This window comes from Glycine soja, chromosome 20 (assembly GCF_004193775.1).
Source record: "Glycine soja cultivar W05 chromosome 20, ASM419377v2, whole genome shotgun sequence".
NCBI classification, from domain to species: Eukaryota; Viridiplantae; Streptophyta; class Magnoliopsida; order Fabales; family Fabaceae; genus Glycine; species Glycine soja.
The window spans coordinates 26111234-26183322 of record NC_041021.1 but is presented as its reverse complement, the minus strand read 5'-3'; the positions used below and the strand labels follow the sequence as shown (position 1 = coordinate 26183322).

The window sequence follows — 72089 nt, the reverse complement described above, 5'->3', positions numbered from 1 at the left end:
GTAGCCCTACGAAGGTGAGGACATGCAGTCCTCTGATGGCGAGGGCGTGTAGCCCTCTGAAGGTGAGGACGTGTGGTCCTCTAAAGGTGAGGGCGTGTAGCCCTACGAAGGTGAGGACATGTAGTCCTCTGAAGATAAGGGTAACTAGTACCCAAGGCGAGGGCGAGTAGCCCTCTCAAGGCGAGGACATGTAGTCCTCTGGAGGTGAGGGCGTGCAGCCCTCTGATGGTGAGGACATGTAGTCCTCTCAAGGTGAGGACGTGTAGTCCTCTGGAGGTGAGGGCGTGCAGCCCTCTGATGGTGAGGACATGTAGTCCTCTCAAGGCGAGGACGTTTAGTCCTCTCAAGGTGAGGGTAACTAGTACCCAAGGCGAGGGCGAGTAGCCCTCTCAAGGCGAGGACGTGTAGTCCTCTGGAGGTGAGGGCGTGCAGCCCTCTGATGGTGAGGACATGTAGTCCTCTCAAGGCGAGGACGTGTAGTCCTCTGGAGGTGAGGGCGTGCAGCCCTCTGATGGTGAGGACATGGAGTCCTCTGAAGGCGAGGACATGTAGTCCTCTAAAGGTGAGGGCGTGTAGCCCTACGTTGGCGAGGACGTGTAGTCCTCTCAAGGTGAGGGCGTGCAGCCCTCTGTTGGCGAGGACGTGTAGTCCTCTAAAGGTGAGGGCGTGTAGCCCTACGAAGGTGAGGACATGCAGTCCTCTGATGGCGAGGGTGTGTAACCCTCTGAAGGTGAGGACATGCAGTCCTCTGATGGCGAGGGCGTGTAGCCCTCTGAAGGTGAGGACACGCAGTCCTCTGATGGCGAGGGCGTGTAGCCCTCTGAAGGTGAGGACATGCAGTCCTCTGAAAGTGAGGACACACAGTCCTCTTAAGGTGAGGGCGTGCAGCTCTCTGTTGGCGAGGACGTGTAGTCCTCTGAAGACCAGGGTACTAGTACCCGAGGGTCCATCCTTATGAGAAAGCAAGAGATCGACTCATCGAGAGAGCCGGTCATCCCAAATTCAAAAGATTTGGACATTTAGATGTAGGGAATCTATGTAGTTAACATGATTTTGAGGGATGCAAATGCATGCAACCTTTGTTGTGAAATTTGGGTAAATGCGGACTTTGTATGAAACAATGCAATGTAATGGAAAGTTGTACAATGTTCATGGCATTCTTTCCCTATTTTGTGATTTTGATTTTGATTTGATTTTTTTTTTTTTTTTGGAAAACACAGATTGACTGCCCTTTTGAAAAAGGTGATAATTCATGCAACCTCATCCTATCTTTTTGCAAATCTCTTCGGGAACTCCCTCAGAGTGTATGTTCTTTTTTATTTAGTCACTTGACCATTTTGGAGTGACGGCAATGGAGTCGTTTGATGTTTAATCAATCCATTGAAATCCTAGGGTTTGTCCCTTTTTTTTTGTTAAAAACATCGATGGGTGAGAACTTTTGATCGGCCCCTATGTTCACTTGAGGCTCATGCACGGTGCCCCTCATTGCCCCAGTGTAAGGCTTTGAGGTACCAATCGTTTTCTTTCGTCATGACCTTGTAGGAGGGAACCTATTGGGTGAGAACTTCTAATCTGCCCCTAGGTTCACTTGAGGCTCATGCACGATGCCCCTCATTGCCCCAGTGTAAGGCTTTGAGGTACCAATCGTTGTCTTGTTTTCATAGCCTCGTAGTGAGGAAGAATGAAAGAAGCAGTTGATTCTTGCAAAAAGAATTTTCCAAGGACGAGAAATAGTTGAAGGATTTTTTGATGGATTAAGTCAAATGACTCCTATGTAGAAGCAAGATGTTTTGATGTCTTGATGATGCTAAAGGATCAAGTGCTTCTAAGTTTTATTCAAGACAAGAATCCAAGAAAGTCAAGATATATGATCAAGTTGATTTCTAGAATCTTTTGGAAGAAGTTTCCAAATTGAAAAAACAAAAGGTTTGACCAAAGAATTCTATCATTTCAAATTGAGATTTGCTCTCCGATAATCGATTACCAGCAGCTGAAAATGTTTATAATAGTCACTAGAAATTTGAATTCAAAATTTATAATGTGTAATCGATTACACATGGATGGTAATTGATTACCAGCAATTTATTCAAATTTTAAAGCCTGTGATCTATTACACAAGTCTTGTAATCGATTACCAGAGGAGATTTTCAGAAAATAATTTCCAAGAGTCACATCTATTCAAATGGTTTATGAATGGCCATCAAAGGTGACTTGGAAACACGAATTTAAAGAGAGTTTTCATTGCCCACAAAGTTTATCCTCTCAAAAGATTAAGAGTTTTTCTGAACTGAACTGTCTTATCCTCTCAAAAAGATTCCTTGGTCAACCACTTGCATATTCAATAAGGAATTTTGATTGGTCTTCATTGTACAATCTATCCCTTTTAAGAGATAATTCTTCTTCTCTTCTTCTTACTTCTGAAAAGGGATTAAGAGACTGAGAGTCTCTTATTGTAGAGGATTCTTGAACACAAGGGAAGGGTTGTCCCTGTGTGGTTCAGACTTTGTAAAAGGAGTTTTACAAAGAGAGTGGAAAATCTCAAGTGGGTTTCTTGAGGACTGGACGTAGGCGCGGGAAGTGGCCAAACCAGTATAAATCAAGTTTGCATTCCTCTCTTCCTTTAAACTTCTTTTATTGCTATTTATCTTTTGCTTTAAAGAAGTTTATTTTGATTTGTCTTTTGAGTAATTCATGTTAAGGGTGCATTGTTAATCCAAAAAGAAAGAGTGATAGTTCAATTGGGGAATAGTCTTTGCATCTTAATTCAACCCCCCTTTTTCTTAAGGTAACTGAGGCCATTTGTCCAACATCCTATTCTTGACAACTCGCTTCTCTAAGAAGACAAACTTTCTGGAATGATAAAATGAAGTCACATGAACGTCTATATTTTTACTTGAAAACATAGTCAATCAAATGCCTTTTTATTTTTTTTTATTTTGAAACTTATTTGTTTTGAACTTTACTCATTGTTTTACGACAACCCCACCAACGTGCAAGACGAGTAATCTCTGATTGAACGGTCTTGGAAGTCCAAACTCAGGAGCACAGGTCGCTTGAGCAAACTGACCAATGGCTTGCACTTGAAAATCCTGATGAGTCATTAGAGACATCTAACAACAGTTTTCAAAATTGCCCCATGTGTGGCATCTCTTGTCAATGTCAGGATTTACACGCGATTCTCCTCAAATTTCAGCCAGCCCGCATCAATTAGACCTTGCACCTTACGCCTGAGGGTCATACAGTGCTCAATGGAATGCCCCAGGGCTCCCCCACGATATGCACATGTTGCGTTCGAGTCATATCCTCAGAAAAATGGGGGTTTGAGGGAACCTAGCAGGGGTTATGGCTACCATTGCGTTATCAAGTAGATATGGGAGCAAGTTAGCATATGACACCGGAATTTGGGGTGAATCCTACAGGCTTTTCGCTGCAAAATTCATTTCTTGGTTGGTGTTTTTTTTGGTTTGTGCTAAAGGTGGTCTTCGTCATTGGAAGTGCGGTAGACAAGCTTTGTGGTTGATTTAGGGATGGCCTTTGTGGATAACTGGGTGGTGGGTAAGGAGGTGGTTTGTTATTGACTGAGTAATGACATTGTTGGGTTTGGTGGGAAACTTGGCCGTATAGGAATGGCAGTCACAGCATGGGTTTCTCCCTCATCCTCACCCTCTTTATTTGCCCCAGTTTTCTCATTCGTCTAAGCAGGATGATTAAATTTGCCTCTTTTCAGATCCACTTCAATCCTTTCACTGGCGAAGACCAAATCCGCAAAGCTTTGAGGGTGCGTAGCCCACCATCTTTTCATAGTAGAGTATCGATAATGTGTCTACCATCACGATTATCGTCTCCCTTTCCATCATTGGGGCTACCACTTGGGCCGCCAGATCCCTCCACCTTTTGGGCGTGTTCTTTGAAAGATCCGTCCCCCTTTTTGCAAATGTTCTGTAGTTGCATCCTATCCAGAACCATATCAAAATTGTACTAATACTGCCTAACAAAGGCAACCATTAGATCCTTCCAAGAATGGACTCGGGAAGGTTCCAAGTTAGTGTACCAGGTAACAGCTACCCCAGTAAGACTTTCATGGAAGGAATGTATCAACAATTCCTCATCTTTTGCGTATTCCCCCATCTTCTGACAATACATCTTTAGATGGTTCTTGGGACAAGTAGTCCCCTTGTACTTGTCAAAGTCCAGCACCTTGAACTTGGGAGGGGTGATGATATTGGGTACTAGGAACAACTCTTTTAGGTTAGCAAAGGCATAATCTTTACCTCCTTCAATGGCCCTGAGCCTTTCCTCTAGATGATCCAACTTTCCCATTCCTGCCATAGTCATGAGGGTTTTTAACCGCTGTGGAACGTGAGGGTTGTGGTTGTGGATGATATTGAGGGCCCTCCAAAGTGTTTTGCAGGGGTATACCACCAACTGCTTGCCCTTCAGCAGCATATCCGAGGCAAGGCTCGAAGTTGGCTAGATCGTGGTGGGGAATTTCATGTGTCTCCTCCATGGGTCGAGATACATGTGCATGATCAGATTGAGGTTGTTGGCTCTTAATGAGTATGGGAGTGGAGTTATTGACATCCTCATTGGGAATGTACACCACATTGGGTGGTGTATAGTTTGGGAGGCAAACCATATGGCAGGAAGGCGTGCTTGTTTTGAATTTGCACATCATGGGGTCATCCGTACTTCCCAAATCTTTGCCTACCATATTTGAGGTTGGATGATTCATTTGCTTGAGGCCAGATGGGAGCATCGGGTTCACCTTAGCGACAGCGCTAGTAGCGGCAACTATAACCGCATTGGCTTCCATTATCTTCTTCATGCTCATCATGGCCTCCATCATTGTGGCCATTTGCTCTTTCATGGCCTCCATGTCGGCCTTCATCTTCTCTTGCACCTCCTCTGCTTCACCCATTACTCTAGCTCTAGCACGAGTTCGGTAAGGGTGCCGTAAAGCGTGTCCTTTTCTTTTTGATAACAATGATTAAGTTCATTTTATTTTATTTTATTTTATTTTTCAACGAAAGAATGCAATGAGCAATGCAACCAATGAAAAGCATGGATGTATGCGAATGATGTACAGTTGAAGTATTGCGAATTTTTACGCAGGATATGGGGTTGAATCAATTTAGATTTTCAACATGGTCCATGACATCTTTGTCAAGGTGAAACTGGAAGTAACAAGGACATAAACAATCCTAAATATGTTTGGCAGTAGACGAAGCAGTGATGTGACTCGATTCATCTTTTGCCCCAATTTTGCAAGACGGTTACTTCCATATTTCAACTTGACTTGATGAACCTTTTTGTAAAAGCATGAGCTTGGTTCAACCCCGTAATCCAAGGAATGGCAATTCTGATCGCCAATACTTCAACAACATCTCATAGGGATGAATGACTCGGGCATACTTTAAGCTATGCATGGAAAATGTAATTATGAAATTGAGATGCCCGAAGAAACATCCTTTCTTAGTTAAACATGCATTAGGTACCATGTTCAATCATTTTGTTTTAAAGTGAAATGGGTTTATGATCCCAACATGGTTGGCTCATGGTACCGAATATATGCAACTAAGAATGCAGCGTGAGTTTTCGTACTTCCCTTTTTTTTTGTTTTTGTTTTGTAGAGGAAAATACAAGGATCATGTATGAGCAAACAAAAAGTATGTTGAACGCATATGATGATGCAATGACTCATGCAAAATGTGAGGCTGGAATATGATAACGGACAAATGCAGGAACGATATGTTCATTATGATATTATGAAGAGATGCTTATGCGATGCATGATATGAATGCATTTTACGGACACGAGAGCCCGGAAAATTATCTCTTCTTACTTGCGCATTTGGGGGCGCAGTGCCCCATGTGTACAATTAAGAAGGTGATATGGACCTTCCGGCTTCCCGTGACAAAGGACGAGACCAACATACAATGCATGCTAGAGATAAAATGTGGGAGTGACTTGATTCGCACTGATTTTTGGAGTAAAAACGTGGGATAAACTCATTTTTTTCAAAAAGTTATAACTAGTCAAGATCTGAGCGACAATACAAACTTCCTAGCGGTTTCTAATCATATGGTCCATTAAGTCTATCATATGCTGACAATAGCTGAGAAGTCCGTGGATCTCCTCGGGGGCGGAGTAGGTGTCCGCCACTGCTTTGGCCTTGGCTAGCAATCGGGGAAGTTCTTGACTCCTGTTCAAAGTAAGAGCAAATCAGTCCGTCCACATTGTTGCCTCTTGGTGCAATGAATCAATTACCCTTTCCCTTTTCGACGCACGAGCGGTGACCTTGTAGCGGATAGACGGGCCTACCTTCTTGGAGAAAAAAGGTGTGAAACCAGCCACACATAGAGAGCCAGTGCACAACAAACAATTCTTGCGCTGCTCTTTTCACATCCCCGGTCGAACGTGTCATACATGGCCAAAATGGCGACGACCGGGCTTTCCTTGCCATGATGAAAGGCGAGGAAAGCGTCAATCGCTGCTAGGTCCACTAACCCTTCCATATTCGGAAAGAGGACAACTCCAAAGATAAAAAACGCCAAGATGTCAATAAAAGAAAGCCCATTCGCCTTGATTTTCCAAGGCCTTTGCCCTTTCCTCCAAACACTTCCTTGGTACTCCGACTACTCCATTTCTGTTTTGCTTTAGACGTTCCAACTCTTGTGCTGAGATTTTCACTACCTTGGCAACTCTTGTCATGGAGGGATAGAACCCAAAGAAAAGATATGGCTTCCTTCCTCCCAGTTGGCATCCCAGGATTTCTTCCAACTCTTTCACAGTCGGCACTAGCTGGAAGTCCTCAAATGTGAAGCACCTTAGGGGCTGGTCATAATACTGGGAAAGGGATGCAATCAGTTCCATGGAGACTTCTACCCTAGATAAGTCCCAAATCTTACCATAGGCTTTGCGGAAGGCTTACCGTTGAAGTTGACCCATTAATTGCCCCAACTCTCCTAAACTAGTGACCTCTAAGCTCTTGATTTTGACTTGATAGAACCTCTTTTTAAGCGAAGGCTTTTGACTTGATCCCATGTTTTACTAAAGTGAAATAAAATCTAGTGCGAATCAAAACTCTGACATCTATCATGGGTGGAATGGATGAATGCATGAAGAAATGCATATGACACAGATGCAATTTACGAATACGGGAGCCCGAGAAACTGTCTCCTTCTTAGATACAACGTCTAGGGGTAGCAAAGTGCCCCAACGTATGTATTTAAAACGGTGACATGGACCCTTCGTTGGTTTGTTTACAGAGGGGATCAAGACAGAACCCATGTGCGATGCATATGCGAAAGGCGCAACACGGGAATGTACATAGTATGACAATACTCACTGAATATAAGTAAAAGGGTATATGACACTTATGCATGGCAGTGTGAAAAATGGCACGCAGCGTGTTTGCTCCGTGCCCCTATTTAAGGGACCTATAAGGGAGAGAGCTAACTAGGCTTTTAGTAATAACCCCCAAGGTAGTCATATCTCTTTTGATAGTTTCTAGAGGTATCATTCTCTTCAAAAAACATATTGCAGCAGTAGGGACTACTAGCAACAATAAGTTTTCAAAGAAAAAAGCTCTAGATGAGGGTTCACTGTAATCAAGCAAGTCGGAGACCTAGCATGACCACAGATTCACCTCCGCTCCTTATGTTCCCATGAACCCGGGTATAGGGCCCTTTTTCACTCACAGTGTGTGCAAATAGTGTTGGTGTTTGTGTGCATCAAATGAATAAATATTTACCCCATGCATACATTTTAAAACGCACTAAAAGCAACAAAGAGTTTATATACATAAGAACATAATGAAGGAAAACCAACAAAGGGATAAGTCACGGTAAAACATTGCACAAGATTAAATGGCCTAACTCTCTAAAAACAGTCCCCAGTGGAGTCGCCAACTGTCGCAACCTACCCTTCGGCGGGAGGGCGACGCGTGACTCGCGGGATGCGTGTTCCACGAAAGGAATACGCGCGGAGTCGCCACCAACGTTTATTTGAGGAAAACATCGGAAAAACCAGAAAAGACGCGATCTACGAACTTTTAAGTGAAAGGTTCGGGAGTTGTATTTACGCACGGGGAAGGTATTGGCACCCCACACGTCCGCCCCAAGGGACGGCAGCCTTTAATCGAATGTGCAAACATGACTTTGATTTTTACGTTCCCTTTTATGTCCTTATATCCTTTATACCCTTTTTATATTTTTTCTTTTTTTATGGTCGACAAGGGTGTTTCCCTTTGCTCCTACGTATTCCTCAATTTGGGATGAGAAAATCAGACCTACGTAGTTCTTTCGGAACAAAGTGTTTGGTTTAAGTTTGTTTTTTGTCTTTTTTGCAAAATATGTTTTTTATTTGAACAAAAGGTCATTTAAGGTGTTGGACCATTAAACGGTCTTTTGATTTTGAAAGGAGAGAAACGTTAAGGCATTGGACCATTAACGATCTCTTGTTTTTGAAAGGAGAGAAACGTTAAGGCATTTGGACCATTAACGATCTCTTGGGGTGGTCGACAAAAGCGGGGCTTTTGCTCCTACGTATCCTCAATTGCGATGAGGAAATCAGACCTACGTAGTTCTTGCAAAAGCGGTAAAGTCACATGTTGATTTTATGCTTTTGAACGGTCCATGTTAACCGATAAAAGCAAAGAGGACCGTTTAAGGCGTTGGACCTTAAAACGGTTTTTAGTGATTTTTCGGAAAAAAACTTGATTTGTGAGTTGATTTTAGTCTTAGTTTCACTTTGGTTATTAATCAATTCATTCAAGGAAACTTCCAAGAAAAACGTCCGATTGATTTTTTTTATTATTTTATTCAAAGATATTTTGATTATTTTATTATTATTTTACTTTTTTTGGTTTAACCGAGGTTATAGCGTGAACGATCAGTTAGATTTCGTTTTAACAGTGATTAAACGAGATTACAACACAAATGATCGGTTGAAATTCATTTTATCATTTATTAGACGAGAAAACGGCTTAAATAAATGGTTAAAGCACGTTAAAAACGGAAGAAAAGAAAACTGAAAGTAAACGAAATTAAAGTGAAAGTACACAAAACAAGAAATGAATTGAAAGTCTCGAATTCGAAAACTTACCCGTTGAAGAACGAAGAACGAACGAAGAACGGATTAAGAACGGTGAAGAACGATGAAGAATTTCCACAGAATCGCTTACGGAAGCGTTACGGAAGTACTTCGACTTGATTTTTCTTCACGAAAACGTGTTTTTGCCCAAAATAGCCGAAATGCATAGCCAAAGGGGTCTTGAACATTTTGAAACAGCTCCCCCCTCCCCTATTTATAGAAAAAAAAGGAGGTGCTTGCCGCCCAAAGACTTAATGAAGAAGATTTCTAAGCGCACCCGAATTACTAAGTTCACCCCCCTTTTCGTATTTTACGGAAAAGTTACGGAAGCCTTACGGAACTGTTTTCGAATTTGATTTTCATCTTTTTTCTCTTCCCTTTCACCAATGTTAAGTGGAATATGCTTACCCAAGGTTTTCAGAAATTTTACGGAAGTATTACGGAAGCCGCGGAAGCCCCGAAAACCATTTTTCAAAAACGTGGAGGAGCTTGCCGCCCAGTTGCTTCCTCCTTAAGCAACCCAACTTCCAAAATGTTCTGGAAGGGCCTAGATTTGAATTGCTATTTACACCCCTATCTTGATAAGTTCACCCCCCTTACCTTTTTTGGTGATTCTTTTTTCGTAAAGTTACGGAAACTTATGAATCTCGTAACGATACTTGTTTTCTTTCCGTAATGTTACGGAACCTTGCGGATTACATAATCATCCCCTTTTTTACTTACGGAATGTTACGGAATCTCACTTAATTATGCAACGATGCTTCCATTTGATTTCCGGTGTGTCACGGAAACTTACGGATTGTGCATCAATATTTTTTGGTTTTCCGGCATGTCCTGGAATTTCACAAATTGCCTAATGATGGGTGCCAAGCACCTCACAAGGACCAAAGAAAGGTCGCATGTCATCAAGCAAAGGTCCCCGGACGAAATTAGGGTATGACAGAATCGAATTCGTGTTTGGAAAAGATTGATTTTTGATTTGGAGACTGCCAAACCATTTTGTTTGATGATATGGATGAAGGTTTGGAGATGTTTGAAATGCTGGTCAATGTTTTGGGAAAAGATTAAAACATCATCTATGTAGACAATGACAAATTTTGAATAGGGATTTAAAATATCATTCATAATTTTTTGAAATTCTAAAGGGGCATTCTTCAGTCCGAATGGCATTACATTCCATTCATATTGCCCGAAAGGTACAGTAAACGCTATTTTGTACCTATCTGATTCTTGGATTTGGATTTGCCAAAATCCAGATTTCATATCAAATTTTGAAAATATCTTTGCAGAATTTAATCTGTTAAGCAAATCTTTTTTGTTTGGAATAGGATATCTAATCCATTGTAATGCTTGATTTAGTGGTTTGTAATTTATGACTAAGCGGGGTGTTCCGCGCTCAATCTCAGATTGTTTGTTGACATAAAAAGCCGCACAAGACCATGGGCTTTTGCTTTTCCAGATTAGGCCTTTATCAAGCAAATCCTTGATTTCCTTTTGACAGTATTGAAGAAGTTCTTCATTCATTTGGATTGGTCTGGCTTTTGTGGAACAGTCGAAACCAGCCTAGGGCAAGGTCCAATATATTTTAATTGTTATCCAAATAAAACAGTGAGTCTGATGGACAGAAACATTCTTGACTCTCTGTTCTTAAACATCCACTTTCATGGCCTTGACATGAAAGAATGATCAATCCCAGCAGCCTTAATATATAGGATCCAGTACAAGGTCATGAATACTTGTGCATCTAGAGTCCTATTAAAACCTCAAAAAGGAGAAACAACTTTGTTTATCACTGATATGACGAAGGCTAACGTTTCTCTTCCGAGAAAAATAAAATGGGATGAAGTAACTCTTCCCGAAAGATGGGTTATGGATAAGGCAACACCGTCTATTCCCCGACCCGCTCCAACCATAGAGCATATTAAGCAAGATAACTCCGGAAAGGTAGAGATAACCTTCAATAGGAGAAATTCTTTTTCATCAAGGATAGAAGCCTCTAGGTTTGAATATGAGTCAGCCAGAAGGTCTTTTTCAGTTAGAACCTGTTCAATCCCAGTAGGACTAACCAGATCTGAGTCACATAACCAGTTCCCTACTGTAAACCTCCAAGGATTAGACACTACTTCTAGCATACCTAGAACAACTTACAACCAAGAACAAGAGGACGACCAAATATATATATATATATATATATATATATATATATGTGTGTGTGTGTGTGTGTGTGTGTGTGTGTGTGTGTGTGTGTGTGTGTGTGTTTTGTGTCATGCAAATATTACTATTGTGTGATGTGTATATGATTCATGAGACATGATAAATTGTTATATTGGGATTATGAAATTGTGATTGAGATTGTGTGTAAGTGATAAATTGAGTATGTGTTGAATTGTAAGATACATGCGTATTGAGATATTGTATGCATTGAATTGTAAGCTATGAACTGTACAATCACACAACTGTAAGATCCTTTAAGGGCGATGAGTTAATGCGCGATGAGTTTTATGATGGGCTCCAGTGTGGGAACCGACGAGCCTAATCACTTTAAGGTGCGACAAGTTAAAATGATTTTGAAAACAATTGAGTAGTTGTGTGTATTTCATAGTTCATAGGTAAAGTCTGTGTTTGTGCCATGTATATATTAATATTGTGTGATGTGTGATAATATGTTGCTTTGGGATTATAACATTGTGATTGAGATTGGGTGTATGTGATAAATTGAGTATGTGTTGAATTGTAAGATACATACATGTATATTGAAATAATGTGTGCATTGAGTTGTGAGCTATGAACTATACAATCACACGACTGTAAGACCCTTTAAGGGAAACGAGTTAATGCATGATGAGTATTATGATGGGATCTACTGTTTTTTGGGTTGGACCTGAATCAGGAGGGAGAGGCCTTGACAGACTGTTCAAATTCTAGGCCTTGGGGGTAAATACACCCAATTTAAGTGCTCTTTTAAGTCTATAGTTGGAGCATTCTCACAAAACAGCGTGACCCTGGCTAGTCTCCCTATGATTTTACCTAGTGAAAGTGACCTAACTTACCAGTGTGTGGTTTGTCTTGTCATGTACTCCTAGGCGCCCAAAGAGGTTTTTCATTGATATGGTATCATATTGCATATAGGATTAAGTCTTAGTATATATGTTGCATAACGTCTGTGTAACGATCATTGGATTTGTTATGTGATGGTGTGTAATAAATTGTGTAAGTGTGAGATGCGATATTGTATTTGAAATTGAATATATAATTAATTGTGAAGACATGGAATATGATTTGTGATTAAATTTTTGGACAAGTGATGTTACGTGATGAGTGTTGAAATGATGCAAATTATGCTAAAGTTGAGTCTTGTTATACCTATATTGTTGTTATAGTTATATTATTGTTATATTTATATCATACCTGTATACTTTCGTTTATCTCTATTTGTGGGGGAATGTGATGACTCATTCCCCATGTATTTTTGTGTTTGGATCATATGATGATCTTGAACCTTGTGTTCGTGGGAGCAGATGACTAGGTGGATTGCTTTAAGAAACCTCGTGCTAGAAGATGTTAGAACACAATGCTCTGATAGGATGTGACATTGGGGCATGAGTCTTTGTTTTAATTGCATGATGTTCCGAACATGTTATTTTACTTTATTTTATTCTACTGCCTAACTTGAGTTCTTTTGTAAACTTGAACGACCTTGTTGTTAGCCGAAAATGTTTCTGATAAGTTTTATTTGGTAACAGTGAAGCGAATGTGTACCTTTTACCCATGTGGATTTACATAGAATATTATTGAATAAAATTGATTTTAATGAGATTCCTCATTTTATATGTTTTTTTATTTATATGCATGTTGGGATAGAGGATGTCACATTTGCTCTATCCAAAAGATGACTTGCACATTTAGACTAACGATTGGCATGCATCTGACAATTGATGAAGAAAAAGTTTGTGGTTATATTTTTAATGAGAAATTCGACCCTACGTATAACTCTCACTTTCATATATTTTCATTTGTTTTAAAATACATAAAAACAAGTCAATCAATTAAACTTAAAATAATATTATTATTTTGTAACTTATCCCATTCCCTTTGAAATTTTTTATAGCATGAAAGTTGTGTTTTTGGTGGGTAATCACGTAGGCATAAGAAGAAAATTTGAGCTCACATTTGTAATGGGTTAAGAACGAGAACTAATCTCTATGAGCTCGCATTTCTCGTTGTTCCTCAGTAGCTCAATGATAGAGCGATCAGTTGCTAACTGACTGGTTGTAGGTTCAAATCCTACTTGGTGAGATTTGATTGATTCTGAAATATGTAATTCGGTATGCTTCAGGAGGTTCTAGGGAAGTTGGAATATGATAGCACTCATCTTGGGGTGGTTTTACTTCTTAAAATATTTTCACTCCCTCATTCCAACAAAGGTTGTCAACCCTGAGGTAAATTTTCTATCGAAGCCAACTACTAGGATGATTTTATTTGGTTATTGGTGTTAAGTATAGTTGTCAAACCTTAAGTGTGACAAATAAATTTGCCTTATAGATTTTAATGTTCTTCGCCCTAAAGGTCATGCATTCACAACAAAACATAGTAAAAAAACAATTTGGTGCCTCCTGTCAGCATGAGTGATATGATTGAAATGTTGATACTTACATTGTCTTTGTTATACACATTGACTTTTTCCTAATTTTTTCTTGGTTAACAAATGTAGGAATCAAAGATTAATAAAGTGGAACCTGTGTGACACCCACTACCCCTCACATATATATTAATAAAGGAATAAAAATTCAAATATTAATTAAAAGTATTTTTAAAACATTTTTAAATACAAGCTTTTCAAATGGGTAAAAGGCTCACATTCACTTTCTTCTACATCATATTCAAACTTGTCCAAATAAATAATAAAGTCATCTCGACTCAAAGAAAGTCATATAAGTCTCATACAATTAATATAGAACCTATATCCTAATGTCACATCCTATCAGAGCGTGGTGTTCCCGTGTCCTCTAGCATGAGGTTCTTCATAGTCATCCACCTATTCAACTGCTCCCCCGAACACAAAGTTCAAGATCATCACAGGATCCAAACACAAACAGCAAACCGGGAGTGAGTTATCACATTGCTAACTACTAGAGAGAAACAACACAACATATAGTAGCCAAATACAATTTACTTAGCATATCTCACATTATTTCATCACTTTGTCATTCATCAATCACACCTTTCAATCATCAATCATTATACACAGGAATCACACACTCCGATCAAGACATAATAACACATCAATTTCATAATAAACAATTAGCAAGCATATGCGACAGTTATGCTAAGACTCAAGCCTATATGCAATGTGGTACCATGTCAGTGAAAAACCACCCTGGGGCGCTTAGGAGTACATAACAAGACACACCACACAATGGGTTTGTCAGGTCACTCTCACTAAGTAAGATCATAGGGAGACCAGTCAGGGTCACGATGTTTTGCGAGAATGCTCCAACCATATGGGATCAACATAGGCTTAAAGGAGCACTCAAACCCGGTGACCCCCAAGGCCTACACTCCGAAGAGTCCGTCAGGGCCTCTCCCTCCTGATTCAGGTCCAACCCCTAAAATTATTTTAGCACACAGACTCTATCTATGAACTGTACAAAACACACGACTCCTCAATTGTTCTCAAAATAATTTTAACTCGTCGCCCTTTAAGGGTCTTGTCATTAACTCGTCGCCCTTAAAGGGACTTAACATTAACTCGTCGCCCAAAAAGGGACTTAGCATCAACTCGTCGCCCTAAAAGGGACTTAGCATTAACTCGTCGCCCTCGAAGGGACTTATGATCGTGTGATTGTACAATTCATAGTTCACAACTCGATGCACATATATATCTCAATCATATACATACTCAATTTATCACATACACTTAATCCCAATCACAATGGTATAATCTCAATTTAACATGTTATCACACCTCATGAATCATGTACACTTTACCTATGAACTATACAATACACACATCTACTCAATTGTTTTCAAAATTATTTTAACTCGTCGGATTCCCACAGTGGATCCCATCACAATACTCGTCGCCCTTAAAGGGTCTTACAATTGTGTGATTGCACAGTTCGTAGTTCACAACTCAATACACACATTTCATCTCAATACACATGTATTTCATCATCCGTCACATGTTCAATTTATCACATACTCACAGTTGGAATCATCATTTCATAACCTCAACATAACAATTTATACAAAAGATTTCATCACAACATGGGGTGTAAAATCCCTGAAATAGTTTCTCACAATTATATCACAATCAATTAATCAAATTCATGGGTTAAACACAAAGACATCAAGAGCACTCAAGTTTATCAATCAATTCTCATCAGGACATCAATTGGTACATAGAACACAATAATATTATATTTATAATCATAAAGAGAAAATTATAATTCAATAAACATCCCAAAATAAACCCAAATTTAGTTCTCTAAGGATCCCTACACATGTTCATTCTAATCCCCAATTGCGATAAACTCATCCCTTACCTCTAAGCGGGCTCACGTGTCTTCAGCCAGCGATAGCAACATCTCTAGTGGTTCCCGGAAATTCTTTCAATTATTCATCCGACTGCTTCGATAGAATTCTCAAACATCAGAGAGACGGAGAAGAGATTGAAACCTCCGCTTGTACTGTCTTCATACGATTCCTTTTTCTCCCTCCACGAATATTCTCTCGCAAATCCCAACGGTGAAAGCGTGCGGAATTGAATTTCGAACAACATATCCAAATTTCACAATAATCCAACGGTTAACGAAACCGGGATCGTAGTTTTACCAAGACAGCTCTGGGTTTCTGCAGGAAAGAAAAAGGCTATAATGCGAAGGTTGTTTCTCTCAGTTCAGACATGATATCGAAATTCCCAACGGTGAGAATGCTCGTAATTGTGTTGCGAACGTGATACTAAAATTTCACGACGATCCAACGGTGAACGGGTTCAAGATCGTCGTTTTTCTGAGACTGGTTTGGTGGGCTGCGGGAAAAAGAAAGGATTTTGAAAGGAGAAGGGAAAAAACGAAAATGAGGCCAAAAGGAGGCAGCTGACTTAACATAACTACTTATACCTAGGGTACTCAGCCTATTATTTATTCTATATTTATTTATTTATTTATTTTTTACTAAAAAACTTTTTAAATTTATTTACGAAAAATTAAGATGTTACAATCTGCACAAATCAACTTTTTGTATGACCATGATTTCTTATGTCCGTATGAAAAATTAAATTGGGAACACGACAATATTAACCATGTGCATCCATTCTTTTATGTTTTTAACATCAACAATTGAATGCAATGTTATTGAAGGACACGTACTTTTTTTTTTGCTTTCCACGTATTGTAGATTTAAATTCTAGTATATGACAACTTTGAGCATTGGTACTTGGTTGTGGTTTGCCTTGATCGAAAAAAGTTACTACATGGACTCAAATCTCACAAATGAAAGCATTAAGGAAAGACACGAAAAAATTTGAATTATGGTGGGTTGCATGGTTGTTGAACCTAATGCCTATTTTCAAAATTTATTTGTCAAAATTATTGACGAATCATTAAACCACTATATGTTTATTTCATATACTTCTTGTAATAACCTTAAATTTCTCATTGCTCATGTTTAGGCTGAAACATTGTCCCATATTTTGTCATATGTGTATGAAATGGAAGGAATATTGATAGAAGCATTCAATATGCATGGGTGGGATATTGTAGCGCCAAGAGGAATCCTTAATTGTGGTTGAAGGTAAATGTTTATAAACATACTTTGCAAAAAAAATTTAATGTCCAATATTTGGCCATCCAATGTACAAGATTGATCACATTACAACTTTCTTCCAACGACACCTATCTTGTTTGGGTGTTGGAGTGAATGCATATGGAGCATTGTTTTGTTATGAACTTGCATGGAGTTATAAGTCAATGATGTAAACAAACCTTACCTTACTAATTTTCAATTTTACATGTTTCACAATTAAATATGGTTAAGTCAAATACCTAACATTGGACAAATATTTGCTAGTTGGATGACAGCCATGTAAAGATGAAGGTTGCTCTTTGATTACTCATAGGGAAACACAACGAAAAGAAAGACATTATTTTGGCAAATGCAAATGCATATTGAATGGAGTTTTTATGTGAATATGTCATTTGATATTGGTCCAATTTCCCAACTATGTGTTGCGATGACTGTAATTTTATTTTAGGGTTACAACTTCAACATCTAACCTTATTTTAATTTTGCCTTAGGCCACCTTTTTTAGCATTCCATGTCGAATTGATTTATTAACTTTAACAAGGATTTGTATTACATTCAAATTTAGATATTTTCATTATGTAAACTTAAAATTAAATATGGTAATATATATCCATATAAACACACAAGTATAGATTTCAAAATGAGTGGTATACTATTTATGTTCTTCCTAATAAATTTACAATTTTTTGGGCATACGGACTCTCAATTTGTGTTTGTTTGTTTCTAAGGTACTTGCTTGTTTCTTTTAAACATTAAGTGATCAAATTAGTAATAATTTATTGTCTCTTTTAGGTCATTATTTTTTATATTTATTTATAACACAATTTCGTTTTATGGGGTCAATATCTTTTAATAAATTAAGGTAATTATTTATTTTTATCAAGTATATTTATGTAAACAAATAAAAAAATCTTAGCGGGGACAATTGTCCTCATTGGGCCTAAGTTGGATTCATAATGGATTGAAGATCACAAGAAGGAGAAAGTTGGTAGTTAACATGATGTGGAACCAATGAACACATTAAGGGAGTTGCTAGGTGCACCCAGCAATATTGCTGGTGCACCCAGCAATTTTAGTGAATGGCCATTTTGCCCTTTAAGTTAAAAATTTAAAAACGCGCTCCTCTTCTCGGAAGACCACTGCTACTTCTTTTCTTCTTCCATTCCTGTTGATCCTCCGTGACACCGCGAGCCAAGCTTTCGTCTTCTTCCGGACACCACGAGCCAAGCTTCTTCTTCTTCTCCGTCTTCTCCGCGAACAGCCTTCGAGGTTAGTCTCCCTAACTCTCCATTGCTTTTACTATCCAGTATTGATTCAGCAGTGGAACCTTAGGATAGTAACCTTAGGGTAGTAACCTTAGGGTAGAAGACGAGCGGGGAGAAGACGAGAGTACGCCGGAAAAAATGGCGGAAAAGCTGACGGAGAAGTCTTCCGGAAGACCCGTTAGGGGTTCTTCCGGAAGTTCCGGAAGAACCTTTTCCGGAAAGTTTCCGGAAGAAGTGTTCTTCCGGAAGTAACCAAACGTCTTCCGGAAGAACACTTCTTCCGGAAGACTTCCGGAAAACGTCTTCCGGGAACTTTCCGGAAGAAGTGGTTCATCCGGAAGAATTCCGGAAGACGCGCACTTCCGGAAGAACTTCCAAAGTTCCGGAAGACCTTTCCGGAAGAACCCTTCTTCCGGAATGTTTCCGGAAGAACCACTTCTTCCGGAAGTGGTTTTTTTGTTTTTTTTTAAAAATTTTTTTTAAACAGAAATTGTTTTTTTTTTAAATGAATTATTTTATTTATTTTGGTTATTTTGTTTTTTAGATTTTATGAAAAATGAAGTTTGGGTTTTTGATGTCATATTTTTTTTATAATTTAAATTGTGTATTTTTACTAAATATTAATTTGTAAATTAATTTTTTTTTATAAAAGTAGTTGTGTTTGTTTTTGTTTATTGTTTTTTTTTTAAATTAGTGTTTTTTCTTTAAAAATGAAGTTGTCTATTTTTATAATTAAAGTTGTGTGTTTTGGAAGTTTTATAAAAATACTAATTTTTTATAATTAATTAGTTTATTTTATTATAAATGAAGTATTTTATTTACTAAAAAAATTGTGGATGTTTACTAAATAATTTTTTTTTTACATTAGTTGTTTAATTTTTTTAAAAAATTAAGTTGTGGATGTTTAGTAATGAATTATTTTTATATTAGTTGTGTTTTGTTTTTATAAATGAAGTTGTTTATTTTTTTTAAAAAAAAATTAACTTGTTGATGTTTACTAAGTAATTTAGTTGTGTTTTGTTTTTATAAATGAAGTTGTTTATTTTTTTTAAAAAAAAATTAACTTGTTGATGTTTACTAAGTAATTTAGTTGTGTTTTTTTTTAGAAATGAAGTTTCTTATTTTTTTTTTTAAATTAAGAGTTGGATGTTTACTAATTAATTTTTTTTACATTAGTTGTGTTTTTTTTATAAATGAAGTTGTTTATTTTTTTAAAAAAATTAAGTTGTGGATGTTTAGTAATGAATTATTTTTATATTAGTTGTGTTTTTTTTTTATAAATGAAGTTGTTTAATTTTTTTAAAAAAAATTAAGTTGTGCATGTTTATTAATAATTTTATTTTACATTAGTTGTTTTTTTTTATATAAATGAAGTTGTTTAATTTTTTTTTTAAAATTAGGTCGTGTATGTGTGAAAATAATTTGATTTAAGTTAGTCTTATTTGTTTATAAATAAAGTTGATTTTTTATAAAGAAAATTGTGTATATTTTGACCGAAAAAAATACGTGTTCGACATGATTTACAGATCATGGCCAGAACACGAGGTTTAGGTCGTGCCATAGGTAGAGTTGTAGGCAGAGATAGAGCTGCTGACGAGGATGCTGGCGATGTTCCCGAGAGGCGTAGGCCTACTGCCTCAGCCCGTAGGCTACGCGTTCATCAGATGACTACGGAGGGACGTGATATGGCTGAGGACGTCGCTGACATGACTGATGATGTCCTTGAGCAGCCTACGGAGGCACCTGAGATGCGTGCGGATGCACAGGGTGCTGATAGTGGTGAGGGGTCAGATGGTGATGATGCTGCAGAGGGATTCCCTGGTGGTCCACGTGACCCGTCAGTGCTCACATCATTTGCCGAGCATGTTGCACATGCCGTGTGGAGTGGACAGGTATTTTAATTTGTTAATTATTTGTCATTGTTTATTTATTTGTTTATGATTAATTTTTTTTTAATAATTGTATAATTTGTACTTCAAATCAGGAACGTCCTGATTTGAAGTTAGTGTCACATGGGAGGAAGCTGACACTGATTGGGAGGCCAGTGCCTGAGATTGAAGGCCTGGTGGCTGCCACGGGATTAAGTCCACTGATAGATTGTTCAGTTATTACTGGCGATCCTGGACTTATATCCGCATTTGTGGAGAGGTGGCACAGTGAGACTAGCACCTTCCACCTTCCAGTAGGAGAGCTGACGATCACATTGGATGATGTGTCGTCCATTCTACATTTGCCCATCACTGGCGCCTTGCACAGTTTCCACGCTCTTTCTACGGAGGAGGCCAGATTCTTGCTCACGGAGTTGCTGGAAGTGTCTGCGGAGGAGGCCAAAGCCGAGACAGCACTCACACATTAATTTTCGAGCAAACCATCAATTCAACCAATGACTCAAATTATCTATGATTACCTGAGATGTATTAAAAGCATTTGAACAATCGACATGTCGTTCATTCACTCCACATTCTTCTTGATTATCATAATCATAATCCATATGAACTTCTTGTGACATCGCAAAGTCATACCTCCATTGATCTTCGTCCATCTTAAGGACATATGCATCATACACAAGTACATTCAAATTATCATATAACCACATCCAAAAATTTACTACACCTTAAATAACAAACATATTAATAGGACATATGCATCATACACGACTATATTAAAAATACCACTATATTCTAAATTTATAACTACATTATTTACTTAAACTAAACTTATCACTATAATAAACAACTAATAAAACATTTTTGTACCATTATACATTTAAGTTACCTAAATCATTTAATATTATACCATTATACCTAATTAAATCAATAATCCACAACATATATAAACCAGAAATAAAAAAAATTATAAAACAGAAATATATATATATATATATATATATATATATATATATATATACCATTATAAAACAAAAAAATTCTAATCCACAATATATATCATTATACCTAATTAAACCAATAATTCATTATTAACTAACAGAAATATATATAAAACAGAAATTAAAAAAATTATAAAACAGAAATTAAAATAAATTACTAATAATTTAACATTCCGGAAGAAGGTCTTCCGGAAGTTACGAAGGCCAATTCCGGAAGAAGTGCTTCCGGAAACTACTTCCGGAAGCACTTCTTCCGGAATTGGCCTTCACCACTTCCGGATGAGGTCTTCCGGAAGTTACGAAGGCCAATTCCGGAAGAAGTGCTTCCGGAAACTACTTCCGGAAGACCTTCTTCCGGAATTGGGCTTCTCCACTTCCGGAAGAAGGTCTTCCGGAAGTTACGAAGCCCAATTCCGGAAGAAGTGCTTCTGGAAGTAGTTTCCGGAAGAACTTCTTCCGGAATTGGCCTTCACCACTTCCGGAAGACCTTCTTCCGGAAGTGGTCATTCCGGACTTCCTCCTTCTGTGCCTAAAATTTCTTCCGGATACATTTTTTACTGTTTTTCTTCTCTAAAAGCTAACCGGAAAACGAAATAAACGCGTACCTCCGACAAAATAGGAACAACAACCACTAATAAAACTTCAAATACGGAACACGGGACCACCAAATCTTCAAATACTTCACTTCACGGGACCACCAACAGACTGCTGAAGGGACCACCACCGAAACAACAGCAAACGGAAGAAGAAAGAAAGCAAACGGAAGAAGAAAGAAAGCAAACGGAAGAAGAAACAAAGAAAGCGCAGTAAAACACAGCCTGAAGACGTTAATTTAAAGAAATTTACACAAGGGCAAAATGGTCATTACATACGCATTAAAAAAAAAAAAACTTCCGGAAGAAGCTTCTTCCGGAAGAATATGGAATTCTTCCGGAAGAAGCTTCTTCCGGAAACATTCCGGATGAAGTTCTTCCGGAAATTGTCTGTGAGTATTTCCGGAAGACACAAATTATTCTTCCGGAAGACACAAATTATTCTTCCGGAAGAAGGTTCTTCCGGAAACTTTCCGGAAAAATTATTTCCGGAACTTTTCCGGAAGAACCTTCTTCCGGAAGAATAATTGCTGAAGGGCAGTTTCGCCACTTCACTGTTTGCTGGGTGCCCCAGCAATAATGCTGGGTGCACGTAGCAACTCCCACACATTAACCATCCATTTGCAAAAAAGCACTATTTGGCCCAACATACCAAATAACATACCACATCCATACCAAACAAAAAGCATAGATTTGGCCCAACATAATTAATTGATGTTTCCATTTTTTAACTTATCTTAACATTAAAATAATAACTAGTACATATGGTTACTTTTCCCCATAATATCTTTTTTATCCCACAAATTTTGCATAATTAAAACAATTTAGAATACAATAAAGTAGTTAACGTTAAGTATTTCGGCATGCCTATTAAAAAATCATTTTTTCAAAAATGTGAAATAAACTAAACATGGTTTTGCACTAACGATGCAACTTCCAATAATGTTGAATACAACATAAATTACATTGCATAAGTACCACATAAAAAATCCACCATTACAACTTACCATGAATGAATGTGGTCAATTTCGTTACAATGTGCATATAATTCAATATGCAATCACTGAACTGGACAATTATGCAATGCTAACATGTTTTTCCTCATTCTAACTGGACTGCAATTTAGCCAACAGTAATTAATATTTAAAGGTACACAAGTCGCTCAAATTAACATTACAATGTCAATACAATCTTTACAAAATATTATCCAACACATTAAAACAGTTTTTGTTTGCACAACATATAACCTTATTAAACTGAAACAATTAAGAAGATTTCAAAATAATAACAAATCATTCCATGGTAGAAGTCATCTCTAACTTCATCAACAATCATAGTTTCATCCTGAGAAGGAAAAATTGATGTAATCTTACCCCGCAAGGGCATTGGATAGAAGACTCCAAGAAGATTGGGTCAGAGATGCAAGAGAAGGCCCTAAGGTTCAAATGAGCCTTAGGGTAGATTTCAGGCCCATGGGCTAAGTATGAGCCCGCTTATCTTTGTATATATTAGATTAAGGTTTCATTATTTTTTAGCCTTGTATTTAGGGCTCCATAATGTAGGTAGGGTACCCTAGAAATATAGGATTTTTCAGCCCTTGTATTTTAGGGCACCTAGACTAGTTTTTTTTATTATGGGTAGTTTTGTAATTTCACATGCATTAAGTGAATATTTGATGTGTGTGTTGGAAAATAAATTTAATTGAATTGGGAGAAGCCCAATCCAATTAAATTTTAGAGGGGGAGATGAGCATTTGCTTGCTACACCCCATTGCCACATCATATAGTCACACTTTATGCATGTCCTTCATGCTTTACATGCCTCATGACACCTAAGCACACTTAGTGGAGAATCTTGGACTTGATCTTGGATTAGTGGGCTGAACCATAGCTAAAATTCACTAATCATAATTAGTGAAATTTTGGCTCCAAAATGTGGCTCCACAAATTCAATTTCAAATTCAAGTGAAATTCAAATTTCCCTCCAATTTTGTGTGACACTTAGGCTATAAATAGAGGTCATGTGTGTGCATTTTTTTGAACTTTGATCATTTGAAAATTAAACTTCAAATTTCAGAGCTCTCTTAGAGCACAAAATTTCGTGCTCTTCTCTCCCTCTCCCTTCATTCATCTCCTTCTTCCTCCAAGCTCTTATCCATGGCCTCCTATGGTGGTGAGCTCCTTCTAGACTCATCTTCTCCTTGAAGTGGCATCTCCTCTCTCTCTCTTCCTTCTCCATTCCGCTGTCATTCATCTTCCAAGAAGCAAAGGAATCCATTGATGAAGAATATCCTAGGCCTACAAGCTCCAATGGAGCTTACATCATGTGGTATCAGAGCATCTTCATCTAGGTGATGTTCTTTTGTTTCCTCTATCTTTTTGTTCGGTGAATTATCTTTAATTCCTTGTTCTTCATCTTATTCTCCACGTATATCCTCCATTGTCTTATGGTTTGGTGCTGTTTAGAGTAGATTCAAAAAAATAAACCAATTAAATCTTAGATCTACACTTCTTGTTCTTGCATTTCTATGGTTCAAATTTTGTAGATCTACTCTTGAATCATGTTTTTATGTTGATTTTAGGTTCTATCATTTTTCATTCATAATATTCTTGTGCTGAACCTTAGATCTAAATTTTCTTCCAAAATATTGATTAGAGAAAAAACACAAAAATCTAAGTGTAAATCACTTAATCCATGTTGTCTTAGAGTCATGTTTAGTCATAGTAATTGTCACATTATGTTCTAAGTTTGTGTTGAATTATTATTTTGTTGATTGAATTCTAGATACATTTGTTCATGTATTCTTGTCATTCTTAGCCTATCTTTTGAATTTTGAGTCTAATCCATGCATGTTATTTAGTTCATAACATGTTCTAAATCAATTCCTACAAGTAGTCTTGTTGAACTCTTTTTTTTTTTTTTTAAGTTTCTTACATGATGCCTATGATGAAGTTGAGTTGTGGCTAGATTTGTGAATGAAAATAAGTCTTAAACTCTCTTGAATTGTGTTATTCAAGATAATTGAGCATAAGCAAACACAAATTGTAACTATCCAAGCCTTAAGCAACATAAACACTACTCTTGATTTCTAGGTTGAAATCGCTAGTGCTGGCAGCTTGAACATACAAACTTGTATAAATTATTGGGAATTGGTCACTACGTGTTTTGAGCTGAAATTTATACTGAATTTTCTAGACATCTGGAAAAAAAATTATGCAAAAAGAACCAAGCGATTTGGATTAATGAAAAAAATAAGAAAAATCACACAAGTTGGCAGAAAAATCAGTGTCCAGGAAAACAAAGTGAAAGGGAAGTGTGCTTGTGATTTTGGCTCAAAATTTGTTCTATAATTGGTGCCTATTTTATACCAATCCTAGTTCTGAAATTTCAATTGAAAATTATTGTGAAAACAAGTGCCAAAACTAGAGGTTTCTTGAGTCTTTTTTTTTTAGTTTTTCTACTCTACTCTAGAGCCATTCTAAGTTTCTCTTTGAGTCCTAGCTTGCTTTTTTGTGCTTTTCATTGCTTTAATTGTTGAATAATCCTTGAAAATTTTTCTTATTAAAACTCTATTGGTTTAGCTTCCATTTCATTTTTTTTTTGTCTTTGGTTATTGCTTGTCTCTTTGTTTCCTTGCTTGTGAGTTGCCATATAGGGAATTGGGAAGGAGGATTGGTGCCATATCTTGAAGAATTTGAGCCAAGAAGCAAGGGGCCAACCACCTTAAGAGCTATTGGAATAAGAAGCACTCCAAATTGAGTGAAACACTAAAGAGAGAATAGCCACCACAATTGAGGACTTTTTTTCTTTGTAATTTTGTAATTGGCAATTTGCTTTGCTTTCAAATTTTGTAACAAAAAGGCCTTTCATTGGAAGTAAGTTGGGAGCCTCCGCTAGGTCACCCTACTTCCATTTGTGTGTAATAATTTTAGGCAATTTTCCCTTAGGATAGTGAGTGTTTTGTTGGGAACCTTAAATTAGGTCATTCAAACACTCTTAGGATCCGCCTAGTTTGCATTTCTTGCATTTTAATTTCTTGCTTACTTTCATAGCTTATTTCCTTTACCCTCCATTGTCAAACCGCCTAGATAGCTTTCCTTTTACCAATTAGTTTTTACCTTATCTTTCACACCTATTTTAGTGTTTATTTTGGCTAGTTTCAACCATAGTTTATTTTCCCTTTTGTTTTCAAACCCCCAACAAGAAAGAACCACAACTTAGAAACCAACATGGGTCTTCATTCTTCATCTAGTGTTAATGGTGAGGATTATACTCCTAAGGATCCCTTGTATAAGATATTAGATGAGTTGAGATCCCTTAAGTTGTGGAAAGAAAAAAAAAAGCGAAAAGAAAAAGGAAAAAAAAAAGAGTGGAAGAAATAAGTCAAGATGAAAAAGAGAAAATAAGGGAAGAAGAAAGAAGGAAAATACTAAAAGAGTTAAGAAAAGAAAAACATGCCTCCTATAGTAGTCATAACTCTTGCAAGAGCCTAAGTGAAGAACTTCGTGACTATTATGAAGGAAGGCATAGGGCACATCCTAGACCTCACTCCCATTGGAGAGAAAAGGAAAGAAAGCCTCAAGAGGCTAACATTAACCTCCTATACTTCCATGGGAAGGACAATGTAGAGGCTAACTTAGATTGGGAAATAAGGGTAGAGCAACAACTTAAAAGGAAGTCTACTTCAAAATCTTATGGCTCTCACTCTTAGCCAAAGAAAGACCAAGGTCAAGGCATCTTAGGGGTGACACCTTCTAAGCCCAAAGATGATAAGGGGAAGAAAATAGAAAAGCAACCCCTTAAGGCTAGTATGCAAGAGAAGACTAGCTCCATAAAGTGCTTTAAATGTCTTGGAAGAGGGCACATTACTTCTCAATGCCCCACCAAGAAAACCATGATTATGAGGGGCCAAGACATTTATAGTAGCCAAGATGAGGCTACTACTTCACCTTCCTCTAGTGAAAGTGAAGAAGCAAAAGGGGAAGAATCTAGTAAAGAGATCTACCCCCAAGAAGAAGAACAACCTTTAATGGTTAAGGAGGAGTGTAAGGAGGTAAGTGTCTCCTCCAAGAGGTTAGCTAAGAAGGAAATACATTTTGAAATAAAGACAAATATTAAATAAATTTCCCCTCTTAGACAACCTCCACATTTTCTCCTTTGCAAAAAGACACTTGTTAGCATTGCCACACCTCTTAGGCTTGAGTTTATTCCTCAAGTAAAGGATTTGTTGGATGAGGGTTAGGTTCGCAAGAGCTTAAATCCTTGTACTTTGTTAGTGTCCAAAATAGGTATTATTAGGCACCAAATTCCTAAAATAGGTGGTATGATGAATGCTTTGAGTGGTGCAACACTCTTTTGTAAAATCACTCGTGCACCCAACATCTTCATGATTTGTGTACATAGGGACTCATTAGGTAGGTTTGTTCTTATTTTTAGTTTCAATACAAACTTAGGTACTCATATGGGACACCTTAGGCTTGTCATACTTTTTTGTAGGAATAATCAACATGAAAATACAGAAAAAGGTATGTTCTATTTGATTACTTTTCTTAATTTTTTAAATTGTGATCAAGGGGTTCCCATGAACCCTAAGAGAATAAAGGTCATTCCTGAGTGGCCCACTCCACCAAGTGTAAGAAAAATTTGGGGCTTCCATGACTTAACAAACTTTTACAAAAGGTTTGTCCCATATTTTTCTATACTTGTAGCACCACTCATTGAGTTGGTGAGGAACCATGTTCCTTCATGGGAAGATACCCAGAAAATGGGTTTTCAGACCTTACCTTACTTCAACATACCAAACACCACTAATACATATGTTTTTGTTCTTTTTACAGGTGTTGAGGAAAAAAGCCCAGAGTTTCAAGAACCTCTGGATTTGAGGTCAAATCCTTTTCAAGGGGGAGGGAATGATGCAATCCTACCCCGCAAGAGCATTGGATAGAAGACTCCAAGAAGATTGGGCCAGAGATGCAAGAGAAGGCCCTAAGGTTCACATGAGCCTTAGGGTAGATTTCAGGCCCATGGGCTAAGTATGAGCCCGCTTATCTTTGTATATATTAGATTAAGGTTTCATTATTTTTGAGCCTTGTATTTAGGGCTCCATAATGTAGGTAGGGTACCCTAGAAATGTAGGATTTTTCAGCCCTTGTATTTTAGGGCACCTAGACTAGTTTTTTTATTAGGGGTAGTTTTGTAATTTCACATGCATTAAGTGAATATTTGATGTGTGTGTTGGAAAATAAATTTAATTGAATTGGGAGAAGCCCAATCCAATTAAATTTTAGAGGGGGAGGTGAGCATTTGCTTGCTACACCCCATTGCCACGTCATATAGTCACACTTTGTGCATGTCCTTCATGCTTTACATGCCTCATGACACCTAAGCACACTTAGTGGAGAATCTTGGACTTGATCTTGGATTAGTGGGCTGAACCATAGCTAAAATTCACTCATCATAATTTGGCTCCAAAATTTGGCTCCACAAATTCAATTTCAAATTCAAGTGAAATTCAAATTTCCCTCCAATTTTGTGTGACACTTAGGCTATAAATAGAGGTCATGTGTGTGCATTTTTTTGAACTTTGATCATTTGAAAATTAAACTTCAAAGTTCATAGCTCTCTTAGAACACAAAATTTCGTGCTCTGCTCTCCGTCTCCCTTCATTCATCTCCTTCTTCCTCCAAGCTCTTATCCATGGCCTCCTATGATGGTGAGCTCCTTCTAGACTCATCTTCTCCTTGAAGTGGCGTCTCCTCTCTCTCTCTTCCTTCTCCATTCCACTGCCATTCATCTTCCAAGAAGCAAAGGAATCCATTGATGAAGAAGATCCTAGGCCTACAAGCTCCAATGGAGCTTACATCAAAAACACCCAAACCTGACCCTATTTCATAAATGCAATTGTTATTCCCATTTGTGCAAGACCTTCTATTGGGTCCGGTTGAACCATATCTGTTGTAACGACCCGCCTCGTCACTACGATATCATCACTCTAAATCGCATAAATTTCAATTTTTAAATGAAAACTCTGTAAATTTGCTTATGAAAAATGAGAGTAAATTTTTTGTGATATACATTCACCAAACAATACACAATTACTTTTATATATATATATATATATATATACAAACTCAGTATACATCATTCACATAATGGAAAGTAAATTAATTCTTAGATATAATTAAATCTATGATATATATCCTCAATTCAAAAATAATTATAGAACCAGCTATGGAGGAGTTGATTAACAAAACACAACTTTCTCCCAAAATAATCTCAACGTCATCACGTCGACTTGGCAGCTCCATGAAAGAATCTCACTTTAGGTACTCTATTGTTGTTCATCTGCTCCCACGAACGAAGGTTCGTGATCATCATAGGTATCAACCACATGGTACAAAGACTACAAAGGTGAGTTTATTATAAAAGAAATTAACACAAAAATCAAATGACCATGATTAGTAAGAAAACATTAACAAATACCATAATCATACACAAACATCCATTAGTCCAACATGCACTCAACAAGTAGCTATTTGTCTTCCATAATTCTAATCAATCATGTTCAGTATAATGCATGCACCTAACCTCAACTCTTAAATGCAATGTGATATCATTCGTCGGGAAATAGCCTAAGTGTGTCCACGTGACACTTTCACTTAGGAAAACTAGGCAGCAAGTGTCAAGGTCACCCTATCATGCACAAGCAACTCCCCCCGCCCCATGGTGATCAGCCTGAGTCTCAAGGGAATTCCAAATCGAGTGACATGCCCCCAAGTACAAGTATTTCCACTCATGAGAAACTACAAGTACTTATGGACAAAGTTTATACTATTTTCATGCAATATGAAATATGAAACATGGGCATCATCAATGCATCGTGGATAATTATAGATTCCAAGCCATCCCCCTCCAGAGATACTTAAAACTCTTTAACCACTCTATTTCCCCCACCAGGGATATCCATCATGGTCACTGCACCCCCCATGTACATACACATAGCATACATCATCACAATGACATTTTTAACATCAACAACATCTCATCTCTAATGTCATTATCAACATCAACATCGTCTCTTCTCAATGTCATTTTCAACATCAACATCATCTCATCTCAATGACATTATCATCATCAACATCATCTCATCTCGATGTGCTGATAAGAAGGTCATATACAATTCATCCAACGCCTATCAAACCCCTATCTTTCTTATAGCCTTCTCGAGAACAAACAAATGTTAGTTTCCTTGTTTCTCCCTTCCTATTTCTACATACATGATTTTTCTAGACAGAGAAACCAATAACTTTTGCATAACAACAATAGATAAGGTAAGCAACTTCCAAATCAACAAACTTCAAAAAGGTCGCACATCAAGTCAAGTCAAAAAAAACTTCATCCATTAAATTCTACAAATTTACATTTACTATATCAATCAAGTCATTTACCAGATTTCTCTCCTCAACAAATTCATGAAACACATCCCTATCATAGGACAAAAAGGTCGCACCCCCATTCTGACCATCATTCCCCACTCACCTTCGTCTTGGTTGTGATCATCAACCTCATTTTCCAAATGATCATCATCATACATCACTTCATCTTCATTGTCATTGTCTAAATCATTCTATCCACATCCATCAAACTCGTTCTCATTTCAAATACAGATTCTTCCTCATACAAATTGCCTTCCCCAAAATACTCATCATTGAAATGTTGAAACTCATCGTCAGTATAATTATCATTGGAATTCTCTTCCTAGAAAGCTTCAGTCAGAAAATCATCCTCATTAGACAGCTCAAATGCATACTGGTCCAAAAAATCACCCACAAAAGACAACTCAACCTCTCATCTTCACTTATGTCCATCTAGAAAACCACAATCAGCAAAGGTTTCTTACAAACAATATAGAAAAGACACATAATGGAAATAAGAAAAACTATACTAAAAATACACTCCCTCAATAGTTAACCAGAATTTTAAAAAAAGTCAATTCAACAACCAAACACAAAAAAAAAAAAAAAATCATTAATTATGAGTCATGCTTTCAACAATACCATCCTACCATACATACTCCAATATTACATATCAGTTACAAGTACCTAACCACAATACCATCTCTACATCCCCAGTTCGAACCACTTATATTAACATTACCAAATAATATATATCAAACTTACGGCGCAAAATAATCTACAATTCAAAAGAGTGGAGCTTACACAACATTCAACAACACCAACATGCAATTCCAAAAATAAAATAACTAATCATCCGTTTACAAGAATAATAAGAAGGAAAATATTAACATAGGGGAATTTTTTTTTAGGAAATTAGTATAAAACCAAACTGACATACCATATATTGCTTCCTCAGATTAACTATGCACAAACAAATTCAATCACAAATAAATTGATAATGCTAGAAAGGGGGTTAAAACGGGAAGAAGACAGGCCACGCTGCACGCCGCAGCCAATAGCTCCATTACTAAAACGATCCCTGGAATCTGTAACCATGGTTAGCACCATGCCTACAGTTTCCGCTGTGAACCAACATGACACATCATCCACCATAACTTGTCTTCTCCGATACGTGCACTCAAAAACCAATATAAAATTGAATAACCGTTTTCAAAACGGACTTTAGTTATTCAATCTATGCCATTCAATTTTATTGATGCATATCGGACTGCTAACATGTATGCACGGTGCCTCTTTTGAAAACTATGGGTTCACATCGTGGTATACCATGTAAACAATAGGGCCGCACGGTGCCTCACTTTTCAGTTGTTCACACACCAACCTCGACCTAATAGATAGATGCGATTCCTTATGGAACAATTCTTGACCGAGCACAACAAACAATCCACTCCTCCATGGCTCCAATCTTCAGCCTGTATCTCTAGTTCTGACTCCTTCCTCCATCGTCAACCCAGCCATATCAATGGTAGTGTCCATGGTCTAGTAGCCGTGTCAAGACAACAATTCTAATAGACAAAAACCCTAAAAGAAAACCCTAAGGCATACAAAGCTTCTCATAGATAGAGAATCGTCTCATGAATAGAGAGAAACTTCACCTCATTGTGGTTACAACATTGCTACCTGCAATAAATTAAATTATGCTTTGAATTGCACAGTTGTTCTGTCATCTCTGCGTGGGTGGATTAGTGGAATGCCATTTTCTAATTGATTATAACCTATAACATGTGGGTTTGGCCATCTATAAGGTGCAACAGATTAGCATGTAATGTCATTTAACATAAATTACGGTAATAAAAAGCATTTGACCACAAAATGAAATGATAAATTCACACTTTAATTAATCAAAAACTAGCTCTATTTCGTAACGTGACATTCACATATAGTATCTATTAAAATAACACGGCCTATTGCAGGCCATATCCCATACCAACAAAAGCATATTCCGTCAAGAAAAACGAGAAAAGCAAGGCTGTCAGAAATCAAATCAAATGATTTAAACGAATACAAAAAAAAAATATTTAGAAAAAAAAATACAAAGGAAATCATTCTAATGCATCACATAACAGGTATGTTCTTCCTCGTAATGTCTCCTCCTCTTTGCACTTTTTATGGCTTCCTGCCTCATCATCTCAAGCTCAAGAAAGCGTCGGTCAAAGTATGTATCTATTGCTTCAATATCCAACCGCAGCCCTTCTGAAGGATCTTTGTCAGCTAGAGTAAGAGAACATATACTTGACATGTCAAAGTTTTTGAATGGGCAGCAACATGAATTGATTAAAGAGCCTACGGAGTTCTCTGATTGATTCTTGTGTCCATCCTCTTGCCCACAAAACCTGATATCTGAAGTGGAATTGAAGAACCCCTCCCAGAACTCATCAAAAATAAAAATATCGGGCTCTACAACTTTAGAATCTGAGGCAATTGTAATCCCACACGCTGCTGATATATCTGACATAACAGATTCTTGTTTCTCCTGATCATCCCCATCCACAGGCCGTGAATGAACTAGATCCTTATACATTGCCTTCATATCATAATCACTTGATTGTAATGGCCAGTGGCAATTGAATTGTTCACCATTCTGAACTTCCGAAGAAGGCCTGTACAATAGATTTGTTTCGGATGAGAGTTTCTCACATAAGGGTTTCGAGTTGGGGACAAGCTTAGCAATCATGTCGTTTATTAGCTCTGCAATGACAGATACATCCTCATTTGAGAGTTCCAGATGTTCCACCATCTCCTCAGCAATGGAAATTGCTGTATCAGAATCCATATAGAATGGGAAATGGATATTCCTTGCTCCACCTACAGACATATATTAAGTATTATGCATGTGTATCTGCATATCGCACAGTAAAAGAAAAAAAGATACATCTGAATATCACTCACCACAAGCATCTGGAATTCTCAGCGTAAGTGAAATTGTACTTTCAGCATTTTTCTCCCTTCTTAGCATCAATTTGTTATTGTCAGTCATCCTCACAAGATCAAAAAATGAAACTTGAGAAGTTTCTTCAATTCTTCCCATGGAGGAGCCAGGTGAAGTACGCCTGGAGTATGAATCTATCTCCATGGGATGAGGCTCGCATTTTGGTAGATTCACCAATTTGATGTGAGGATTAGGCAGCTGCAGCGTATCATGATTGATCTCCTTTGTGTTTTCAGTTGCAAGGAATGGGTCTTTCAGAAGTTCAGATGCAGACAATCTCATAGATGCTGGAACTAGACACTTCTCTATGAATTGCTTCACTTCAGGATCATTTACTTTAGCAAGGGCGGCAGGCTTTATACCCTGAAAGTAAAAACAAAAAAAAAACAAATTCATATGATTAATAACTAAAAAACAAGATAAATCAGCATAAATAAATAATTAAAGAAAGAAAGAAAGAGAAAAACAGCGTGAAATATTTAATGAACTCCATTGCAGCAGACTTACAGAGGTAACTTTCTTATATATCTGTGCAGGATTTTTACATTCACTGTACGGGTACTCACAGGTAACCATTTCTAAGATGCACATGCCAAAGGAATATATGTCAACAAGTTCATTGTATTCCTCCTCATAAAGCTCTGGGGCCATGAACTCCGGTGTACCTGTTACCAAGCAAGATTGTAAAATGTTTAGCTTCTGTTTAGTTTACAAGGTTTCATTAAGCAAAAACCTCAGGACAGGATCAGAAATCAATCATATTACCGATGACACTCCGAGCAGTAGGCTGCTGCATGACAATTGCCAATCCAAGATCTCCAATCTTAACCAGTCCACTATTTCCATTGACAAAAATATTATCGCATTTCAGGTCCCTATGAACAATAGGAGGACTTTGACTGTGCAAAAAGCACAAGCCGCGAAGAATCTGCCGTGCCCAGTTCTTGATGGCTTTCATATCCACATTCTTATGCTTTTTCCGGTACCTGTACAGGCAAGATCCACATTCTTAGGAAAGCAGAAAAGCTTAACCCCTATTTGTTTTAGGGTTAAAACATCAATTCTAGCACCTTCAAGATAAATAAGTGATGCAGATTAGCATAGGCTCAAATCTCAATCACATTTGATCAGAGTCAACAAAATCAAATCTACCAAACCGTGAATCAATCATGCACTTAGTGTTTAGAGCGAATTCAAAAAACTCAACTCACGAGAAAAGGAAAGCAAAAGACTTTGCCCAGGATTGTTTTAAATTTAGAAAATCAATTCTGACATTTTCCAACAAAAAATAAGCACATTTCAATGTAAATACCCTTGGGCCTCGGCACACATTTACCAGATAAAAATTAATAGGATTAGACACTCATCTCATTCATGCAATCACATTCAACCAAACCCTAAATGAACGAGTATTTATAGGAAGAAAAAAACTCAACTGCCTCAAACTTCCGGAGGTGAACAATTCTGTGATCATGTTGATGGTGCCGGCGGTATCATCGACCCAAGAATTATACAACTTGATGACATTGTCGTGTTTCAAGGACTTGAGCAGGTGAACCTCCGAGTACAATTTTCCCAGCTGCTGCGGCGTCTGCACAACGTCCTCAACGCCTATCCTGTTCCACGCAACTTCGATTCCGTCTACTTCGTCAAACGCTTTGAATCTGCACCAATCCAACATACAAAAAACAGCATTCAAATTCAAATAAATAATAATAAATTTATAATAACAATAAAAGCGGCAAAGGAATGAATGAGTTATAGGGAGGCAGGCATACACAGTCTTGAAGGCTCCTTTCCCCAACAATTCATCGTACTGAAGGAGCATAAAGCAATTATAACGATTACAAAAACGCAATTACAATGATAATTAAACAATAAACAATAATAATAAGGTAGCAATAGCATACATACCCGCGCGTATCTGGAGGTTGGATCTTTCTCAACAACGTGGAAAGTGGCCATGGCGACGGCGCCGAGATGGAGAGGGAGAGAAGAGAGTGTATCAAAGAGGGGAAGGCTGAGGTTCAGAGAAGGCCTCACAAGCGACGGAATATGAATCGAACGCCGATCGGAATCGGCATTCGACGGAACACATTTTATCGTTGTTGCACAAAGGGGAAGAAGAAGAAGAAAATGAAGAATGGGAGCGCATAATCATTGTAACACCCATGAACATACCTCTATCTGCATTTCTTCACCACAAACCCTAATTCTAATTCGATCAATCAATCAATCAATCCTCACTTGAGCTGAACTATGATTTTATTTTATTTGATTTCTTTCCACACAACTCCGGAGAGGATGGAAGGAGAAGTCGGTTACACGCTAATTCCCTGACCTGACCTGACCTGACCTGACCTGATGCTTTTCCTTTTCCTTTGGGAACCCAACAGAACACGATACGATTCACTTTATTGGATGTACGCTTTTCTTTTTACTAGCGATACACAGGCACCACAAGTCTACACCACAAGTCTACATCTTTATATTGTGATAAAATTTATATAATTTATTTTATTACTGAGTTATAGTATAAAGAAATATGATTATTATACATATAGGTATAAAAAAAATTATAAATATAAAATAAACATATGCATTATTGCACTTATATATTAGTATTTTTATTATGCTATCATATTTTATTGTATTAAAATAATATCTTTTATTATATGTAAATTAACGTTCATTGTTAATTTTAGTTTAATATATTTTATAATATATACATAATTTTAGTTCTAAAGTTTAAAAGAGTAAACAAAGATACATTAGATTTACACAAAGCAACACACCAACACCTAGAACAAAATCAGACCCATCACAATTCAACATATCACCATTATAACAAAACAAATCCATTACAAAGTACAGAAACTTAAACATTCAAATAATGAAAAAGAGGAAAAAGGTGAAGGATGACTACCTGGATTTGCACAACTGAACACAAAAAAGGAAAAGAAACGTTTCAACTTTCAACAGAAAAAAGAAGGAAGAAAGAATGCCTCTGGGTTTATAAAGAAAGGCACGGAAAGTGAAGGATTAATGATTTTAGTGATCATTTGTTTGGCTTGACAAATGAAACTCTTTCATATTAAGTCTCCACGAAGCTTTTGCAATCTCCTCCGACGATACCAGAAGCGATTCTCTCTAGCAGGGTCCTCCGCAGATTTTTGTTTTGTTTTTAAATCTAAGTTTTGAAAAATAAAATTGTCTACCAAAATTAGAGACAAAAAATAGTTATCCAATTGAGTATATTTTATCTATTGTTATATAAATATATATATATATATATATATAATTTATTTTTTTCCTTTTTTTATGGGGTCATTTATTTTTTTCTTAAAATCTGGAACTAACCCTTCACTCAAATTGTAACTTTACCATAATGATTTTATTTTTAGCCCTATTTTTATATCTTATCTTCAATTTAGCCCTATCTACTTTTATCATGGAATGGATACATCATACATACATCATCTATCATTATATAAACAAGGTCCTAGGTGCCTATGTGTTACGTTGTGGTTAACCCACTTTTCCGTCCAAAAATGTCACATCATAGTGAATGGTTTACAAAACGATGTGTTTCCAATTCCAAGCATTTCCAATACATTTTACTTTTCCCGATGTGCTTGGGTAATGAAATGTCAAACATTTATTGTGGCACGCGTTTTATCATTTTCATTTATTGTTGCACGTCTTTTTCTTTTGAAGTGCCATTTTTTTTATCATTTTCACTTTCTCTCATTTCTCTCTCCCGAATTGTTATCTCCCCCTTCTCTGTTCCTTCTTTCCATTTTTTCATTCTCCCTGTTTTTTTACATCTAAAGCTGTGATTTTTTTGCACCAAAATTGTGATTTTTATCTCAGATTTCATGACAACGATATCGTATTTGCGTTTCTCTCCAAGTTTACATTTCTATATTGTGTTCTTGGTAGAAGAATACATCAAAGTTGTCATTTTGATCTCAAAACTCTCTTAGTGCAGGTTCGTTTTCTTTGTGACTTCTAACAATACAAAGGTTTAAATTTTTTTATTTTGTTTTCTGACTTCTTTCATTACTTTCGTTATTGTATGCAGAGAAGGTGAAAGAACACTAAAGCTGCGATTTTTATTTCCAAAAAGCTTTGATTTTTATCTCAAACAAATTTGTTTTCTTTGTTTCTCTGTTTACGTTTTCTTTGTTTCTCACAATACAAAAGTTTATATTTTTTTAGTCAACCTCTATTGCATGTAGAGAAGGTGGAAGAACACACTACAACTATAATTTTTATCTAAAAACTACACGAGTACGAGTTCATTTTCTTTATTTTTTTGGTTTATGATTAAATTTTTTGGTCGTCAACCTTCTCAATCGTGTTCATTCGTTCTTATACGAAGATATCTAGGGTGCGAAAGTTTCAAAAAAATCAAATAATGAATGGTGTCCATCCTATTTAATAATTTAAAACGGTTTAGATTTTGTGAAGGCAACCGGTTGTATCATTTTTAATAGGGAAACGTGCTGAAACATTTTTCAAGATCTAAACTTTTTTTTAATATTGTATACATTGAATCACGTGCCGTTGACGTGTCAGATTCTCTCTCTTACCCGCGCATTCTTTTTTATTTTTTTTATATAATATTTCTAAAAGAACATATAATACGTATACGAATTACAATTTACAACAAAAAAAAGGCTAAGAAAATTTAGAAACAAATATTGTAAAATTATATATTTTATAGTTGTATTAATTAAAATGATTTAAAGAGATTGATTTTTTGTATATGTTATAAATTTTTTTGGATGAAAATAAAGTTAATTCAATTTATATTTTAAATTAAAAATCATTTTAACATACAAATAAATGATAAAATCAGAAAAATAAAATATTAAATTTAATTAAATATTTTATTTTCGTATTTTAATTTATGTATAACTGTAATTTTTGAATTTAAATTATTTGTATCGAATTCTTATAATTTTTTATTTTGACATGTTGGACACTTTTGTATCATATATTTATAGATACATTACAAACAACGTCTTTAAATTACACGGTTAATTATTTTTAATTATAAAATATCAAGTTATTGAAGAGTAATTATTTTTTGAATAATTTTTTTATATATTAAATATTATTAATCTAAATATTGAATTTAATTCCTCCATTCACCAAAATTATACTCTGACCATATTTCAATTGAATTATATTTCAATTTTTTAATGAAGATTTTAGGGGTAGAACAGCAGAAGGTGGAATGCTTTGGGAGACATGTAGAAATGGGTAGGTGGTGGCCTAGAGGTGGACTTGTTGTTATTTGGAAGTGAGAGAAAGCAATTAGGTCGAACCAATGTCACACTGCACAAGTAACATTTTCTTGGAGAAAGGGTTCAATTTTACACTTTGGAAAGGTCTGCTGCTTCCATTTTGAAGCTATGACATTTGTATTAATATTGGTTTTTTTTATAAAAAAAAAACAATGTTAATAAATTGATCTTAATTATAAGTATGTCATCATGTTTGAGTTAACATTGATTTTTTTTGAAAATTAATGTTAACTTCATGATGTTAAATGTACTATTTTTAATAAATTTTTTTGTCTTCATATATCATATCAGTTTATAAAATTTTTAATAACTTTTTACTCCAATAGATTATTTTATTTGGATCCTAAATCTTAATTTACATGTTTCTAAATTTATATTTTAATATTTTGCTTTCAAATATAATTAATTTGTAATTTTTTTCTTTCAAATCATAAATATACAAAAAAAATTGATATATTCTTGAAGCTTAATTAATTTTTTTGAAAATTTAATTTTAATAAAAAGTACATTACATTAATTTTGGGTTGACAAAAAATTAACAAAATTACACAATAATAAATATATAGTACAAATTTCAGACACTATGATCGCTTTTTAATCTTCTATTTAGTTTCCATATATATTTTAAATTTATATTTTTAATATTTACATTATGTTATCACTAAAATTAATAATTTTGGTTAAAGTTATCTTTTATCATATAATTAATTATAATTCCAACTATTATAAAATTAAAACAATCAAATTTTAGTTAGAGAATCTTAGCTTTCATTATATAATTAATTATAATTATAAATTTTTTTAAAAAATAATAATTGGTTTTTAACTGAACCAAATAATATTATGTGATCTATATAGGTCATATTTAATGGAATAAGATTTTTTTAATTGTTATTATTTATTGTATTATAAAATTTAAGAATTGAATTTGATATGAAATTCACAAGTTAAGATATAGTTACATTAATTTCATAATTTTATTTAAATAGATAAATATAATAGATAACTAAACATATACATTAATATAACTAATATGTTGTCGCTAATTTAAAAGTTAGCATTATTTTAGTTAAATTAATGCTAAAATGATTTTAATTTAATGCATCTCAACTAATAAATTAATATACACTGAAAATGGTTCTCAATTGACGTTTAGGGTAAGCAATTAAAAATAGATTGTAAACAAATGTTTGGTTGACATTTTTTTTAATTAAAATACAAATTGTATATTGTAAATATTTATTAGTTATGGATTTATTAAAAATACTTATTATTACTTTTAATGATGACATAAATTTAAATATTTAAAATATATATTTATGATGCATTGTAATAATAATTGATCTCGACAATTGTCGATCAGAAAGTATCCCTTCACAAAAGGATTTAAGATTTTCTCTTACTCGAAGTTTTTTGTCCATATTTCTCAAGTGATGTCTAGGCCAAAGAACAAGATTGTTACAAAACATATTTCAACAAATGATTATCATATCTTTCAATCGATTAATATAGAGACAGGATATAAATAGAGACATTAAAGAGGATAAAAAAGCAATGATAGTCTCTCAAATTTGAAGTATATATTTTTTACTCATATTTTGTAGTTGGATATTGAATATAAATCTCTAAAATCAATTTACATTCATATAAATATTTACATATAAATAAGACAACTACAAAAGATATGAACCATTTGATTTGAAAGACATGATAAATTTAGAAAACTCATTCACACGGTCGTTCAATGTTATCGAGTTTTGATAAACTTGCATGAAACTCGTGTAATTTTTAAATTTTTTATGTATATTTTTTAAATATTAGTTATATAAAAATAAAGTCATAAAATAATTAATAAATTAAAATTTTGCATTTATTATATGGCCACATCCATTCCTTGTCACATGCTTGCCTAAAATAAATAAGATAAGTTATAACATTTTTAATGATAAATTTTTTTATTAAAGATTATTCTATAAAGGTACCTGCAAGTTATGATTCAAGTTGTTCTATATTGGTCAATTCTAAGGCATGAGATGCATTATTAGGTAAAGATTCATTCACTCCTTTATCAAGAGAGTGGTCTATGGATTAATCATTATAGACTCTTTTAGAATTCAATATCGATGATTTAATTATTTATCAATTAGAACGATTAATCATAAAGATAACATATAAAATACAAGTTAAATTTGTGTATAATATAAATTATAATTGTAATCAATCAACAAATTTTGAATATTTAATGAAAATTTATATTTAACAAATTTTAATAGTTAATTTGAATTGTATGTAAAGATAAAAATGAGTAATAGATCAATTATAATAAAGAAATGATAAGTTATTCTAAAAGTGATTCTCTAATCATACTCAATTACACGTGTTCTCAATTACAATAACATCAAGGGATTTGCTTGATTTTTCGTTTCAGTTATATGAACACATGAATTTTTTTTTTCTCTCTAAAATATTGTTATTGATTTCTTTTAACATATTATTATTCTACATTAAAATGACTGATCTAGAGTACATGTCTCTAAAATTATTTATATTAAAATTTAATGAACTAATTAAAATTTAAAGTTTTATTAAGTAAATCTAAAAAAATATATTTAATTGAGTATGAAAATAAATTTTGACAAAAAATTATCATTATTTAAATATAATTTTTTTCTTTGTTTCTTCTTTCCTAAATAATTTTTTTTATTAAATTTATTAACAAAGATGTCACATAATTAACAAATGCAGTTAAAGATAATAAAAAATGACAAATATAATAAAAACAAATTACATGTGGATTATAATTAACTCTAAATTTAAAGACTTAAAACATAATTTTCGTGTCTCATGAAAATATTTCTATTTTTATTCTGAAAAATTTGTTTAAAAATAATGAAAATATCATTTTTTTTAAATCCTACAAATATACGAGACAACTATAATTATTTAATTATTTAAATTAAACCACTCTAACATATATTTTTAATAAAACAAATTAATATATACAAATATTTTAATTTACTTTGAATTTAAACATAATACGATAATATAAATATAGTAGGATTTCATAAAATTTTTAAACAATATTCTCCATTTACCTTTTTAAGAAAAAAAACTATTTTTTTTATTTTTATAATAATTAAATAAAATATATTAATAATAAATTTTAATTTTTTTTATGATATGATTGTTTTTACCAACATTGTATAAAAATTCTATAAAAGAAAATTCATGTATTCATATAACTGAAACGAAAAGTCAAGCAAATTCCCCGATGTCATTGTAATTGAGGACACGTGTAATTGAGTACGATTAGAGAATCACTTTTAAAATAACTTATCATTTCGTTATTATAATTGATCTATTATTCATTTTTATCTTTATATGCAATTCAAATTAACTCATGAAATTTGTTAAATATAAATTTCCATTAAATATTCAAATTTTTTTGATTAATTACAATTATAGTTTATATTATACACAAGTTTAACTTGTATTTTATATGTTATCTTTATGATTAATCATTCTAATTGATAAATAATTAAATCATCGATATTGAATTCTAAAAGACTCTATAATGATTAGTCCATATATCATTCTCTTGATAAAGAAGTAAATGAGTCTTTACCTAATAATGCATCACATGCCTTAGAATTGACCAATATGGAACAACTTGAATCATAACTTACAGATACCTTTATAGAATAATCTTTAATAAAAAAAATTATCATTGAAAATGTTATAACTTATCTTATTTATTTTAGGCAAGCATGTGACAAGAAAGGGACGTGGTCATATAATAAATGCAAAATTTCAATTTATTAATTTTATGACTTTATTTTTATATAACTAATATTTAAAAAATATACATAAAAAATTAAAAATTACACGAGTTTCATGCAAGTTTACCAAAACTCGATAACATTGAACGACCGTGTGAATGAGTTTTCTAAATTTATCATGTCTTTCAAACCAAATGGTTTCTATCTTTTGTAGTTGTCTTATTTATATGTAAATATTTATATGAATGTAAATTGATTTTAGAGATTTATATTCAATATCTAACTACAAAATGTGAGTAAAAAATACATACTTCAAATTTGAGAGACTATCATTTTTTTATCCTCTTTAATGTCTTTATTTATATTCTCTCTCTATATTTTAATCCATCCAAAGATGTGATAACCATTTGTTGAAATGTATTTTGTAACAATTGATGTGATCCTGACTAGGAGTGGATCGTTTGATACAGGCTACGGAGGTTGGATGACGCCACTTCCAGTGAAGGAAGATAAGTCAGGATAGACGCCACTTCCGGTGAAGGAAGATAAGTCAGGGTAGACGCCACTTCCGGTGAAGGAAGATAAGTCAGGATAAGGAAGATAAGTCAGGATAGACGCCACTTCCGGTGAAGGAAGATAAGTCAGGGTAGACGCCACTTCCGGTGAAGGAAGATAAGTCAGGATAGACGCCACAAGGATTACCTTAATAAGTCTGATAATTGGTTCAACAAGGAACCCAGAGAGAAACTCTCACCAAATTTTATCAAATGCCAAAAGTTTCTTTATTGAAAACAAAAACCAATACTTATAGTGTAGCTGAACAAAAAGATAAAAATAGACATGGGCCTTCTAAACAGTTTGGGCCAAAATTACAATAAATAAAAATTATAACTAAAAACATATTTAACTTGGGCCTTTAAATTAGTTTGGGCCTTCAGCAACAATTAGTAGTCTTGGTAGTGTCTCTACCTCTGGGCCTTCATCTTTCTCCACTTGGGCCTTCAATCATCATCAATGGCAGTTATACAAATGACCAGCCTTGTCTCTATGACGTGTTTGACTTGTTTAAGTCTGCCTCTGGTCATGGGACCTTCAAGTGCTTCATGGTCCTTGCCCTTGGTTATGTCCTCATCACTCCCTCTTTCTTGAAAAGGATTTGTCCTCAAATCCAAGGCCCCTCCATCTGCATCAAAAAGAGATAGATCAGACACATTGAAAGTGGCACTTACATTATACTCACTAGGCAAGTCAATCTTGTAGGCATTGTCGTTGATCTTCTCCAACACTTGGAATGGTTCGTCTCCTCTAGGTTGAAGCTTGGACTTCCTGTGTTTTGGGAACCTCTCCTTCCTCAGGTGTACCCAAACCCAATCACCTGGTTCAAGCACGACTTTCTTTCTGCTTTTGTTGGCTTGCCTTGCATATCTCGCATTTTTCTTTTCAATTTGAGCCTTCACTTGCTCATGCAACTTCTTCACATACTCAACTTTAGCCTGTGCATCCTTATGCTTAAACATAGCAATGTTAGGCATAGGCAACAAATCAAGAGGAGTCAAAGGATTAAATCCATACACTATCTCATATGGTGAACAATTAGTTGTGCTATGAACAGCCCGATTATAAGCAAACTCAACATGAGGCAAACAGGCTTCCCAAGATTTAAGATTTTTCTTTAAAATAGTCCTAAGCAGTGTGCCTAAAGTCCTATTGACTACCTCAGTTTGACCATCAGTTTGTGGGTGACAAGTAGTAGAAAACAACAATTTAGTACCAATCTTACCCCACAAGGTCCTCCAAAAGTGACTAAGGAATTTTACATCCCTATCACTGACAATGCTCCTCGGTAATCCATGAAGCCACACTATTTCTTTGAAAAACAAATCAGCCACATGACAAGCGTCATTCACTTTCTTGCAAGGGATGAAGTGTGCCATCTTAGAAAACCTGTCAACAACAACAAACACAAAATCCTTTCCATTCTTGGTTTTGGGCAGCCCCAAAACAAAGTCCATAGATATGTCAGTCCAAGGATATTCAGGAACAAGAAAAGGAGTATACAATCCATGAGGTTTAACCTCAGATTTAGCTTGTTTACACACAATGCAATGACCATAAAACTTATGCACATCACGCCTCATATGAGGCCAAAAGAAATGTTCTTGCAGAATTTCCAGGATCTTTTGAACCCCAAAGTGTCCCATCAACCCCCCCTCATGTGATTGACTCACAAACAACTCTCTAATGGAACACTTAGGCACACACAATTTATTTGCTTTAAACAAGAATCCATTATGCCTATAGTAACCATTTTCAGAAAACTTTTCACATGCAGCAAAAATTTCAGCAAAGTCCACATCATGCACATACATGTCTTTCAAAGACTCGAGACCAAACAGTTTAGTTTCAAGCATAGCAAGTAAAGCATGTCTCCTAGACAGTGCATCAGCCACTACATTCCCTTTCCCCTTTTTATGTTTGATGACATATGGAAATTGCTCTAAAAACTCTACCCATTTAGCATGCCTCTTATTAAGCTTTCCTTGGCCTTTTAAGTATTTTAAGGACTCGTGATCACTATGGATGACAAACTCTTTGGGTAATAGGTAATGCTGCCAAGTTTGTAAAGCCCTAACCAAAGCATACAATTCCTTATCATAAGTTGAATAGTTAAGGGCAGCGGCTCCTAACTTTTCACTAAAATAAGCTATTGGATGTCCCTCTTGCAACAAAACAGCCCCAATACCCACATTTGACGCATCACACTCAATTTCAAAGGATTTTGCAAGATTAGGCATAACAAGAATGGGTGCATTAGTTAACCTATGTTTGAGGGCAGCAAATGCCTCTTCTTGTTTCTTACCCCATTTGAAACCCATATTCTTCTTAACAACTTCAGTTAGAGGTGCAGCCAATGTACTAAAATCCTTAACAAATCTCCTATAGAAACTTGCTAAACCATGAAATCCCCTCACCTCACTCAGGGTCTTAGGTGTTGGCCATTCTTGGATGGCCTTAACCTTTTCCACATCCACCCGTACTCCCTCAGCACTAACAACAAAACCCAGAAACACCACATGATCAGTACAAAAGGAGCACTTTTCTAGGTTGGCATACAATTTTTCTTTCCTAAGCACACTTAAAAAAGATTGCAAATGTTGAACATGCAAATCAAGACTAGTGCTATAGATAAGAATATCATCAAAGTACACCACCACAAATTTCCCAATAAATTCCCTTAAAACATGGTTCATCAATCTCATGAAAGTACTAGGTGCATTAGTCAAACCAAATGGCATAACCATCCACTCATACAAACCATATTTTGTTTTAAAGGCAGTTTTCCATTCATCTCCCTCTATAATTCTAATCTGATTATAGCCACTTTTCAAATCAATTTTAGAAAACACACATGCACCATACAGTTCATCAAGAAGATCATCTAACCTGGGGATTGGGTGTCTATACTTGATGGTGATGTTGTTTATGGCTCTACAATCTAAACACATCCTCCATGAGCCGTCCTTCTTGGGTACTAGAATGACAGGTACAACGCACAGACTCATACTATCTCTCACCCAACCTTTGCTCAGGAGTTCGGATACTTGCCTTTCGATCTCCTTAGTTTCTTGTGGGTTGCTCCTATAAGCTGGCCGATTGGGCAAGGACGCTCCTGGAATGAGATCAATGTGATGCTCAATTCCCCTCAATGGTGGCAAACCATTTGGTACACTTGCTGGAAACACATCATCAAAATCCTGCAGAAGAGACTGAATACTAGAAGACAATTTAAATTCATCAATTGGGTTAGCATGCAACATCTGACGTTGAGAAAACAATAAATATAGGGGTTGTCTCGCACAAAGCACCCTCCTTACCTCCTTTTTTGTTGCTAAATAAAGTTGTTTGCCCTCAAGTGTTTCACTTTTTTTGTTTTCTCTCTTTTCCCTCTCAAGTGTTTCACTCTTTTTCTTTCCTTTCTTTTCCTTCTCAAGCGTCTCACTCTTTTTCCTCTCAAGTGTCTCACTCTTTTTCTTTTCTCTCATTTTTATCTGATCCTTACAAACCTCTTGAAGAGATAACGGTTTGAGAACAATCTTCTTGTCAGCTTGCTTGAAAGAGATTTTGTTGGTGAAGTCATCATGCACTGCCTTGGTATCATACTGCCACGGTCTTCCTAACAGCACATGGGTCGCTTCCATTGGGACCACATCACACAACACCTTGTCATTATATCTCCCAATGGTGAGACACACCTCAACCTGTTGAGTCACTTTTACCTCTTCATCTTCACTAAGCCACTGAAGTTTGTATGGTCTAGGATGGGGCTTAGTTTCCAAATTCAGTTTGGTCACTAATGTGGAACTTGCAACATTGGTACAGCTTCCTCCATCAACAATTAAAGAGCACAACTTACCATTAATTACACACCTGGTGTGGAAAATATTTTCTCTTTGATTGTCATCCAGTGGCTGCATTTGATTTCCCAACAGCCTTCTCACCATCAACATATCACCCTGCATAGCTTCCTCCTCATACTCTTCTTCTTCCACTTCTTCTTCACTGATTTCAGACTCACTAGTGATTTCTCCATCAGCCTTCATGATCATGGTCCTCCTAGTTGGACATTCAGAAGCAATATGTCCTCTGCCTAAGCGCTTGAAACATTTTATGTTTCTGGTTCCAGTATTGGATGAGGAAGTAAAGGTGTTATGTTTGCTTCCACCTACACTGCACACTGCTGACTTTCCATGCGGCGATGTGGCTACAGGGCGGAACGAATTACCTCCCTCCTTCTTGGATCTGCTGGCCCAGTTTTGGTTGTAAGTATTGGGTGAGTTCCTCCTTGTTGCACTTTTTCTTTTAATTTGCTGTTCAACCCAGAGCGCCCTATGTAACAAGTCATCCAACACCACATACTCCTGTAATTCAACAACATCTCTGATTTCAGGGTTTAGACCATTCAGGAAACGAGCCATTGTGTCTTCGGAGTCCTCTTCGATGTTGGCCCTCACTAACGCCATTTCCATCTCTTTATAATATTCTTCCACGGTTAAATTCCCTTGGGACAGCCCTTGGAGTTTCTATCGCATGGTTCTGTTATAGCTAGTGGGCACATACCTTTTTCTCATCACCCTTTTCATCTCAGTCCATGTATCTACCTCTCGCCGTTCCTCTCTCAACATTTCTCTCTGGTATTTATGCCACCAAACAAGGGCATAGTCGAAGAATTTAGCTGCTGCTAGCTTGACTTTCTGCGTATCAGTGTAGTCATTGCAGACAAATACGTGCTCAGTCTTCATTTCCCAGTCCAGGTAGGCATCTGGATCACTTCTACCTTTGAAAGGAGGAACATTGAGCTTTACTCCCTCAACCCGGTTCTGCCTTGGTCCGTCATTACCGCCATTGTTACCTCTATTCCCATCTATATTTCGTCTAGCATTCTGATTGGCTTGGTTCTCCAAAGCTTCTAGTTGTCCATAGACCTCCTCATTGGTACGGTCCAACAAACGTTGCATCTGTGCATTCATCGCATCCAGTAACAGACGTTGAGCTCCATCCAACTGATGATCCTCGTCACCACCACCACCTGCTCCAGCCATAATTCAACAGGAAAAAAATGTGCAATAAAAATTATTAAGGTTTCAGGACCTCACAACACTCTACTCACGTGTTTAACTCTTAGATGGTAGTACACTCGTGTTTAATGCTCTCAATAGGCTTTTGTATAATGTATTCCCTCTTGCCTTTTACCACTCATGTTTCCTCTTAAGTTCCTGGATGGACCAAATTAGACACACAAGGTAATATAAAATAAAAGGAAAGACAATATAATGATCACAAACAGATTTGATTTGGGATAACAACTTGGACTTGATTTGGATAATAATATATTAGATTGGATTTGGATAACAGATGAGCTTTAATTTGGGTAACAGATATGATAACAAATAAGATATTAGATAGGATAACAGATAAGATATTAGGTAGGATAACATATAAGATATTAGATAGGATAACAGATAAGATATTAGATAGGACAACAGATATGACACAGATAGGACAAGTAAACTTCAAATGCTCATAACTTTTGTTACGGTTGTCCGTTTGAGGCCCACTATATATCAAAACGCTCAGAATTCAGAGGAGAATCTAGATAAGGGGATTTGTTCCACGATTTTCTTTCAAAAAAACACCTCTAAATGCCTCAATTTCGTGTTCAAAGATCAAACACCCACTTTTTTTTTTCAAAATTTTCGCAACTTTTTTTTTTTGCAACTGTTTCCTTTTTTTTCTTTCTTTCTTTCTTTCTTTCTTTCTTTTTTTCGTTTCTTTTTTTTTTGTTTTTTTTTCAGACGTCCAGCTATTAGAATTCGTTCAATAGGCAATCATCATTAGGCAAATTTGACAATTTAGCAATTCGGCAATTTTTACCCCAAACAGAATTTGAATAGGCTGAAACAAAAGTAATGAAAAAAAGACAGAATACAATATGACAGGCACAAGAACAAGAAACAAGAACTCAAACAGATTTTTTTTTTGACACAAAGTCTGAAAGACACAAGAAACAAGAACAAGAACAATAACAAGAACGCAAATAACAGAACACAAGACGCAAACAAGAACGAAACAAGATGTAAACAAGAATGCAAATAACAGAACAAGGACAAAAAGACGAACCTAGACAAATTACGAAGAAAAAAAAAAGGATAGGATAGGATAGAACCTGTATCAAGAGCCGAAGCTCTGATACCAGATGATGTGAACCTGAGTAGGAGCGGATCGTTTGATACAGGCTACGGAGGTTGGATGACGCAACTTCCAGTGAAGGAAGATAAGTCAGGATAGACGCCACTTCCGGTGAAAGAAGATAAGTCAGGGTAGATGCCACTTCCGGTGAAGGAAGATAAGTCAGGATAGACGCCACAAGGATTACCTTGATAAGTCTGATAATTGGTTCAACAAGGAACCCAGAGAGAAACTCTTACCAAATTTTATCAAATGCCAAAAGTTTCTTTATTGAAAACAAAAACCAACACTTATAGTGTATCTGAACAAAAAGATAAAAATAGACATGGGCCTTCTAAACAGTTTGGCCCAAAATTACAATAAATAAAAATTATAACTAAAAACATATTTAACTTGGGCCTTTAAATTAGTTTGGGCCTTCAGCAACAATTAGTAGTCTTGGTAGGGCCTCTGCCTCTGGGTCTTCATCTTTCTCCACTTGGGCCTTCAATCATCATCAATGGCAGTTATACAAATGACCAGCCTTGTCTCTATGATGTGTTGGACTTGTTTAAGTCTGCCTCTGGTCATGGGACCTTCAAGTGCTTCATGGTCCTTGCCCTTGGTTATGTCCTCATCAACAATCTTGTTCTTTGGCCTAGACATCACTTGAGAAATATGGGCGAAAAGCTTCGAGTAAGAGAAAACCATAAATCCTTTTGTGAAGGAATACTTTTTGATCGACGATTGTCGAGATCAATTATTATTACAATGCATCATAAATATATATTTTAAATATTTAAATTATGTCATCATTAAAAGTAATAATAAGTATTTTTAATAAATCCATAACTAATAAATATTTACAATATACAATTTGTATTTTAATTTAAAAAAATGTCAACCAAACATTTATTTATAATCTATTTTTAATTGCTTACCTTAGACTTTAATTGAGAATCATTTTCAGTGTATATTAATTTATTAGTTGAGATGCATTAAAATAAAATCATTTTAGCATTAATTTAACTAAAATAATGCTAACTTTTAAATTAGCAGCAACAAATTAATTATATTAATGTATAGGTTTAGTTATCTATTATATTTATCTATTTAAATAAAATTATGAAATTAATGTAACTATATCTTAACTTGTGAATTTCATATCAAATTCAATTCTTAAATTTTATAATACAACAAATAATAACAATTAAAAAAATTTTATTCCATTAAATATGACCTATATAGATCACATAATATTATTTGGTTTAGTTGAAAACCAATTATTATTTTTTTAAAAAAAATTTATAATTATAATTAATTATATAATAAAAGCTAAGATTCTCTAACTAAAATTTGATTGTTTTAATTTTATAATAGTTGGAATTATAATTAATTATATGATAAAAGATAACTCTAACCAAAATTATTAATTTTAGTGATAACATAATGTAAATATTAAAAATATAAATTTAAAATATATATGGAAACTAAATAGAATATTAAAAAGCGATCATAGTGTTTGAAATTTGTACTATGTATTTATTATTGTGTAATTTTGTTAATTTTCTGTCAACCCAAAATTAATGTAATGTACTTTTTATTAAAATTAATTTTTCAAAAAAATTAATTAAGCTTCAAGAATATATCAATTTTTTTAGTATATTTATGATTTGAAAGAAAAAAATTACAAATTAATTATATTTGAAAGCAAAATATTAAAATATAAATTTAGAAACATGTAAATTAAGATGTAGGATCCGAATAAAATAATCTATTGGAGTAAAAAATTACTAAAAATTTTATAAACTGATATGACATGTGAGGACAAAAAAAATTATTAAAAATAATACATTTAACATCATGAAGTTAACATTGATTTTTGAAAAAATCAATGTTAACTCAAACATGATGGCATACTTATAATTAAGACCAATTTATTAACATCAGTTTTTATATTAAAAAAAACAATATTAACACAAATGTCATGGCTTCAAAATGGAAGCAGTAGACCTTTCCATAAGAGTGTAAAATTAAACCCTTAAGTAGTGACGGCTCACGCTTCTCCAAGAAAATGTTACGTGTGCAGTGTGACATTGGTTCGATGCCACCAAATATGCTCTTCCTAAGGCAAATTGCCCCCTGTGGGGCACTTTTATAAACTTTTTCCCTAGTTGGGATTATTTGCAAACATTTTCCGCCAGGTTGCTGTTTTGCACGTAAATTGCATGCAAGCCCCAAGCAAACCGCCAGTCAAACTGGCGAGTTCGCTGGCAGTGAAGAAGCCGCCATCCCCATTGGCGATTTCGTGGCAGGAGAGGGCAGCTAGTTGTAGGGCTACGTGCAGGAGTGCAGGTTAACGTGGTAGGGATGCAGGAATTGCCATTGGTGCAGGCGAGATGCAGGAAGAACTCGCCAGTTTGACTAGCGAGTTGAAGTTTAATTTTTTTTATAAAACGCAACATATGCGACTCCCGTATGCATGCATTCCTTTCTTCTGTTTGTATCTCCCTCACTGCATTCGTTTCTTCTCATATTCCTGCTTCCATTGCATTCTTTCTTCTCTTGGTACTACGTGTTCTTGTAAGTATTGTGTTAACTGAAAATTTTAAATTTTTTTGTGTTATATATATGTTAAGTTAAGTTTAATTGATATTTCAATTTTAATTGAGAAATTTTTTGTGTTCTAGGTGAAGTTTTGAATCCTATTTGCGCTGTCGTACACTACACTGTGTGGTTGCTATTCTTCATACATGCTTTGGGTTGCTATTCTTAATATGCGCTTTGGGTAAGTTAATTTTTTTTAATGTTGTTTGCCCTGTACTTTTCTGTTATATATACATGTGTTAAAATAATTTCAGTTGACATATTAATATTATTTAGGTTAGGTTAGGTTTATGTTAGGTTAGTTTTAGTTGATTTATAAATATTATTTTAAGAATATTAGTTAGGTTAGTATACATATGTTAAGTTAGTATTAATTGTGTTTTCGGTTAGTTTTTTATAATATTATTTTGTTTAGATTTTATAAATTAGTATGGTATTATTTGTTTTATATATGTGTAGATGTTGATTAGTATACAAATGTTACATTTGTTTAGTTTAGGTGGTAATTTCAAATTTTAAGTAGTACCTTAAAATAAGAAAATGATTTGTGTTATATGTGTATTTTATAATTTTAGTTGGTATCTAATTATTTGTGTTATACGGTACATTAGTTGTAGTTAATTTGTTAATATGAATTTGTTGAAGTTTTTTAAATTGGTATGTTATTATTATTTGGTTTAGATTTTTTAGATTTGTATGGTATTATTTATGTTATATATATGATATGTTAGGTTTAGTTAGAATGTTAATATTATTTAGTTTACTTAATTTTTTTATTGGAATATATGATACGTTGTTAATTATATATATTAAAATTTTTGTTTTCATAGTATTTTTTAGATTTATTTTAATTTATTTGTGTAATATATGTAATTTAATTTAAATTTTATTAATCGGAAAAAAAATTGGTAATATATTTAAATATTTGTATGTATTTAAATTTTTAATTTTGTTATTTGTATAGAATTTTAGTTAGTATTTTATGTTTTTTATGTAATATAATTTATAATTTTGTTAGAATATTAATATTAATATTATTTAGTTTACTTATTTTTTTATTGGAATATATGATACGTTGTTAATTATATATATATATATATATATATATATATATATATATATAGTTTAAATTTTTGTATCCATAGTATTTTTTGTGTTTATTTTAATTTATTTGTGTAATATATGTAATTTAATTTAAAATTTATTAATTGGAAAAAAATTTGGTAATTTATTTAAATTTCTATATGTATTTAAATTTTTAATTTTGTTATTTGTATAGAATTTTAGTTAGTATTTTATGTTTTTTATGTAATATAATTTATAATTTTGTTAGAATGTTAATATTATTTAGTTTACTTATTTTTAATTTTTATTCGAATATATGATACGTTGTTAATTATATATATATATATATATATATATATTGTTTAAATTTTTGTTTCCACAGTATTTTTTGGATTTATTTTAATTTATTTGTGTAATAAATGTAATTTAATTTAAATTTTATTAATCGGAAAAAATTGGTAATTTATTTAAATTGATGTATTTATTTAAATTTATGTATGTATTTAAATTTTTAAATTTGTTATTTGTATAGTATTTTAGTTAGTATTTTATGTTTTTAAGTTTTTTATGTAATTTAATTTATAATTTTGTTATTTGTATAGTATTTTGTTGTTCAAATTTATGTATTTTGTTATTTATTGAGATTTTACTTAATTTGTTGTAAGTGAAATTAATTTTTTTATGCTAAATTTTTGTTGTCAATTTTTTGTATTATATTTTATTGCACTGTATCAATGGCATCTTCATCGTCATCTTCATCAAGTATACAAATTAAGTCTGGTCCAATAGATGGAGACGTTTTATGGATGCAACCTAAACATGTTTCAGAACGTGTTTGGAATGGGGAACCAGACAGAAAACTACATATCAGACGAGTTGTCCCCATCTATCAAGGACAAGAAGAAATACCAGAGGAAATTATTCCTCTGCTTCGCCAATCTGGATTTTATTGTATAATGAAGATGAGGTACCTAAAAATTAATTCTTCATTAATTACAACTTTGATTGAAAGATGGAGGCCCGAGACACACACGTTTCACTTGAGATGCGGAGAGGCTACGATTACTCTTCAAGATGTGTCAGTCTTGTTAGGTCTTTGTACTGAGGGGGCACCATTAATTGGTCAGACTAATCTTGATTGGGCTGAATTGTGTGAAGAATTATTGGGAGTCAGACCACAAAAAGGTGAACTTCAAGGCAGTGTGGTCAAATTAAGTTGGTTGGCTCACCATTTTTCAGAAATAAATATCCATGACGGTAACGTAGAACAATTACAAAGGTTTACCCATGCATGAATCCTCAGATTCATAGGAGGTGTTTTATTTGTTGACAAAAGCAGCAACAAAGTTTCCCTAAGGTACCTCCAATTTTTATGGGACTTTGAACAGTGCAGCACGTATGCATGGGGACCTGCCGTGATTGCTTATTTATACAGAGAGATGTGCAGCGCCACCGATTACAAAATAAAATCAATCGGAGGTATGTGCATCTTAAACCAAATGTGGGCATGAGAATGCTGCATGACTTTGGCTCCAAAGAGAACTCCTCTTGTAATAGAAAACAAACCACTCGGACACAGGTTAGTTGTTTTTTTAAAAAAAATCATTTGAAAATAATCAATAATGTAACACGTCGTCACTAATTATTTCATATTTTTTTTGTAGGTGGCTGCGACGTGGAAACTAACATATTGGCAATGATGATCTAATAGTTTTCCGTCGCAAATTAGATATCATGAAACGAAATGAGGTAAGAAGATCATTATGTATTCGTTAAATAATAAATAAAATGTCATGGTTTAGGATAAATTAACAATTGTGTTATTGTATGCAGTTTCTGTGGGAGCCTTACACAACAATTGTTATGTCGATGTTGTCTCCCATTTGTTTGGTTGGCAGTGTGGCGTGGTGCGCAGTGGTGCCACTCATTTGTTTCCATGTTGTAGAGTGGCACCAACCCGATAGAGTGTTGCGACAATTTGGAATCCAATAACCTATTCCGGAGTCTCCTTCGCCACCACAGAATATCCATGGGCTAACGCTGAAAGGAAAACAAGATGAAAATTGGTTCCAACTGTTGGCCCCAATGATCAGTCAGTTGAATAATCGAGCTGAGTTTAGGGTCGACGTTTATCCTCGGCAGGAGGGCCTATTGAGTTTTAACTCCGATTACATGGTCTGGTATAGGCGAAAAACAAAGATGTTTGTCGACCCAAACAATGCAAACACAACTACATTGGTATTTATTTCTTTTGAATTATTTAACTTCAATTTATTTTTTAAAGCATCAACATTAATTTGCTTACCCTAATAATTGCAGGGTGAAGTTGCGGAGACATTGCAGTATATGGTGTCACCACAAGGGCGAAACACATGCACAATTGATGATCTCGTGCCTTATGTGGAAAAGTTAGCGATTTTATCCCAAGAGCAAGAGAGGATCACTGAGCCTGTGGCACATGGTCCAGCATCAGAACGTCGATTTCCCCCCACAACAGTTTCACATGCTTCAGTCAAGTGTTGAAACTCGAGGTTTTGACAGACGAAGGGAGATTGTTCAAGCGGAAGATTTTTCCCAACAAATGGAGCAGCGTGGCCATGGAATGTATTACATGCCACCAACATTTTCTCAGTATCCTTCGCAAATGTATCAGTATCCTTTCGAAGGTCATGACACCGATATGTCTGCAAGCAAATATTCGTTTGGTGGTGTTGCGGAAACACATCCTCATTTTTCATGGCCGACCATGACCCCTTCGCAGCAACATGATGCCCTAATGGCAACACCTAATGCCCCATTAGCTTCGCAATGGGATGTACCCGGAGCAATACCTGATATGGGTGACTTATTAGGTGTTGATTTGCGTCACGAGTTTTCTACAGAGGCTGAGCAACAAGGGCAGAGATAGCGCGCAAGAAGAAATCAAGATCGTCTAGCCCGAAGGTGGGATCGACCATGTGGCACATCCTCACGGACACCATAATGACTGATTTTGATGTCTCTATTTAAAATTTGTGTTGTATCTTTGTAATTTGAATTTCAGACTTAATTTATGGTATCTCATACTACTTGTTATGGAATTTGTTATGAAATTTCGTTTTCAATGACTATTTGTTATGGAATCACCATCGCGGACACCATAATGACTATTTTTATGTCGCGCATCAAACTAGAATAATAAATAAAGTCATAAAGAAAAATTAAAGTAGACAAATGAAAATAAGTAATGGTACTAACTAACGACAAACACCAATTTCAACTTCTAAATGAAAAATTAAAGTAGACAAATGAAAATAAGTAATGGTACTAACTAATGACAAACACCAATTTTAACTTCTAAATGAAAAATTAAAGTAGACAAATGAAAATAAGTAATGGTACTAACCATAATGACTATTTTTAACTCGCGCATCAAACTAAGTAATGGTTTAGGTTTAGGGTTTAGGACGTAGGGTTTAGGGTTTAGGGCTTATGGTTTAGGGTTTAGTGTTGATGGGTTAGGGTTTAGGATTTGGTGCTTAGGGTTTAGGGGTTAGGGTTTGGGGTTTATAGTTTTGGGTTTGGGGTTTGGGGTTTAGGGTTTACGACTTATGGTTTAGGGTTTAGGGGTTAGGGTTAGGGTTAGTGGTTATGATTTAGGATTTATAGGTTAGAGTTTAGGGTTTAGGGGTTATGGGTTAGGTTTATGATTTAGGTTTAGGGTTGAGGGTTAATGGTTAGGGTTTAGGGTTTATGACTTAGGGTTTATGAGTTAGGTTTAGGGTTTATGGGTTATGGGTTAGGTTTATGAGTTAGGTTTTGTGTTAATGGTTAGGGTTTAGGGTTTAGGAGTTAGGTTTAGGACTTAGGGTTTAGAAGTTAGGTTCGGGTTTAGGGTTAATGGTTAGGGTTTAGGGTTTCAGAGTTAGGTTTAGGACTTAGGGTTTAGGAGGCAGGTTTAGGGTTTAGGGGTTATGGGTTAGGTTTATGAGTTAGGTTTAGGGTTAATGGTTAGGATTTAGGGTTTAGGAGTTAGGTTTAGGGTTTTGGGGTTATGAGTTAGGTTTATGAGTTTGGTTTAGGGTTTAGAGTTTAGGGTTTAGGGTTTAAGTTTAGAACTTAGGGTTTAGGAGCTAGGTCAAGGGCATATGGTTTAGGGTTTGGGTTAGGGTTTAGGGTTTGGGTTGATGTTTATGTTTTTAACTAAGTTCATAGTTCATCATTGTAGATAGTTCTCCTTTTGTATCAATTTGAATACCCTTAACTACAACATTGAACATCATTTGAATACCCGTTAGTTCATCAATTGTTTTAGGGTTTAGGGTTTATGGTTTAGGGGTTATGGTTTAGGGTTTAGGGTTTGGGGTTTAGGGTTTGGGGTTTAGGGTTTATGGTTTAGTGTTTAGGGTTAGTGGATATGGTTTTGGTTTAGGTTGAGGTTTAGGGTTAGGGTTTATGTTTATGTTTTTAACTAACGAATTCATTGAACCCCACAAATAAGTAATGTATAGAAGCCAAAATGTTTTTAACTACCGAATTCATTGAACCCAAAAAATTCAATACATTGAACAAAACTTAAACAATTACAAGTCACTCGACTAACATACATAAATCAACGATTTGAACAACTCCTACGCTCTGATTGCATTGGACAGCGATGCCTATTATGCCCTTCGGCTCCACATCTACTACATTTTTGTCGGTGCTCAGATGGTTCAACCCAATCCATCTCATTTCTTATTCTTCTTGATTTTGGCCGACCTTTCGCACGAATTGTAGTTGGGTCAGTGATAAGTGTCCATGCGTCATCAGAAGGAGGAATAGCTGCTTCATTCCCAAGAGGCCACCATTGTACGGAGTAAGCTTTTATAAGATGTGCTCGTTTGTATAAACAACATCTATATATTGGTAGTAGTTCATGCTCACATAACCACAAGCTGCAATAATGTGTGAACATGGATAGTGAAGCGCAGAATACCTTCCGCATTGACAATGATGACCATTCAAGTTAACTGCCCACTTTTGTCCACCACGTTGCGTTATAGGGTTGAAGCTCTCCTCTACTTCAAACCTTGTGAAGTGGATATCATACACGCGAACGATGTGCGTACAAGCTTGTTCTTGATTTTTCCTTAGTTCTTTAACAAGCTTTGAACAATATACATGTCCTTCATTTAACTATCTTTGGGCTTGGCGGCCACGCTCAACAAAGTACTTTCGACACCTACTGTACGTTGATTTGACCAATGCTGTTATGGGAATGTTGCGACAATCCTTTAAAACCTTATTGATACATTCTGAGAGGTTGGTTATCATGTGGCCATATCGACGTCCTTCTCTATCATAAGCCATCGTCCATTTTTCCTTTGAAATGCGATCAATCCATGTTGCTATGGCTAGACTCAGTTGACGAAATTTTTCTAAATTTTGATCAAAAATGTGTTTGCAAGGAGTGTAGGCTGCATAAAATTAGTTATGAATAACAATTTTAAGTATATATGAAAGTTAAATAAACGTGACCATCAATTTATTATATCTTACCCAATTTCTTCAACATTTCTTTTTGTTTGGCATTATTGAATTTTTGATTGAAGTTGTTTGCTATGTCTCACGCAGTAGACATGATAACCGTGGGGACTTTATACTCACGTGTCGATCAGATATCAGACAAATACCATTTTTATCTGTCACGTGATCACGCAAGTGTGCCAAAAACCATGACCACGCTGTCAACGTCTCACTTTCAACCACCACAAATGCTAGAGGAAGGACACCACCATTTCCATCTTGTGATGTGGCCATTAAGAGAGTCCCACGGTATTTGCCGTACAAATGTGTGTCGTCAACTTGTATGATTGGCTTACAGTACTTGAAAGCCTTTTTACATTGGCCAAAAGTCCAAAAAACTCTATGAAATTGGCAATGTTCACGACTAACCATATTCCCAACGATAAAATCGTCATGTAGTATTTAAAAATACGATCCAGGAGAATGATTTTGCATATGTGTTAGCCACGACGAAAGTTTCGCATATGACTCATCCCAATCGCCATATTCAATAGCAATGACTTTCTGTTTCGCCAACCAAGCTTTTTTGTACTACACCTTGTACGCAAATTGACTGTTAATTCTCTCTTGAATCAATGAAATTTTTTTCGATGGATCTTCTCTGATCATGCCTGTCAATAGAATAACAAAATTTAAATGACAATTAAGGCTAAACAATAACATAATATGAACATAAAATACGTACCTACTACACAAGTGGCAATTAAATCTGAATCAAGTTTCTCGTGATCTTGGGTCATGGTCATATTGAGACATTTGTGTGGTCCACCCCATTGAGTGACTTTCCATGAATCAGTTTTTTTAGATAGAATTGCCCTCATATAGAAAGGGCAAAGACAATCTGCATTTTTATTCAAGCAACAAACGACATACTTGTCCCATTTGCTTTCAACCACTTTGAAACTTTGATGCACCTTCATAACATATTGTTTGACTGCATTCTTGACCGCATCTTTACTATCAAAATCCATGCCAACATATAATTCTTGGCCAACATTAAAACTGGATGGCATCTCCAAACCACAAATGTCCTCCTCATCAGGATGACTCCAGTTGATATTATTATAATGCAAAGCATCATTCCAAAATGGATTTTGAATTCCTTGTACACCTTATAGTCCAAAAAAAAATTCAAATCATACTTATTTGGCATTAAATACAATTGTCGTGAAATAATAAATGTATTGACCTATTTTTTAAGAGAAAATTATACCTTCTGTTGGGTGAACAATTCTTACTGGTGGAATCATCTCGTTGACTTCATTGTCTGTATCAGATATACCATCAACACTGTCATCTTCGTCTAAAGACTCTTCAACGTATGAGTTAGACACAAGATAATCATCATCATCATCATCATCATCTTTGTCAAGATGTAAATTGCTCATATTTGTTGGCGGTTGTGTCTCATCATTAGATAAATAATTTCCACATGATGTAAGCGAATTTGCAGAATGAAACATTGAACCACCAACCACATCCTTTTCTATGTACAATTCTAGAACTGACATTTCTTGTTGTTGTTTAAAACTTTCCAGCATCGTTTCAACGTCTTCGTCATCACAAATTTGTAAGGCAATATATTTTCCTGACTCTAAAAATCTACAACTGGTAGCAGAAATAATTTCATTATTTTCTAACTTTACCTTGTCTCCAATTTTTTTCTTCAAAGCATTGAAACTAATTCCACGTTTAATCTGAATCGTTTTTTTACTGCCTTCAAATATTACACTATCATTATCTTCATATACCCGTCCATTGAAATACAACACTGTTATAACCGAATTCATCGTGTACCTTCAAAAATAATATTTTAATTAATTAATCATAATAAATTCAAAATAGTAAAATGTAATCACAAAAAGTCTCTTTAACACAATTTGACACTAAAACTTTATTCTATAAAAGAAATTATTAACTTTAAATATTTTTGATGGTAAACACTTAAAAAAATAAACGATTCCAAGGTAGTAATTTTAAAGCCCAAATAAACCATAAACAAACTTAGTATTATTTATAAATAATTCATTTTCACAATAATAACTTCAACATACGTACTTCAAATAAATATAATGGGAAAAAAATTATTTTTAAATATTGTTCAAGTTGAATGCTCATAAATTTTTAACACACACCAACAAATCATGAACATCAACCTTATCTAATTAAAAAATTACTATAACTTTATATTAAAATAAATTTCCACACTCAAAATACTTACTTCAAATAATTATGATGTTACAAATTTTTTACTTTCACACACTTTTGACAATACACGCTTGATCAATTTTTAACACACTAACAAAGTATCAACATCAACCTAATCTAATTAAAAATATACTAAAAATTTCATATTTACCAAATTTTTTCGGCACTCAAATAATTTCTTTAAAAAAATATCATGACAAATTTCTTCTATTTTATACACACAAACAAGCATATAAAATATAAAACTAATTTAATTAAAAAAATTATTAAAAACTATAAATTCAAACTGCTCTAAAAAATTACTTATAAAATATTTTATAATACAAATTATTTGGCTAAAAATTACGAACCTCATTCATAACACTCAAGAAGAAAATTTCAAACATTTTGCGGACAAATTTAAATCTCAAGAACACTGACAGTTTTTTAAAGCTTAAATCTAGTTTTTAAATATACTTTTGAACACATACCAACATTGAAGTAATTTAATTAAAAATTTGATGATAAATTTCTTCTATTTTTTACACAAACAACCATATAAAATATAAAACTAATTTAATTACAAATTTCATAAAAACTATACATTCAAACTTCTACAAAAAAATTACTTAAAAAAAATTATAATACAAATCATGTATGAAGAATAGCTACCACATAGTATAAAATATAAAATATAAAACTAATTTAATTAAAATTATAAAACTAATTTAATTAAAAAATTAATAAAAACTATACATTCAAACTGCTATAAAAAATGACTTAAAATAAATTATTCCTACGAACCTGATTTAGATATTGAAGCCTCAAGAAGCAAATTTGAATAAACCCTAAACACTTACAGTTTTAAAAACTCAAACTTACTTGTGAACACACAGCAATACTGAAACAATTTTCGTGTATATAAAGGCCCTAAATCGCCATCTGGAATGACTATTCCTTCTGCCCTAACTCGCCAGCTGGAGTTGCAACTTGCCCTTAACTCGCCAATGGCAGTTGCAACTTCCCTTACTCTAAAAAAGCTACCCTACCTGAAAAAGCACATGAAAAAAGCCTGTACGCGCCTGGTTTTCAGCAACTTGGAACTCGCCAATTTGACTGGCGGTTCCCATAGATACTGATATCGCCAGTAGTGTTGGCGGTTCCTTCACCATGCATGCACGTATCGCCAATGTGAATGGCGATTTCCTCATCGACACCAAACTCGCCAGTGGTTCTGGCGGTTTGGGTGCTGCATGCATGCAAAACACGTCCAAAACTGCCCCATGCTGGAAAATGTTTGAAAAGAGCCCCATCTAGAGAAATAGTTTGTAAAACTACCCCAGATGGGGAAATTTGCCCTCTTCCTAATTGCTTTCTCTCACTTCCAAATAACAACATGTCCACCTCTAAGCCACCACCTACCCATTTCTACATGTCTCCCAAAGCATTCCACCTTCTGCTGTTCTATCCCTAAAATCTTCATTAAAAAATTGAAATATAATTCAATTGAAATATGGTCAGAGTATAATTTTGGTGAATGGAGGAATTAAATTCAATATTTGGATTAATAATATTTAATATAAAAAAATTATTCAAAAAATAATTACTCTTCAATAACTTGATATTTTATAATTAAAAATAATTAACCGTGTAATTTAAAGACATTGTTTGTAATGTATCTATAAATATATGATACAAAAGTGTCCAAAATGTCAAAATAAAAAAATTATAAGAATTCGATACAAATAATTTAAATTCAAAAATTACAGTTATACATAAATTAAAATACGAAAACAAAATATTTAATTAAATTTAATATTTTATTTTTCTGATTTTATCATTTATTTGTATGTTAAAATGATTTTTAATTTAAAATATAAATTGAATTAACTTTATTTTCATCCAAAAAAATTTATAACATATAGAAAAAATCAATCTCTTTAAATCATTTTAATTAATACAACTATAAAATATATAATTTTACAATATTTGTTTCTAAATTTTCTTAGCCCTTTTTTTCTATTGTAAATTGTAATCCGTATACGTATTATATGTTCTTTTAGAAATATTATATAAAAAAATAAAAAAGAACGCGCAGGTAAGAGAGAGAATTCGACACGTCAACGGCACGCGATTTAACGTATACAATATTAAAAGTTTGGATCTTGAAAAATGTTTGAGCAGTTTCCCTATTAAAAATGATACAACCGGTTGCCTTCACAAAATGTGAACCGTTTCATTTTTAAATTATTAAATCGGATGGACACCATTCATTATTTGATTTTTTGAAACTTTCATAGGGTGCGAAAGTAGTTTCACTTTCGCACCCTAGACATCGTCTTCTTATACCCATTCTTTTGAGGTTTTATGATTTTTTGCAAGACAAAAGCTTTAATTTTTTTGAGCTTCTCCAATGTCCCACTTTTTTTAGGTTTTATGATTTTTCGCAAGACAAAATCTTTCATTTTTTTGGTGTTCTCCCTTTATTTTGTTTTCTGAGTTCTCACACTACAAAAAGTTTAAATTTTTTAATTTTGTTTTCTGACTTCTCATAATACCTTCGCTATTGTATGCAGAGAAGATGGAAAAAGACACTAAAGTTGTGATTTTTATCTACAAAAGCTTCGATTTTTATCTCAAACAGGTTTGTTTTCTTTGATTCTATGACTACGTTTTGTTTGTTTCTTTGTTTCTCACAATACAAAAGCTTAAATTTTTTTGTGAACCTCAGCCTTCTTCGATGTCCCACTTTTTTTGGGTTTTATGATTTTTCGCAAGACAAAATCTTTCATTTTTTTTGTGTTCTCCCTTTATTTTGTTTTCTGAGTTCTCACACTACAAAAAGTTTAAATTTTTTTATTTTATTTTCTGACTTCTCACAATACCTTCGTTATTGTATACAGAGAAGGTGGAAGAAGACAAAGCTGTGATTTTTATCTACATAAAGCTTCGAAATTTATCTCAAACAGGTTTGTTTCTTTGATTCTTTGACTATGTTTTGTTTGTTTCTTTGTTTCTCACAATACAAAAGCTTCAATTTTTTTGTGAACCTCAGCCTTCTCTGATGTCCCACTTTTTTTTTGGGTTTTATGATTTTTCGCAAGACAAAAGCTTTCATTTTTTTGGGTGTTCTCCCTTTATTTTGTTTCCTGAGTTCTCGCACTGCAAAAAACTTAATTTTTTTTATTCTTGAGCCTTCTACAATTTGCGTTGCATTTTGGGTTTATATTTGGATCATTGGGTAACTTTTTTTTTTGTTTTTTTATTTTTCGCAACCCAAAAGCTTAAATTTTTTTGGGTGTTCTGCCTTTATATTTTTTTCTTTAATACTAGCTGAGTTATTTCAATGGATTATATTTTTATATTTTTTCAATCCCTTTGAGTTAGACACTTCCAGCTTTGATTTTCAAATATATGACATGCTTTATTATCACATATATGTCATCCTTTATTTATATGGTCAGATGATTGAATATAGTAGTTTTGGACTTCTTTGTTTATGGTTCTTTTTGGGTTACATGGATTTCAATTTACATTTTGATGCATGTAGAAGCAAACTTCATGATGAATCAAGATTGATTCAAAGAAGTTTTGATGATAACAAAGGTGATGACAAAAAGCTCAAAGGTTCATGATAACAAAGATGATGATTTCAAGAATCAAGAATCAAGATTCAAGGTTCAAGCTTCCAAGAATCAAGATCAAGATTCAAGATTCAAGATTCAAGAATCAAGAAGAGACTTAATCAAGATAAGTATGAAAAAGTTTTTTCAAAAACTGAGTAGCACATGAATTTTTCTCAAAATCTGTTTACCAAAGAGTTTTTACTCTCTGGTAATCGATTACCAGATTATTGTAATCGATTACTAGTAGCAAAATGGTTTTTAAAAAGCTTTCAACTGAATTTACAATGTTCCAATTGATTTCAAAAAGTTGTAATCGATTACAATGTTTTGGTAATCGATTACCAGTGTGTTTGAACGTTGAAATTCAAATTCAAATGTGAAGAGTCACATTCTTTCACAAAAAAGCTTTGTGTAATCGATTACACTGATTTTGTAATCGATTACCAGTGATCATTTCTGAACAAATCAAAAGATGTAACTCTTCAAATAGTTTTTGACTTTTTCAAATTGGTTTTAAGTTTTTCTAAAAGTCATAACTCTTCTAATGATTCTCTTGATCAGGCGTGAAGAGTCTATAAAAGCAAGACTTTGTTTTGCATTTCACATCTATCCAATCAATCAATCTATACATCAATCTTTTCCAATTTATTCTTTACACAAGCAAGTTTTCCACATTGCTTTCTGAGTCTCTTTGAACTTCTTCTTCTTCTTCCTTTTGCCAAAAGCTTTCCAAAGTTTTCTGGTTTTCAAAACCTTGAAAACTTGTGTTATTCATCCTTTTTATTCTCTTCTCCCTTTGCCAAAAAGAATTCCTCAAGGACTAACCGCCTGGATTCTTTTTGTGTCTCTCTTCTCCCTCTTCCAAAAGAACAAAGGACTAACCGCCTGAATTCTTTTCTGTCTCCCTTCTCCCTTGTCAAAGAATTCAAAACGACACAGTCTGAGAATTCTTTTGATTCTTCCCTTTCCCATATACAAAAGATTTCAAAGGACTAACCGCCTGAGAATTCTTTTGTATCCCCATTCACAAAGTTTCAAAGGTTTAACCGCCTGAGATCTTTGTCTTAACACATTGGAGGGTACATCCTTTGTGGTACAAGTAGAAGATACATCTACTTAGGTTTAACTGAGAACAAGAGAGGGTACATCTCTTGTGGATTAGTTCTAGTGGAGGATACATCCACTAGGTTGTTCAAAGAGAACAAGGGAGGGTACATCCCTTGTGGATCTTTGCTTTTAAAAGGATTTTTACAAGGTTGGTAAAGAAATCTCAAGGACCGCGGGTCGTTTGGGGACTGGATGTAGGCACGGGTTGTTGCCGAACCAGTATAAAAACTCTTGTGTGTTTGTCTCCTTCTTCCCTACTCTTTTAATTTCTGCTTTTACTTTTGGTTAAGTTTCTCTTGTACTCTTTATTCACTTAACAACATAGTAAAAGCCTTAGAAGAGTAAATTTTTAATTAGTAAAGGTTTAGGAATAATTAATTCAACCTCCCCCTTCTTAATTATTCTAAGGCCACTTGATCCAACAATGTAGAGGCTCTCAACATTCGCAGCTTGAATTATATTTATTCATTAATATTGATAATCAGGAAGCAGCAAAATTGGAGTGATGATGACCCCATTTGATTGATGAAATTTTTTTTATATTACTTTATTTTAACAGTTTAAAGTTGTAATTTAATAATTATGATTTCCAGACAATGTATTTTAATAATATTGTATTTTATTAATGATAGATGATATGAATCAAGTTGAGTGTTTGATCAATTTAATTTCATGTAGTTTTTTTAATGGCTGGATGTCATATATATACAATTTTATTATATATTTTAGAAAGAATAGTGTTCATGTTACTTTAGTTGAAACCTATATAACAAAAATTTATTGAATTAATAAATAAATTTTAGAGAAAAAAAAATGTTAGGATGATGAGTTAACGTTTTAATTTTCATTTTCAATCATAAAAAAATAATGATCAATTAGGGAGTTTGGGTGATTAATATTAAACTAATGTTAGTGCAACAACCTCTTTATTTTTTTAATAGATTCCTAAGACCATTTACATTACATAATTATTTGTTTATGAGTTACTTATTATAATTTTGTGGGTCTTATAATTTCATATAAATTTAAATATTTTAAATTAAAATTTACTCCTATGCTAAGATTACTTTATACTTTTGTTTAACATTTCTGTCAATTTTTTTATTATATTTATATCGTTCTATATATCAATTTGTCGTTCTTTTTTTGTTTTTCCCGTTTATTGTTAATGAAAATATGTGTGATTACTCTATTACGGAAAGTTAATTAGCTTCATACTTAGGAAATAGTTGCATTTCTATTTCACTCAGCTTTACACTGTGGTGTTGTTTATATCGGGGTCACATAATCTTGGACCAGTCATGAAAATTAATTTATGGATAATAAAATCAATTCATTTGGTTGAACAGTCAATTTAAAATACTAATATGGAAGTCACAATTTCAAATTTCTATATTCAAATTTCAAATTTAAAATCAATTTGTTTGATTTAACAGTCAATCTAAAGTTTGTTTGTGTGTATCTTCACTTTTCTGTTTGAAAGTGACCATTTTGTTGACAATTCGTTACATATTTTATTGATGTTTAATTAATAAGCATATTTTATTCGTACTTTTGTTAATTTTCATTTCAAATTAATAGGTACTTAAGAATCAATTTTAAATATTATGTTAGGATATAGAAATAATCATAATTTTTAAATTAATAATCATATATGGAAATAATCATAATTTAGACGATGATTTATTCCTAATTAGTAGGTACTTAACAATTAATTTTAAATATTACAGTATCAATTTTAACATATTATTAAAACAACTTCAATTTCGTATTTGTTTTTATCCTAATCATTGTCAATTTATTGACATTTAATTAATAATCATATTTTATTTGTATTTTTGTTAATTTTCATTTCAAATTAATATGCACTTAAGAATCAATTTTAAATATTATGTTAGGATATAGAAATAATCATAATTTTCAAATTAATAACCATATATGAAAATAATCATAATTTAGACGATGATTTATTCCTAATTAGTAGGTACTTAACAATTAATTTTAAATATTACAGTATCAATTTTAACATAATATTAAAACAATTTCAATTTTGTATTCGTTTTTGCGGTAATCATTGTCAATTTATTGACGTTTAATTAATAAACATATTTTATTCATATTTTGGTTAATTTTCATTTCAAATTAATAAGTACTTAAGAATCAATTTTAAATATTATGTTAGGATATAGAAATAATCATAATTTTCAAATTAATAACCATATATGAAAATAATCATAATTTAGACGATGATTTATTTCTAATTAGTAGGTACTTAATATTTAATTTTAAATATTACAATATCAATTTTAACATATTATTAAAATAACTTCAATTTTGTATTTGTTTTTGTCGTAATCATTGTCAATTTATTGACGTTTAATTAATAAGCATATTTTATTCGTATTTTTGTTAATTTTCATTTCAAATTAATAGGTAATTAAGAATCAATTTTAAATATCATGTCAAGATATAGAAATAATCATAATTTTCAAATTAATAACCATATATGGAAATAATCATAATTTAGATGATGATTTATTCCTAATTAGTAGGTACTTAACAATCAATTTAAAATATTACAGTATCGATTTTAACATATTATTAAAATAACTTTGATTTTGTATTTGTTTTTGCCGTAATCATTGTCAATTTATTGACGTTTAATTAATAAACATATTTTATTCGTATTTTTGTTAATTTTCATTTCAAATTAATAGGTACTTAAGAATCAATTTTAAACATTATGTTAGGATATAAAAATAATCATAATTTTCAAATTAATAACCATATATGGAAATAATCATAATTTAGACAATGGTTTATTCTTAATTAGTAGGTACTTAACAATCAATTTTAAATATTAGAGTATCAATTTTAACATATTATTAAAATTATTTCAATTTTGTATTTGTTTTTGCCGTAATCATTATCAATTTATTGACGTTTAATTAATGAGCATATTTTATTCGTATTTTTGTTAATTTTCATTTCAAATTAATAGGTACTTAAGAATCAATTTTAAACATTATGTTAGGATATAGAAATAATCATAATTTTCAAATTAATAACCATATATGGAAATAATCATAATTTAGACGATGGTTTATTCCTAATTAGTAGGTACTTAACAATCAATTTTAAATATTATAATATCAATTTTAACATATTATTAAAATAACTTTAATTTTGTATTGGTTTTATCGTAATCATTGTCAATTTATTGACGTTTAATTAATAAACATATTTTATTCTTGTTTTTGTTAATTTTCATTTCAAATTAATAGATACTTAACAATCAATTTTAAATATTATGTTAGGATATAGAAATAATCATAATTTTCAAATTAATAACCATATTCTGTTAGGATATGAAAATAATCATAATTTAATCGATGATTTATTCCTAATTAGTAGGTACTTAACAATTAATTTTAAATATTACAGTATCAATTTTAACATATTATTAAAACAACTTCAATTTTGTATTTATTTTTACCGTAATCATTGTCAACTTATTAACGTTTAATTAATAAACATATTTTATTCACATTTTTGTTAATTTTTATTTCAAATTAATAGGTACTTAACAATCAAGCATATTTTTTTTTGAGAAAATTAGAGTGATGATGACCTCATTTTGATTGATGAAGAAATTTTTATGTTACTTCGTTTTAACAGTTTAAAGTTGTAATTTAATAATTATGATATTCAGGGCAATGTATTTTATTATTTACAATTTGCTAAAAAAACGTAAATTGAAAACACATTTTTAAATATATACATCAATAAATAATTAATAAATGTAATTTAATATCCATCATCATCAAAATAAATCAAATTCATCAATGTGAATCAACATTTATTGCCAAGAATGAGTATGTCTCCTTCTGATTCTCCATGACCATTCAAATTAATTGGAACGACTTCATTTGAAATACAATTAATAAGTCTACACCTTCGTGCATGTTTCAAATTCATATTTTATTTTATGTATTTTTTTTGTCAATACTTAAACATTATTATTATCCAAATAAACTAAATTTTCAGTCATTCCATAATGAATTTTAACACTATTGATAAATATACAACAATATTTTCATAATAAAAGTCTAGCACGGGAAGTGAAAAAGATTATCATTATATTCATAATAAATAATAAAAGTCTAGCACGAGAAGTGAAAAAAATTATCATTCTGATACAATGATCAGCAATAAATATGGATTATGCACAGTAAAAGCCTAGCGCTTAATATACTAAGTACATTATTAACTATTCATTATAGTTGTTCACCTCCCCAACTATTGAACAATATTCGAGGAATTTTAAGTTTTTATACTCGGGTGTTGTACTATTTTGACATGCTTTCATTTTTGTTCATTATATATGTTCATGAAACTTTTCCATCATTGTATCTGTTCATGAATATGCTGAGATCTCCATTATTTTTATTTTTATTAGTAGTAACTGTAAGTATTTTTAAACATTTTTCTTTGTGTGAAAATATTTATTATTTAATAAAATAAATATACATTACTAAGAACAATTTAATTGTGACGGTACATATTATAAAGTAATATGTTATTAAGATTTATGATTTTTTCGCTTATGGTATATGTTATTACAAGATTTATTGACTTTCATATTTTTTATGTTTATCTTTTTAATCTTTCAAATATTTTTTTTACATAGTCAATAATAAAGAAAATAAATATTAATGATTATGGGAAGTGTAATAGCCTCGCAATAAATATACAATCGTATTCATGATATTTCTCCTAGCACGAGAAGTGAAAAAAATTATCATTATACTGATCAGCAATATATATGGATGACGCACCGAAACGGTAAAAGGTTAGCGCTTAATATACTAAGTACATTATTAGAGTATATATATGAATTAATAGACTAAATATTTGCTGAGGTGCAAAAGATTATCATGGGAAGTGAAAAAGATGATCATTATATGATCAACAATAAATATGCATGACGCATGAGACAAACATTACTACTTTTCAGGTTGACGTCATGAGACCTCTCATACGTTTTTTTTTATAATTGTTTATTTGTGAATATATTATATATCTGTCATAGTACTTTGAATTGTAATTCCATTAACCAGTCTTATCAGACAAAGTTCTATTTTTGTAATCTGAACCATATTACTAGACTATAACGTTATTTGTTATTTGCTTAAATATACAAGTTATTTTTTTTATATATTCTTAAATATTAGTAATATTTAACATTTAAAAAATCTCAAATATTACTATAAACAACTTCTTTATGTTGCAATATCACATAACCAAGACAACTGTTAGATGTTTGTTATTATATCACCTCTACTAAAATATATTGATTTTAAATGTCTACTTTTCAGGTGAATATTAATGTATATATTTATTTATCTCTCTTCATTGTGCAACCTTTCTTTCATTACTAGAATAACACCATCCAACAATCTACAATAGCATTGAGTTTGTTTGTATTCTTACTTTATGTTACTTTTTCTAAACATAACTTAACATTATGATCATACAAATAAACATCTTTATTGAACTTTGCTTATGTGTTGGTAATATTCAAACACAAGTATGAGCCTGGACATCGGCACGGGTAAAAGACTAGTTTTTCACTTGTAAAAACTTAATCTGTTTTCAAAATTTAATTTCTAGAGGTCAGAAGCCACATTTATTATCTTCTAGTTTCCATAAATTCATAATTTTAAATTATTAGTTTAAATAACGTGTAATATGCAAAAGTATGAAAATTTAATGTTTTTTTTTGGAAAAATTTAATCTGTTTTCAATACTTAATTCTTGAACTATCATACCTAGAGGGAATTTTCCGATTTTTAAGATATTTTGCGGGAATCATAGAATTTTAGTACAAGTTTGAGTCAACTTTTTTTATCTCTATTTTTATATTAATAAAAGTGAAGAAGTCTAGGAGGGAATTTTGTACGTTTGAGCGGAAATTCTTTTAAATAACTTATTTTTTTAAAAATAATTATAAATTAATTATCATGTAGTAATTATTATAAATATTTGAAATTTAGAATAATTAAATTGATTTTTTGGGCACCTAATTTTCTTTTATCAATTTTGTCCTTTAGTTTTTTAATTCAATTTGGTTATCTAAATCCTAAAACTGATTCATTTTTTTGAAATTGTGGTGGTTTAAAATTATTTAATAACTGCTTTGAACCATTGCAACTTATTAATTCTTACCCTTTAGACTTAGACTAAATTGAATTGATTTAAAAAAAATTAAAGAATCAAATTAAATAAAAAAAATTAAAGAATTAAATTAAATCTAAAAAATAAATTAGAGGACTAAATAATCAATTTAACCTATTATCAATATATATAAAGATATTTCATAATTGTAATTTAACTAAAAATTATCTATAAAAGTAAATACTTGAAATTTTGAATAATTAGATTAATTATTATGAAGCTAATTTGAAATTCTGAATATGTTCTAATTAATAATGATACTTTTATAATCCAAATAAAAATTATCTATAAAGATAAATATTTAAAATTAAAATTTTGAATAATTAGAATAATTATTTTCAATCTGATTTGAAATTCAGAATATGTTTTTAAAATTCTGATTTGAATAATAACGTAATCGAATTATCTCTATATGTATTGGACATTGTCTTACGTGAATGAAAATGTGGTGTTAGATGAAGATAAACAATCTATTGATATGTATAAAATAAAAAGACAAGATAATTTTTTATTTTCTATTTTTTTTAGTTTACTTGTATAATTAAACTCGATTGACTCAATTTTCAAATATAATAATATAAATGTAAAATACTTCATATGAAAATAAATTGATAATAAAATGAATTTTTATCAATGGTGGTTATCATTATCCTCAATTTACATTGATTTAAATTTTTATTAAAGAATAAATTATAATTAAAGGAACAAAGAATTAATGAATAATGAATAAAAAATAAAGGAGAGAAGATTGTGATAAGTAATAAAAATTAATATCCTCTAAAATAAATTAAAAATTAATCAATTAAAATTAATTTAAGTATTAATGTAAATAATTAAAAATTG

The 72089-nt window shown here is 33.3% G+C and overlaps 1 pseudogene across 1 annotated transcript; it reads right to left on the bottom strand.

Annotated features, from left to right (window-relative positions):
* Positions 1-31958: 31958 nt before the first annotated feature.
* On the bottom strand, positions 31959-35527 carry LOC114403159 (annotated as a pseudogene). Its single transcript, XR_003664606.1, has 7 exons — positions 34965-35527; positions 34829-34866; positions 34487-34714; positions 33816-34036; positions 33558-33715; positions 33011-33413; positions 31959-32926 (listed from the first exon to the last, which is right to left on the bottom strand). The product of XR_003664606.1 is annotated as a serine/threonine-protein kinase WNK8-like (transcript).
* Between the last annotated feature and the right edge of the window lie 36562 nt (positions 35528-72089).